The sequence below is a fragment of the Pimephales promelas genome, chromosome 13 (genome assembly GCF_988280905.1).
Source record: "Pimephales promelas chromosome 13, fPimPro1.hap1.1, whole genome shotgun sequence".
Taxonomy (NCBI): Eukaryota; Metazoa; Chordata; class Actinopteri; order Cypriniformes; family Leuciscidae; genus Pimephales; species Pimephales promelas.
The window spans coordinates 23991040-24061997 of NC_142781.1; the positions used below are offsets into that span (position 1 = coordinate 23991040).

At 38.7% G+C, this 70958-nt stretch overlaps 2 protein-coding genes across 3 annotated transcripts; both read left to right on the forward strand.

The window, feature by feature from the left end:
• Positions 1-2972: 2972 nt before the first annotated feature.
• Positions 2973-19483, forward strand: apobb.1 (apolipoprotein Bb, tandem duplicate 1). Its single transcript, XM_039691860.2, has 28 exons — positions 2973-3088; positions 3529-3558; positions 4611-4714; positions 4811-4956; positions 5039-5186; positions 5282-5434; positions 5523-5647; positions 5747-5832; positions 5917-6370; positions 6455-6569; positions 6662-6808; positions 6898-7109; positions 7183-7378; positions 7478-7654; positions 7751-7954; positions 8766-8933; positions 9017-9222; positions 9309-9488; positions 9567-9676; positions 9757-9964; positions 10066-10241; positions 10536-10696; positions 10824-10933; positions 11038-11411; positions 11516-17560; positions 17682-17787; positions 17919-18105; positions 18264-19483. Exons 1-28 carry the CDS (start codon positions 3034-3036, stop codon positions 19179-19181), a joined length of 11301 nt encoding a protein of 3766 aa, XP_039547794.2. The 5' UTR covers positions 2973-3033; the 3' UTR covers positions 19182-19483.
• A 2497-nt stretch (positions 19484-21980) lies between these two features.
• Positions 21981-30949, forward strand: slc22a16 (solute carrier family 22 member 16). 2 transcript variants are annotated; one of them, XR_016146043.1, is made up of 10 exons: positions 21981-22126; positions 22587-23057; positions 24169-24286; positions 24776-25090; positions 26385-26625; positions 27108-27235; positions 28999-29108; positions 29311-29410; positions 29608-30457; positions 30720-30949. XR_016146043.1 is itself a non-coding variant. In XM_039693461.2 (9 exons), the coding sequence occupies exons 1-9, from the start codon at positions 22008-22010 to the stop codon at positions 29770-29772; spliced, it is 1767 nt and encodes a 588-aa protein (XP_039549395.2). In that variant the 5' UTR covers positions 21981-22007; the 3' UTR covers positions 29773-30949. The 2 variants fall into 2 exon arrangements, 1 of the variants encoding a protein (XP_039549395.2); XM_039693461.2 differs by having other exon boundaries at positions 29608-30949.
• The last annotated feature ends 40009 nt before the right edge of the window (positions 30950-70958 follow it).

Consider the following 70958-nt stretch of genomic DNA (forward strand, 5'->3'; position numbering starts at 1 on the left):
TACACATTTAAGGTAATATAATCAGACAACTTTTTGATTACGTTTACATTCCTTACTTGTTTATCACTTTGATTTGAATAGGATAATCTTGCATCATATAGATTTAAAAATACAAAGAGAAAGAAAAAATATTAAATTTTTTGTGATCAACAACAAGAAGTGCATTATATATTACATTACGTTTCCCAGACTGGGGTTCATGAAGGAAGTAATTAAATAATAAACATTAAAAAATTATTTATTAAAATAAAAAAATTATAATAATTAAAAACAAGTACAAAAAAGACACTTGCTAAAAAGATTTAAATGTATATATTTATCAGAGTCTTAAACTTGCACTCTAAAAAATGCTGGGTTGTTTAATCCAATTTTGGGTAAAATATGGACAAATCCAAATGTGTGGTTAAAAATGTAATTAAAAAATTGAACCTAAAGGCTGGGTTTGTCCATATTTGACCCTAATTTGGGTTAAAACAACCAAGTATTTTTTAGAGTGTATTTTTTTTCCACACCTGCAAATGGCTGGTGACTTAACTTTACCAGAAAATTTTTTTACCGTCCATGAAACAATACACCAACATTTTAGATACCAGTGAAACAATTCTCTATTATAATTTCATAGCTAAAATTACTAGCCTAATATAAATTTAAAACCTTATTAAAGACAAGTAACAGTAGTTAGAGACATTTAATAAAGTCCACATGTAAAATAACACTGGATAGTCTTCATTCATTAAACATATTAATTCTTATTAGAGTTACAAAAGAAGTAAGTGATTTTTATCTTTGTCCTTTTTAAAAGGAAGCTGGATCATAAAGTAGGAAGGACGGATCCAGTATACTGATGCTTTGTACTTTTCGACTTGTTTACAGTCACTCAAGCCACAACAGACCGTGTTCACTAGTATACTCGCCCGAGACAGGCTTTTTTTGTACACATTCAAGTGCAAGAAAACGTGAAACAGAGCTCAATTCAGTATTCGTGTGCTGTCTGAGACATGGCTTTCTGGGTGCGTGCATGTAGACCCTAATCTTTACACATAGAGAATGACAAACTTACCATCTCCATTTTCTGCGTCTGACAAATTAGCTTAGGCTCAGCCTTTTTGGTTGTGACTATTATTAACCAACATCAGAGAAACCTCAAACTTCTTAAGTTATTATTATTTTTTTAGTAGTAGTATCATTGACTTCGTTTTATTATTGCTTTTTTAAAAAAAAATTTTATTATCGTTTTATTATATCGTTTAATATATTAGGACTAAGTGGTTCAGCTGACAAAAAAAAGTTGGGTGATCCATGCGTTCCACGTACATATGAAATGCAGTGAATTGTTTGAACGATTGCAGGATTGTAAAGTTGCAGTTTTGAGAAAACGCTTTAAGTCCAGTGATCAAATGCTGTGTGGGTCTCAGTTTTAGGCACATGACTAGTGTCTGGTCTGTGTATGCAATTCCACAAACCTGGAAGACCTTCTGAATGTAGTACAGTCTTTTTTTCAGAAAAGTTTAAAAAAATAAAAAAGTATAGTAAAAAAGAGAATCGATGAATTCTAAATATCATTCTAGAATATCATGTAATCAATATAAAATCAAATGAAGTCTGATTACTTATCATTACTTATCTGAGTATTTATAATATAATATAATTACAAGTAGGCCTATTTAATTTTTGATTAACTGATTACATGTAATCAGTTACTACCCAGCACCAAAAATGAGGATAGCATTTCTCTTTGGAAGATGAACAACAAACATGAATGCAATGCATTTATCCAAAAACACATTTTGAGACCACACCCCTTTCAGCAATCAATACATCACAGGGAAAAACATATAAATGTTCTCAATATCTTCCTCATGATGATTATAAGAATGTTTAGGGACCAGTTCCAGTATATTCTGCATCAATAACCAAACTGAAGGCCTTAGATAAATAATGTTTTGTGTATCCCAAAAGACTTATCTGAAAATTTTTGATTAGTACAGTATGTACCCACAACAGAAAATATGAGGTTAGTGAATAAAGTAAACAGGACAAAAGGGCAGAAGGTTTAATCATTTATTTCAGTATCTGCTGTCTGATTGGCAATACCCTCGCAGGATGTCAAAATAAAATGTATAGTCAAATGTGGTTCTAAGATTAGTAATTTGACCTAGCCTGCTTTTGGTGATTAACTATCCATCATCAGTAAAGAAGGCTTGAAGGACAGGCTTCTGCCATCACGTCATTGCAAGAGCAGCCATATGGAAGTTGCTGACATGCTAAATATTTAACAGGTAGATTAGAATTTACACTTTTTTTTAAACAAATTTAAACTTCCAACGCATTCTCACCCCAAGGCGTCACCTTTGACCATGCTTCAATATTTGACGTTTTAGGCGCCCTTTAGCGTCACTTACATGACGCGATCCTAATGCGTCATCTAACTGACGCTAAAGGAAAGCGTCTGTTAGAGGACGCGGTTAGGTTTAGGTGTGGGGTGGGGGTAGGGAACACGCGATCCTAGGGCGTCATTTAGCTGACGCTAAAGGGCGCCTAAAGCGTCAGATATTGAAGCATGTCCAAATGCTTCCCAAGGCGTCAGTTAGGTGACGCCTTGGGAGTGAGAATGGGCTGAAACTTCAGTCATGTAATGACTTATTTAATAAATAAATCAAATTGTGGAAAAAAAAGAGTAGATTAATCAAATAAATCAATTTTCTCTGTATATGTATTCATTTAGTGCTTTTAATTCAAAGCGATATCAATAGAGGTTAAACAGAAGAGAGGAAAATGCTAAATAAATGAATCAATTAACCAACAGACCAAGCAAAGCAAGTTTTCTCTCTATTTAAAAGACCATTGGCATTACATGAAACAGTTGCCTTTGTCCTGCCACAGAGGCACAAAATATGAACTTTGGAGTGGGGACTTCTCTCCTCCCATTCCTGCAGGACCTGCCTTAATATATAAGGTCTTGGGCAGCAGAAATACAGCAGATTCCATCTGAATTCACAACGGTCTAAAGGAAAGAGCTTAACTGAACCCATCATGGGGGACAATAAGCTCTGCCTTTTGCTGCTTCTATGTGCAATAGCCGTGGCAAGTAAGTACTACTGAGGATTTGTGACTGGAGACTATTTGTTTGATAATGTACTTTTTTAATAATATATTCGCCAGGCTCTTGTTGTAAAAAAGAATTCATTCTTAAACATCTCTCCTGGTTAAATAAAGGTTAAATAAAATAAATATTCTATTATATACAAGTATGTTTTAATCATACTTATTTGTTTTTATACAATGGAAAATGGTATAAAATATTTTTGTATGTCAGTATTAAACAAAAAATCATAGACGATAACTATGAAACAAAATAGTGTTTCTGTTGCTGATGTCTTGTATTTATTTGGTAGTTATTTTTGGATATATTTATCTATTGTTGTTAAAAGGATAATTCCCCTAAAAATGAATGTTTTGTCATTTACTCGACAAAAGAGGATATTTTGACGAAATATAGTAATATAATACTGCTGTTTTTCACTTTAGATGCTCAAGACGAGGAATTTCCATGCCTTTGTAAGTGCTAAACTATTAACATTTTTAAATGGTCTATAAGAAATTATATACAGTACATATTATCTAGTGCTCTTTATCAGGACTAAAACAAATAAGAAAACAATCATTTTTTAAGTTTTAAATTACTGTAACAGTAGAATCTGTTAATTTTCTTTATAATTTATCACTTCATTAATGTCATGTAGTACTGTATGAAGATATTTTTGGTGCAAAACTGAATGCATGTGACAGTGAAATTTGTAGTTGTAGAGAATAGCCACACATCAGTAAATTTGAAGTCACAAAGAGAAATGTTTTAAGAGTTGCAAACTTGTAGACTTTTTTCACGGGCTCTCCCTTTTGCACCAAGTGCACCGTGAAATGTGGTCCAAAAGTGAGTTGTGCATCTGTATAGGCAGTGGGCGGATGCTACATTAATATTCACGAGTTTCCCAGGCATGCGCTGGAACTGCTCATTCTAGTTCACGCTCCTCGTTTCTCAGGGCATGCTCTGGAACTCACTTTTGCACCACATTTCACGGTGCGCTTGGTGCAAAAGGGAGAGCGCGCAAAACTTCCGAGATTCGTTGCAGCAGATTCCAGCAGCTGTAGTTATGTACTTGTGTTTGTGCTAGAAAAAATACAAGCCATTCATGAGAAAATATTCTACAAGTGTGCAACACTCATTGGATGAATTCACATACTGATTTGCAGATGAGCAAAATTTCACTGTGACTTCACATTATTTGATGCAGGTGTGTAAATGCATTTTGCACCATATTCACTGCAGCAACTATAGAAAAAATGTGAGCATACGAGTTTCCATAATTTGTGCTTTGTAGAATAGGATTTGTGCAACTTCAATGAAGAATTTGAGAAGGTCTAACTGTTGTGTTTGTAGAAGATTTTGTAGAAAAAAACGGAAAAAATTACTCTCTGTAACTTACTGATACACATGTGCGGCTTTCTCTACAACTATAAATTCCACTGTCACAGGTGTTCAGTAGTTTTGCACCAAAAATATCTCCATAGTACTGTCCTTGATGTTTAAGATGTGACTTGTGCTCCCCTAGTGGCCAAAAGATACAAGAGCTTTCAGAAGTATGAATACACCTACGAAACAGAGTCTCTAAATGCCCTGAATGGAGCTATCAATGGTCCCAAGGCCAGTTGCAAGGTATAAATGTCAACACTGTCAATATATATATATAATTTTTTCTTATTTTTATTTTGTATAAAACTTAAAATTTCATACATATCCTCTTTTAAACAGGTCGAGATTGAGGTCCCTCGCACATGTAGCTACATCGTGCGCACCACAGAGTGCACATTGAGTGAGGCGATCGATGTTGATGCTGAAGGAAATCCTATCTTTGGGCCATCTGCTGGTGCAGATGCTTTCAAGGCTGCCATGGAGAAGTATGTTTATCAAGGTTCTCTATACCAAACAGATAAGAGGATACTGATCATGTTAAATAAACACTGACCTCTCAATTCTCAGGAACCCACTGAAGTTCACCGTTGAGGGAGACGATGACATCAAGTTGTTTCCAGAGGATGATGAACCAGTCAACATTTTAAACATCAAAAGGGGTCTAATCTCTGCCCTTGCAGTGCCTGTGCTGGAGGAAGACAGAAACAGGAGAATGGTCAGTCATTAACTCTGAAACATCCAAAAAGTTGACATTTGTTAAAAGATTGATGTACATTTACTAATCCATTACAACTTTTACCCCAAAACCAGCCCACCATCTACGGTGTGTGCAAGACAGACTACTCTGTGAACGCAAGAGAGGACATTGCCACTGATGTCACCCTCAACAGAGACTTGTCTAAATGTGACAATTTCAGGCCTGTCAAGGACCACACCAGTCCCCTGGCCCTTATCACGGGCATGGTAAGTAATCCAGTCCTCGAATAAGACAAAATTACTGTATCTGATGGTTTCAATAATATGTTAACTTGCTTTCTTTTTCATCACACAGCACTACCCACTTGCTCAGCTCATCAGGAGCAGCCAGACCTGCAACTACAAGTTTGATAATGCACAGAAGCATATGACATCTGCTTCCTGCACCGAAAACCACATGCTTGTGCCTTTTTCTTACAAGTGAGTTCTTTAACCACTACATGTGGTGTTTTTTTTTTTTTTTCAGTTTTGACTGATCATCGTTTTTTTGCTCTGCTAATTCATTATGTTTATCAACAGAGGAAAGTATGGAGTTACTAATGTAGGAAAGCAAGTCTTGACTCTGGTGGGAGTGTCTGTGCACAACGACAGAATCTTTGAATATGGTAAGCAATCATTCAGACACTTAAATTAGCATGCATTTAGAGTAAGCAGAAGTAATCCTGTTCTCTTGGTTCACTCATCGACAGAGGTAGCCAACATGAAGACCCTGCACCTCGACGGCAGCATTGGCACAGTCCATCCGATTCAGGATAAAGAGGCCATGCTGTCTGTTCTAAGGGAACTGGCTGGGCTTTCAGAGACCAACAATGGACAAAACAGAGCCCACCTGGCTCACAAGCTAATCGCTACAGTGCGCAAAATGAATGCTGAAAGCCTGAGCGCTGGTCTACCTGAGGCCCTGGAGATTTCTCGCCCCTTGGTGTACCAGGCGTTGTTCCAGTGTGGCACACCAGAATGCACCAGCGCCATCTTGCGGGTTCTCAGGACCTTTGACAGTTCCTCTGTAGAAATTGATGCTGCAGTGTATGCCATGGGAATGGTGCCCAACCCGTCTGGAGACCTTGTCAAGGAAATGCTAGAGATGGCCAAGTTCAAGCCTAGTAAGCCCATTTACTATGGCCTCAGCAATGCTGTCAGGAGGTGAGAAAACAAGGACAACTCAACAATAATCATGTTGTTTGATCTATGTGTGAATTTAAACTTTCATCATCTGTCTTATCCAAGGCTCTATAAAGCTGAAGGAAGTGTCACCCCAGAGATCCAGGCAGTTGCCGATTATGCCCTTGAACAGATTGGCGACTGCTCTGGGAACCAGGAACATGTGTACTTGTCCCTGAGGGTATGCTCAACCTATTTCATTAAGCATGCTTCACCAAATTAAAAATAACAGCTGATTTGTGGATATAGAAATCTGTACTTGAAATCTCATAGATCATTGGAAACATGGCCGTTGCCGTCGGAGCCGCAAGCCCTGCTCTGAAATCAGCGTTTATCCAATGCGTAAACCAACCTGCTGCATCCCCTGAGGTCCAGCAAGCTGCTATTCAAGCTTTTAGACTCACTTCTGTCCCTGATGAGGTAAACCTGATATATTAACTAATTGAAACAATTAAACATACTAAATATAATATTAATTCTAAAACTTAAACTTGCTATATTTCTAACAGGGCAGAGAGGTGCTAATGAAGGTCATTTTTGATGCCGCTGCTCCAGTACCGAAGCGTATTGCTGCCTATCTCATTGTGATGAAGGACCCTCAGCCCTCTGAACTGGCTCAGCTGGTTGATGCCCTGCCTAAAAATGAAAACTGTCAGGCTATGAGCTTTGTTAACTCTCATATCAGCAACATCCTGAGCTCCACAGCACCACAGACTAAGAAGTTAGTAGAACTCTATATGCATTTTAACATTTTGAGTACAAAAACTGTTTCTAATTTCTCTTTTACTTCTCAGACTTAGAGAAAAGATTCTTAATGCCCTCCAAGGAAACGAGATCAAATCTGTCACAGATCCAACTAAATACTCTCGCAATTACAAGATTGGATCTCTAGAGGGAAATGTGATCTTCGAGTCTGAAGAACTTCTGCCCAATGAAGTCATCCTGGACATGACCATGAATGCTTTCGGAAATGACATAGACATGTTTGAGGTATAGGATTATTATTTACCCCTGGTTTTACTCGATTGTTTTAAATAATCTAAATTAATAAATTAAAATAACTAAATTATTTTTTGTTCTTACTTACAGATTGGATTGAATGGTAAGGGACTGGAACCCACTGTTGATGCCCTGATTGGTATTGATGGGTTCTTCCGTGACACCATGCAGAAGACCTTTAACTATGCAGCTGACAGCGTGTTCAGTGGCAATGACGTCATGCAGCGCATGTTCCCAAGCCTATGGAATAACATAAAGACACAACAGGTCTTTCAAATCGATGAATGAATTTCCACATTTTGCAACATTGATGTCATTCTCTTTGTTTTGGTGTATCACTCATGTACCCTTCTCACACTCTAGGTCCCAGAGAACATCATCAAGGAAATAAGCAATAATGTGAACAAGCTTATCCAGAAACTCAAGGTTCAGGATAATCCAGAGGCTATGATCTACCTGAGGCTTCTTGGTGCTGAACTGGGTTATCTCAAAACCAAGGATATGGAAAACATGGCCTCCTCTGCTACTTTTCTGACTGGCAGACTCTTAAACATGTTCCCTACTGATGTAAGTGCACTGCTTTAAAACAAATATTTGTGCTTAGCAAATCTGCCATGCTCTAAAAAAACATAATAATGAAGATGGATCATGGTCAAATGTCTGAGTGTCATGGTCATAGATAACCTGCAAACTATTCGCTTTTCGGCGAAATTTGCCGTTTTGAATCAAAATAAGTAATTTATGTGAATGGTGTAGATCGAGTTGTTGTGATCTTTGTGGAACTCTAATGATGCGTGACAGTTGTTCAGATCGCTGAACCAATCACCTGTTTCACTTTTCAGCGCAAACTCAGGGCTCGACATTAACGCTTTTCAAAAAAAGTGGAATTTTTGAAAGGGCAAGAGAAAGATATTTTTACTTGCCCGACCGGACAAGTAGCTTAATTTTAGTGACAAAAAAATAACTAGGGAAGCATCGAAACTCTAGAAATATTGTGATTTTATTAACTTACATTCAAAGCAAACAGATCCCCAAACCTTTTTAAAAAAAAAAAAAAAATATGATTTAGTTTAACATAACACAACTAAGGGAGCTATTTTGCTCAATATCATGCTTGAAAATGTTACATGGATTTATAGTTCCATAAACAAGTAGCGTAAGTTAATATTTATTAATCTACTTATGTTTTAGACACAAACAATATTAACTCTTTTTGTTCTATTTCACCAACGAAAATAGTTCTGAAGGAAAGCAGCAGCAGCGTGTAGTTTTACTGAATGATTCAGCCTTTTGAACTAATCTTTTGTATGGATGACTCAATGACTCACTCATTAAGGTGGTAACTTGCAAATTAACAAATTAATTTTTTGTTTTACAGTTCATAAGGACCCTTTTCTCAAGTGTAAACAACAACCTTTTCCTTCACTACGTCTTCATGGACAATGAGTTTTATCTACCTACTGGTACCGGAGTTCCATTAAGAATTGCCCTGTCTGGTACTTTTACTCCAGGAATGAAGGGAGGACTGAAAATGGCCCGTGACATGGTATGGTTGTAACTTTTTGTTATTTAAACTAAAAAGTTTTACAAGCTATAACTAATTAACCCATTTCTTGTCTATTCACACAGAGCGAGATGGCTTTCATGCCATCTGCCGGAGTTGAGTTTGTGACTGAAGTTGGGGCTCTCTTACCAGAATATGTCGAGTCTGGCCTGGAGATGCATACTAACATCTACCATGAGAGCGGTCTGAGTGTAAAGGTTGCTGTAACCAACAAGCAGTTCAAGTTGACCATTCCCACACCCCAAGCTCCAACTACACTCATCAGTGTGACGTGAGACATTTCTGTTAACACAGAAAAGTGTCATATTGCTCTAAAAATGCATTATAGAAATTCTGAATTTTATTTTCTCTGCACAGAAACTCTTTGTTCTCAGTGACTGGGACTGAAACCAAGACCATTCCACCCATGATGGAACATGTGAAAGCAAACAAATGCACTCCTTTCTTCCCTGGTTTTAAGTACTGCAGTGCCCTGCAGTATTCTAATGCCTTTTCCAGTGATGCCGCTCCCTATTTTCCCTTGACTGGTGACAGCAAGTAAGAGAAATACTTGTTTGTTTGTTTGTTTTCATGCTAATTTTTGAATGTTAAAAGTGAATATTGACCTGTATTTAGATTTGCCATTGAGATCCATCCAACTGGCGAGGTTTCTGCATACACAGCTACTGTCGACTATGAATATGAAAACAAGGTTGACACAGTGACTTTTGGTCTGAAGGCAGAAGGTAAAGCATTGTTTAACAAAATTGATAAAATGCCTGGACAATTTCGTCAACTGAAATGTTGTTCTTTTTCCATATAATAGGAATATCTTTTGAGAGCTCAGCCAAACTGATGTTCGACAGACAGAAATACAGCGTCTCGGCTGATCTCCAAGTTCCTGACTACGACCTGGAAGCTGGAATTCGGGTTCATTCTGTTGACCGCGAAACTCAGAGCAGGGCCACACATTCCATCCAGATTGACTTCATTAACAAGAACATACCTGAGGCATCTCTTGTTGCCCTGGCTAAGTATGTACATGTCTATATTAAATATGTTCTAACAATATATTTTTGATAATTATACATTGTACAATTAAACTTCAGGGTTTAAAATTCTATTCAATCTTTAGGATAGAGTCAATGAAGGATGCCATGCTGCAGGTTCAGCTACTCGTTCCTAATTTTCAGACTGATGCTAAAGTAACTGCAAAACTTACAAATTCTGAGGGCCTTACAGTAGAGCTTGAGAGTGATCTTAGGCTCCCTGAGATGACGACTTCTATTCAGAAAGTCATTCTGAAATACGGTAAATTTTCAAGCTTTCATTCTAAAACTGAAAGTATCTCCAGATACTCTATAATTTCAGATAAAAGCAAATTCTGAATTCTAGAAATGGCTCGCTTCCATTCATGAATTCAGAGAATTTGAATTGAATTAGTTAATTAATTGAATGAGTAACTTTTACGTGACTACCTATAAAACTATTTAGACTATCTTAAACGTTAAGTCTGTCAGGCAAACATTAAAAACTTATACTTTAAATTCAGCAAATAAACTGGAAGTCCTCTGCTATATTAACAAATTTTCATGTTCTTTTTAGATGCGGAGAAGATTGAGGCTGAGGTCACTTCTAATGTCAACACTGAGATTCACAACATTATTCCAATTGATGCCATCAAAGCCACAGTCAATGATCTTCTTGACCAGCAGAGTGGTACATCTGGTATGAAGATCCGTGATGTCTTGATCCAATCAGTTGAGGTATATTCAAATGAAATCCTTAGTTCCACAAACTTATAAATTCATACAAATAAGGAAAAGCACACCATAAAATATAGAAAATATAGAAATCATATTAGAATATAACACTATATTCATAATCATTTAGGCCTCAAATGCCTACCTGGAAAAATTTGCTGCTGACATCCCATATGTCCAGGACTTTAGGATTCCTGCCCTGCCAGAATTCACTTTCCCTAAGATGCTTTTCCTGAATGCGTGAGTGAATTATATAACAAGTCATTTTAAAATGCAGAAACAAGAATGAAGTATACACATACTAATGTTAAGTACATTTATCTTTTCTTTTTTTTTTTTAACAGTGAGGGGGCTGCTAAATACAAGTTTGGCCAGAATTATTACACTATCTCTATTCCCATTCCTCTTGGTGGGAAATCTCTTGGAGATTTCAACTTCCCTGCTGCCCTTACCACTCCAAACCTGTTATTACAAGAGTTCGGCCTGGAGGTTGCTCCTATTAGTATTTCTCTTCCAGAGATCTTTGTTCCTGAGCGTCTGTCTGTGTCACTGCCTCTCATGGGAATTGCAGAGGTGTCCAGCAAGCTGAGCAGCAACTTCTACAACATGGAGGCAACAGCTTCAGCTGGCAGGGAACTTGATGAGAAACCAAGCTATTCTGCCAAGATTGAAGTCATTGGAACAAGCCCAATAGATCTCCTCTCCTTTAAAGTAGATGGTACTTATGATCTTTATTTACAGCTATACAGTATTTTTACTTACCATGTTCTGTAATCTGCAATGAAATACTGACTACTTGAATGTTATTCTGCTTATGTTTAGGATCAGCTTTAGCAGCAGCCACACCTGGAGAATCTTTGAGGGTTGAGATTAAATCTTCTCTTGATCACAAGCTCATTGACGCCAGTGTTACTTATTTTGAGGAAATGACAATTGCTGAAATGATCAAGATGAAATCAAGCAGCAAGATTGAGGCAAACAGTCCCTTGGGTTTGAAGATTTCTCTGGAACACACAGGCCAGGTTGGATTTGATGAGGGTGAGATCTCCGGAGATGGGAACCTGATGGGCTCTGTCAAGGCTGGTCCTCTGAACGGTGAAGTTGCTATCAGGCAGTCACTTATCCTACTCCCATTCAAGCCAGAGGCGAAAATTGATTCCTTCCTGAAAGTAGACTCAGACCTTTTCCAAGCAGAGAACACGATTGAAGCAGCGTTTTCCAATGGAGAGCTCTCCGTCAAATCAAAAACAACTGCATTTGAGGGTGTTCTGATGCATGATGGTGAAGTTACCTATAAAGGGTCTCAGCTTGGTCTGAAGTCAGATACAAGGGCAAAGGCTCTCGGTCTGAACATCCAAAATGTAGCTGAGGCTAGTGCTAGTCTTGATTTGGTTAACATTAAGATTGACTCTAGTGCTGACACTGCTGCTGCTGGAAATATCATCCATTCCCAGTTAATAGTAGCACTAGATGGCAATGGGTTGGATGTAAAAAGTGATTCTTCCGCAAATCTGGTTGAACACACAGCTTCCCATATTTGCAGCCTATCATTGACTAGGGATGGCCTGACCACGAGTGGCACAACCTTACTGAAATGCCCTCTCATGCCCTTTTCACTTGAGAACAACTTCAATGGAGCCCTCGACACATCAAAACTTTCTTTGTCGGTTGAGACGAAGAGTAAATTCGTTGAACTAACAATTGAAAATACAAATTCTCTGTCTGCTTCCTTGTCATCATTAGCTTTCACATCTAACGCTATTAGCAATGATGGCACATATAAGCATGACTTCTCCCTTGAGATTGAGCCATTTAGAACTTCAGTGAAAATCAATAATAAACTGAATGTTCGGGATATCATCCTGATTAATGATGCTCAGTTTAAGGCATATCCATTCACAGCTGAACTGATTGGCAGTTCGAAGCTTGCCTCTGGCACAGATGAGCTGAAGCACACGTTTGAGATCAGATATGAAGATCTGGTTGCCACCGCCAAATGTGGTACTACTGGAAAACTCATGGGATCTCACATGAGCCTCAACACAGAAATCGAGGTTGCTGGACTTTCAGTCACATTCGGCAGCGATGCCCGTTTCAACTCTCAGTACCTACGCTTTGACGGTAACTTTCACGCCACTGCTGTTCCCTTCAGATTCAATGTTGATGCCATTGCCAATACAGATGGTGATTTGTATCTGTATGGAAAACAGAGCGCACAAGCTTACACTAAATTTCTTATGAAGGTAGAACCACTTGCTTTTGCGCACTCGCACGAATGCAGAGTCTCAACAACTCACAATCTGGACAATGGTCTATCAATTGAAACCAACCTTGATAATAAGATTGACACTGTCCTGACCCCATCTGAGCAGAAGGCAACAGTGAGAGTAAAATCTAAGGTTAACAACCATATCTACATCCAAGAAGTGAGTGCTTACAATACCCCTGAAAAACTTGGATTAGACTCGTCTGGATCAATCATGACAAACCTCTTCAACAGAGTTGACTCCGACAACCAAGACCACTTTTTCTCAGCCTTCCTAAAATATGACAAAAACACTAACAGTCGTGTCTTCAGCCTTCCATTAATTGAGCATTTTCCTGTGGTCTTGCAACACATGAAAATTACAATTTTGAGGACGGCTGAAGCCTTGCAGTATTACATCAACAGAGAAGATATCATTGCAAGGATTGAGTACTTGGCCAAGTACATTAGTGATTTTGTGAAGGAGCTAAATCTGGAGAGGAGAATTGCTAAGATCAGCGAGGACCTGACTGCTCTCTATGACAAGTATGGACTTACTCTCGATGACCTGGAGGACTCTCTGATTAAACTAAACCCCGTTGTGATGAAGCTACTCACTGAACTGGACACTCGTGTCGAGGAGATAGAAAAATATGTGAGGGAAATGATTGCAAGTGGCACACTATCTGACACTGCAATACAGAGACTAACAGAAGTATTGAATGCATTCAATGAGAAATATGATGTAAAAAACATAGTTTTTGCTGTTATTGAGGCTATTGAAACTTTAATTGACCAGATTGATGTATTGAGACTGAAGGGCAGTAGCATTGCCATCTTGCAAGATCTTGAGGAACAGTATGCTATTAAATCCAATCTGGAGGAGATTGTGGTTGAACTGAAACAGTTTGCTGACTTTGACCAAGGAAAGTTCATTGAGGATGTGAAAAACTTTGTTACCTCTGCCAGCTTCCGAGACTATGCAAACAATTTGGTGGCTCAAATCCCTACCGAGGAAATCAGCAAGACTGTTGAAAGAGCAAAACAATTGCTTACTGTACTAGGAAGCAGGTTGAATGCCATCCACAGCAACATGAGAGAACTTCTGGTGAAATCTGGGGTTGACAAGAAGATTGAAGAAATTCTGAAAAAGGTTGTTGAGCTAATCAAAAAGTTAAACATAGAACAAACTGTTGAGAGTCTTGCTAGCACTTTGAAATCTATTCTGATCCCTGTCATAGAACTGCTGGACAAGGCCACCACCTACTTGAAAACAACAGAGGTAAAGGAAATCATTGAGCATTTGAACAACTGCCTAAATCATTGCATCGGCTATATTAGATCATTTGACTACAATGCCTTTGTGGATGAAGCCAACCAGAAAATCAAGGAATTGATAAATGATCTTTACACCCTGAGTTTGTCACTTGAGATTCAGCAAAAGCTTGAGGCAATCACAGAATTTGTCAGTTATGCTCTGTCATCTCTTAGTGCTTGCCTTGAGGAGCTGAGAGCAGTCAAAGTTGCAGATGTGGTCAAAAAACTCAAGGACATTCTTGATAGCACAGTCTACATTGACATTCAGGCACTTACAGAAAGCCTCAGGAAGAGAATTACAGACATGGATATCAGAGAAGATATCCTTCAGGCCCTGAGGGAAGTGGCTGAAATCTACAATTATGTAGTGGCCATTGCAACAGATGTATGCAGTGCTGTTATGGAAGAAATCGAAGATATCCTTGATGATATCATTGAAGATCAGGAAAGTGTCAATCAGTTAAAGCAAATCTGTGAGGGAGTCAAAACAAGACTGAAAACAACTGAATTCGAGATCCCATCTTTCACTTTTCCACTCACTGACCTTGTTGTACCCCCCTTAACAATAAATTTAGAGAAGCTTCTGGAAATCAACCTCCCTTCTACATTGATTGACCTTCCAGAATTTACTATTCTCCAATACTGGACTGTGCCACCAATCAAACTGGAGTATGATGATATCAAGCAGGGACTATTAGACCTATTGAACTTCATTGCCAACTATGAAGTGCCATCTGCTGATGCCATCTTTGGTGACCTTAGAATGATCCACCTGCCAGAGATCTCTGCCATCACACTAACAGAGATACGTTTTCCAGAGATCTACCTCCCTGAAATTCCTAAATACATTACTAAGCACAAATTCTCAGATCTACAAATCCCAGAATTCACTCTCCCTGCAGTCCCTAAGGAGATCATGGTGCCCTGCTTTGGAAAGCTGTATGGTGAGGTTAGAGTCACCATTCCAATTTTCAACATGAGAACTACCATGGAATTCTTTAACTCTACTGAAAGTGCAGAAACCCCTCAATTCACAGGGCTAATTGCCTCACATGGATCATCATCTGAATATGACATCCTAAAATATAACTTGGATTCCACAGCTCGGGTTGCCATCCCTAAGATGAGTCGTGTGATTCTAGCCGAAACCCTAAAGATCACTCACAGTATCCTAGCTGTTGACCATCAAGCCTCAATGTCATTCTATGGCTTCTCAGCCCAGGCTACGGCCAAGAGCACTGCAAAGGTAACCACTGGCCCCTTTAGTGCTGACATTCAAAACATGGCTTTCTTTGCACTGGAGGATGGAATGTCTGCAAATATTAAAACAATCTATACTGATAAGGTACTCATTCCTGCACTCTCATGGAAAAGTGACCAAACTTACACTAATGAGATCACACTTAAGCAGGATGGTTTAAAAATCCTTCTGACCATGGAAGAAGCAGTCAAGGTTCAAGCATTTGTGGCTGACACGCCTGATAATGCCAACATAAAGAGTATTTCAACTATAATTATTACTCCAACAACAGTACGGTTTACCATGTCTGCAGATGGCGACAGTGAAATTTCAAAAATTAAACAAAGAATAAATGCAGAAGGTGTTGCCCTGAGCTACATCGACTTTAATGCCCATATTGAAGGTAGTACTGCTAATGAGGACACTTACTTGCTTGTTGCTTCTGGAAAGGCTAATCTCAGAGAAATGAAGGTAGAGATGAAGGCAGACTATGACACAAAGTTTGATGGATTGCTCAGTGGTACCTTTTCCAGTGCATTCAACTTCTTAGTGCATCCCTTTGAGGTGGTCCTTGATTTCCAGAACAAGGGTAATACTAAGCTCAGCCTCATAGAACAATCTGCCAAGTTTGATCTCCAGAATGATTATACTGTCATCATTAATAAGGACACGCAGAAGTTGAGCACCGTTGCACTTGCTCGCTTCAACCAATACAGATACAATCACAATTTTACAGTTGCCAACAACGGAGATGAGGCTGGCATTTACGCAGCAGTAAATGGAGAGGCCAATTTGGAATTCCTAACCGTCCCAATCAGTATTCCACCTACCCAGTTTTCAACCATAAATTGGATTATTGAAACTTCAGAAATCAACAACATCAACCTATATGAACATACTGGCCTTAAGCATCTGTTGGCCAACTTTGACCAGGTCATTGATCTCGATGCAAAGGTTGTCTATCAGAAGAGCAAAGCTGCACCCATTATTGATCTCGGTCTCATTACTGTCTCTCCTCTGGGCGATTTAAAATCAGAGGTTTCTTTCAAGTCCTCTATATTCAGCCTTAATGCTAATGCTGGAATCTATGGGAAGGATAACCCGGTAATTCGATTTGGAGCCACTACTGCCTCTGAGTTTGAGTCACTGAAGGCAAAGCTTGTAGGTACCAGCAGCCTTAGCACTAAAAGTGGATTCAAATTAGCCACTTCTGTACTCCTGGAAAATCGCCACATTGAAGGAACCCATGAAAGCACTGTAACTATGAACCCAGATAACTTTGAAGCTGCCCTGTCTGAGACCACAGCTGCAAATGTTAACCTACCCATTCTTACAGCTAAAGCAAACCACCAACTCACTGCTGACAACAAGGCCCATCCAAAAGCGGATTCCACTTTTACGATAGAGTACACCTTTGACATTCCCATTATTAAGTTTGTTGGTAGGGGAAATGCTGAAACCACCGTAAAAGGTGAAGGAACTTCTACGTTTATCTCCGCTGAGACTCTCATAAAGAGTAACATTGATGGAACATTCCTAGACCGTGGTATTGTGAAGGGAGCTCTGAATTATGATGAATCCTTCTATATGAATGGCAATAGTATGCGATATGCTCTGAAGACTGTTGGCGATGGCAACATGAATTATGGAGATCTAAAGGTTGCATTTGATGTGGATGAAAACCTGTCTGTGGAGACAGCTATTGAACATGTTTATGCTGTGCTGAAATTTTCTTCCAAGAACGAAGCAAATATCGGAGGTTTTACTACAAAGGGAGATCATACTGGCCAGGCCACAGTTGATCTGGATCTTCTGAAGTCACTGGTGGCTGATATGAAAATTGACTTAGCTCAACCAAGCACCTTTGGTGACCTCAGCATCTCTGAGATGGTGGTAGTGGAACTCAGTATACCCAAGCAGAAAATTGATTACACATCAAAAATAATCTCTCCAGTGTGCACCACAGATGTTGTTGCTAAACTAGATGGTAGTGCCCCAGACTACAAAACTGTTTTCAAGGCTACAACCACGTCACCAGTTGTGTTTCTGGAGTACGATCTTGACAGTAAGTGTCTGCAAGGAAAAATAATTACTAAATGTGTCTCTTTCAATGATGCTAATATTTTCTAAGAAGAAATTAAGAATGGGCGGTGTGATTAACAGATTTTTGCTTTCACACAAAACAGGTTCTATGAGTACTACAATGGAGAACGATGCCTTGGTTGTAGGAGCTAATGCTGTACTTACTCATGCTGACTTTACTATGGACATCAGTAATGCTATTCGCATGGGGTAATGAAAAAACTTCAGACTTACTTTTATTGAATAAAAGTAAAAATATAGTTTTACACTTACAAGTATTCTTTAGTTTATAACAAATTATGTTTGTAAAACGGAGTTATCAATTATTACTTCTGGCTTAGTGATCCTAGCCATACCCTGAATGTGGACATCACCAGCCCAACATTCACTGATGTAAACCTTCGCTATGCTGCTAGAAGAGATGGTATAAGTGCCTCGGTTTCTACACCAACAACTGGCCACCTTGGCTTCCAGTTTCAAGGAATGATCCCATCCCAGATGAATGCGAGGATCTACAGCCGTTATGCAGTAAGTGGCATTTCTTTTGTTACTATTTTAAACTGAGCTATTTATCATGTTAGAATCTTATGCTTTCTGGGTTTTTTTTTTTTTGTACTTATATAATTGCATTTACATGATTGCCTATATTGTAATAATTGTGTTTTCTTTCTTTTTTTTTTTTGAAGTCTGCACCACAGGATGATGTTGACTTTCTGATCATCAGACCTGCATCAAAGGGAGATGAAAAAGTACTTTTGATCAGCTACAATTTACAGGCTGCACGTGATGTGTCCACAGGCTTGATGAACAGGCTACCAGATATCTCATCCAGCGTTAGAGGATTTGCTGAAAAATATGGCATCATTATTTCATCTGAAAGACTTTATAGGATTTTTAGAGAATTTGATATAGTCTATACAGATGCCCGCAATTATGCTCTCAGGCCCAGACCAGAGCTCAGTGAGCTATCTATCATGTTCAGAAATGTAGTTGTTACGTCCCATAAGAGCATCCAGGTCCTGCTTAATGCTGTCATTGATTTCCTGAGAGAGACCAAATACAAACTGCCTGGAATGGAAGAAGCTACACTGCCTGATATCTGCCTGAAAATCAAATCTATAATTGCAGAAATGCTGGAGAAACTTGCTAACAACCTGGAGGTATATTTCTCTCCCATCATGGAGGACTTCAACACAGTTGAAATGGTGTTTTTCACTGAAAAGGTCACTGTAGCTGAGCTCAAAGAAAATGTGAGAAGTATGCTGAAAAGTCTCCTAGCTATGGTGGCAGATGTGATGAAGCAAGGGGAAAGCCTTGATGTCTTTCTTGAGACTAGAGTACAGTTAATCCAACAGTTTGTTGATGAAGCAGAAGATTTTGTGGGCAGCCTGAAGTCCGACATCTTAGAAGCTGTTGCTGCTCCTCTTAACACTTTCTACAAGAAGTTGCTGAAGTCTTTAGATGACAGTGAAGGGATCGTTTTATTCAGCATTCTGTTCCCCATAGGTCAATTTCTTACCCACATTTCTACTCAATTTGAGGAAGTGCTTAATGCAAATAATGGAATACAGCAAATTGAGCTTCCTTTCCCGTTTTTCCAGTAAAATTGTTATTCTGAACACACAGTGAATGAAATAAACACTACCATCTTTTGAAATGACATTCAAGCCATTGGACACTTAACTGAAGTGCAGTACCAACATGTTTAAAAAGCCATCACTGATTCAAAACATGCCTTATTAGTATGCTGTTGTATTATTCTATTTGTATAAATGATGCTTCAAATATCAACCAAATATAAAGTGCAAAAATGTCAATTGTGACATATAGTTTCATCCTGCTCTGTATCTTACTTTAATGGCATGATGGATGAGGCTAAATAAATAACTTTTATTATGCAATACCATACATGTTTTCATTTTTGTTTTTCCAGTGATGATAGTCAGATGACCTGTGCTGCATTTCTCAAAAGCATTGTGAGCTAAGGTTGTAGAAAAGATTGTAGAGACCATTGGTGCCAATGGTGCTATGATCTACTTAGACTTACAATGCTTTTGAAAAATGTAGCCCTGGACAGCAAATTGCCGGTCTATATACACTATGAGCAAAAACATGTTTCTTAATCAACAGAAAAGATACAGCGTATGTTATTATTACATGTGAAGAGCACACTGTTAAAATGTGTCTTATACTTAGTTATAAGTATGGAGCAGTTTTAATAGCATATTTATAAACGGCAGATGTGGTAACATACAGCAAAATCTGCATTACAAAATACTATCTCTCAGTATATGAGCAAGAAGTCACTTCAATATTCCAGAATACTTATTTTGCTAAGAACATGCAAAGAAGTACCTGAAGGATTTGTGGATGCAATGTCAAAGCACGTTTACTTTCACAAGTCAGCTTTGACATTCCAAACTCTCCTGCCTAAGCTTGTTTTGATAAAATGTCAAAGCCAGGATATCATATGTTGGACATCCAATTTTTTTCAAAGTTTAGTTTAGTTTTTCTTTTATACTGTCCAACATTAGCTTCAAATGAATGTCATCATCTGCATAATTTAAGGTTAGTTATTTCTTGTGTAGGCCTATTTGTAAAAGACCCATTTCCTGTATAGCTTTACTCTGCCTCCTTGTGGTGAAGACGCTGAATTGTTGGCACGGTGAACAAATTCCCAAATTCAGACGAGATTAATACATTATGCCATAGATCAACACTATTTGTAGTCTTTCTTTCTTTCTTTCTTTCTTTCTTTCTTTCTTTCTTTCTTTCTTTCTTTCTTTCTTTCTTTCTTTCTTTCTTTCTTTCTTTCTTTCTTTCTTTCTTTCTTTCTTTCTATTTGCTTTTTTAAAATCACATTTAGTGCTCACCTGATGTTTTGACTATTTTAGTCAATGTTTATACTATTTGACTCACCTGACTATTTTAGTGAGGTAGTTAGTGAGCGCATGCCTGTATGTGTATCTAGGCCTAAAGTATAGGCCTATACAGTATATGCAAAGTGTCATACACCCTGCTGTGACCACATGTTTAAAGGGTTAAATTTAGGAGAGAAAAGTGTCTGAATCCTGGCATTCAGAGACTGACAGAGGGATTTTTTTTCATTTACTTATAGCACAAGTAAACACAGCAGAAGTTGACCACTGTGCTTCACATAACGTAAATTCAACAATATTTAAGGAAAAAAAGAAATATCATTCAGACTGCAAAAGAAAACATAGATACATTTAATAAATGCCAGCTCCAAAAGATACAGCTTTAATTTGAGTTTAAACTTATATAAAGATGATAGCGATCTCAAGGAGACATGGAGGCTATTCCACAACCTAGGACCGACAACAGCAAAAGCGTGGTCTCCTCTAGACTTTAACTGTAAGCGTGGTTGGGACAGATTATAGTTATTCGTGGACCTTAGACACCTCCCAGATGCATTTACAAGTTCGGACAAGTATGAAGTCATTAACAAATCAAACAACAGTGTGATTGTAACAATAATAATGACTGGCCTTATGTGATTCATAATACATTTAACTTTACACTCCAATTCACTCAGAATAAATATTTTTCCAAGAGTCATTCAGAGTAGCTCTTAAATTACAGAACACATTTTTTAAATCAAAGCTGTCTGTCTGTCATGCCTCTCTCAAAAACTGGATACCTTAATAAAAAAGAGGCTTAGGCTAGTTGTCACGTACTTCACTTGAAATGTCTCAAGATTTACCTTAAAGTGTTGGCAACAAAAAAGCTTTTAAACAGCTCTACCATTATTGCCGTAGAAAAAAGTCACATGCATTTTTGTGACATGCTTATAAATATTCATGCTAGGTTTAAAGCAGTGTTCATCATTTACCTATATGAGAAAAAACTATTTTGTTATTTTAGTTTGAAGGACAACATTTAAAAACAATTTTCCAATCTAAGATGATTTTGATGCACTGTGTTTGAACCCAACATACAATAAAAAACACTGGTAAAACACATTTGTTGGAATTAGACTTTTGACTCAAAGCCATAATAACCTTGATATAGCCCTTGTGACAGACTGCATGTGAAAACTAGCCCCAGTCTAAACGATTTTAACAGAGGATGCACTGATTGATTGATTTACGCATTGATTGAATTAACACATAGAGTAGGCTAATGATCTAGATTTGATTAACTCTTGTCTTTGGAGGATAAAATAAATTAATTACAATGTAAAGCGCGCACACACTCAAGAGTTATACGTACGATGGACGTAAAAACCAGACAAACTTGAAGCAAACGAAGCAATGTGATCTAATTTCGGCAGTTATGGGCACTAATAGCTCTTTTCACTCTTCGGGTGTCGCATTGCCAAATGTTACGCGAAAGTTTAGGTCGTTGTTTGCCTTGGAGTGGAAAGTTCCCCACCGAAACCGCCCCTCCTACTACTAAAAGGATCTAACATGTCATGTGTACAAATTGAGTCAGAAGAGTCCTTCACACACTTGAGGATCAAGCTGCTCAAGCTGAAAATGACCACTGGCGTGGAGCGACTATTCGACGAACTTGGACACTTTAAAAGGTAGCCTTTTGTTTCCGAACGGCACATTGACGTTTTACGTCTTTTATGGGAATGGACACATATCTGTTATTATTTACACCGACTCATTGTTATATCGTATAAATTATGTGGAATTTTCATTTTGCTGCCCTTTAATAGAAGCGCGTAAATGCACGCGTACGGTGACGTACACGAATATCCAATTCTATAAATAATTCTGTATGTTTACAATTTTACGTTAAAAAATACTTATTTAAAATTAACTACATTTACTTTAAACTCAGGAGAAACTTTCGGTTACATACAATATAAGATTTTAGCCAACTAATGTAGGCTATGCCAGTATTTGCACAAGTTGGCAATGTTGTCCTTAAAATTACTGTTTGTATTTATTGAATATTTTATGTATTATTGATAACCAGTGATGTGTGCACCTTGTCTTGTCACTCTTGCAATAATTTTCTTTCTTCTTTACCTTCAGGTTTCAGGCATGTCTCTACTTTGCTGCTATTTTCCAGGCCATCTCCTGTGGAATACATTACCTGGCCTCGGTTTTCTTAGTTGAAACGCCCAAATTTCTTTGTGACACTCCAAATATTACAGACATTCTATATAGAAATCACTCATCAACCTCTCTAGCAGATATTTGGACTCACTACAAGCCAGGTGATAGGCCAGTGGTTGTACGGACAGCTGGAGGAGACCAGTGGGAACTTAGTCCTTGTTTAAAAGCGCTGCGGCTTGATGTCATCAATTTTCAATACGAGTTTTTTGGGAACAAGACTGTGGAGTCATGTGGTGGCTTTGTCTATGATCACAGCGAGGTTGAGCAGAGCATCGTAACAGACTGGGACTTGGTGTGTGACAAGGAATGGCTGGCTAAGCTTTCTCAGCCAACGTTTATGCTGGGAGTTTTGGTTGGAGCCTTGGTGTTTGGGGATGTCGCAGACAGGTAAATTGTCTGTTGCATTATACTCACACACACACACACTTATTAGTAAGCGATATTAGTAAGGACCTCTTACAGTGGTTTTCATATTAACATAATTATATTTATAATTATTAACATAATTAATTATTTATAATTATATAATTACCATTTCAAATGTCCTCATCAGTAGAGTTTGGACAACTTGTACTATATTTGTGAGGACAAATGTTCAAAAAATTGCAAACCTGCACAACTAAACTCAAATGCATTCAAAGCAATGGAGGGACAAAAAATACAGATAAGCTAATGAGACAAATTATTACAGTTCAATACAGTTACCTTCATCAGGGAAGAGAATAAAAGTGACCATAAGACTTGAGATGTGTTTGCAAGAACACAGCATGGTCAGCAGCACAAACAGGACTGATCTGTTATTTAGGACAGAAAAGAGAGAAGGTTGAACAAGATTAGTGTAATCTATGGTACGGTACTACATTAAACTTGAACATTTAATATTGCAGCATGGTTTACAACTGGCAAATGTTTGCTTCTGTGGTAAGAAAACTAAGAACACAGAAAGCAGTACAGGATGTGAGATATGCAGACACTGCATGGCTGCATAGAAACAGGATATCACAGGTTCACCTTCCAGAAACAGGGAATGAAAGTTGATTTCCATAATGGACACCACTGTATATTTAATCATGTTCATTTCAGGTTGTACAAAAGTAGTAGAGTAATATTTTGTTCTAGGAACATTAAACAAATGCGTAGGAATGGAAACAACTGTGGAATGGTCAAAGGTGAAGTAATTGTGGTGTACATAAGTATGCCTACTAGCCGATTGGTTTGCCTTGATATTGCAATCGGCCTGTTTATCTTTAAACAGCTGTTCACACATAAATATCAAATTGTGAATAGACTACATTAACTGGCAGTTGACAATAGTACAACCAGTCTCTTTCATGCCAGGTGTTTGGAAACATAGAAGTTTAGCTGTAAAAGCTCCAGTTGAAATGGATATAAAGCAAAAGTTTATATAAAGCTATTTTGGTTTCTGAAGCTTCCTAAAGTTTTCTGTACATAATGAAATCATGTTTAATATAAACATTTTTGTTTTCCCATATTCCAGAATCGGTAGACGGCCCATTCTGATGGCGACCAGTTTGTGCCAGTTTATTTTTGGGGTGACTGTGGCCTTCACAGGAAACTACTACCTCTTTGTGGTGATGCGTTTCCTTCTTGCCATGGTAAATGAATTGCCCCAAGTTCATAATACTTACATTCATGCATGCACATTCATGTTCATCACAGCTGAGAAGCATCGCACATAAATTGCTGAAAGAATAAAAATGTTGTGAAAACTGACTCGGAAATTAATTCTATTTTATTAAATTAAAACACTTTAATTTAACACTTTATTTCCTATTACTAGCCTATAACTTTTAAAATTGTAGTTAAAAACAAACAACAACTTAAGCCCTGTTTAAAAAAAAAAAAGCATCAGCCTTGATTAACCGGCTGCTCAAAGCAGAAGTAAATCAATTGTGAACGTTTTAACTGCTTTAAAACATTTCCTGGTCTCTGATTTTTTTTGATAAAGATATCAGGGTATTTATTTAGAACTATTGATTAGCTGTGCAGAAACTGAATTACTGATTTGCTGTGTCTGATTAGAAGTGCCAGAAGCACTCTTAACCCAACTCTCTCTCTCTCTCTCTCTCTCTCTGTGTTGGCAGGTGTCGAGCGGGTATCTGGTTGTAGTCTTTGTCTATGTGACAGAGTTTACAGGAAATAAGGTGCGCACATGGACCTCTATGCATGTGCACGCTGCCTTTGCTGTGGGCGTCATGGTAGTGGCTCTGGTAGGGTATCTTGTTCGTGTCTGGTGGATCTACCAGATAATCCTCACTCTCAGTACATCTCCATTCTTGCTCTACTGCTGGAAGTTTCCAGAAACACCCTTCTACCTAATGGCTAAAGGGCGGTACAAAGAAGCCCAGGAGCTGCTGGACACTATGGCCTACTTCAATGGCCTGCCACCCACCCTTAAGGTAGACTCACTCTGACAACACGTGGAATTCTGTTCCTGCCATGAATTATACCCATCTCAGACATCTGGTAAAAAATTTCAGAATATACCTTATATACCAGAATATACTTTGATGTTAAACAGCATTGCACCACATTATCACACACGACTACAGTATCTGACTCCACGTTAAAGGGATACTCCACGTTTTTTCATATTAAGCTATGTTATTCCCTTAACTAAGAGGAGTTGATACGTACCTCTGTCGTCTCAGTGCGTGCACTCAATCGCGCGAGACACTTTGATAGCACTTAACTAGCCCAGTTCATTCAATAGGGGCCAAGCAGAGAAGCGACCAAACACCTCCACGGTTTTCCTATTTACAGTTACACAAGTAGAGTAACTCATCCAAGAGTGGTGACACAAAATAAAACATTGCACTTCTCTAAGCGTGTAAAGTGGATAAATATAATGTATGGCGTAATACCACAGCAAGTGATTGGGAGCACTTTGACTTGGCGCATATATATCTATAGACTCGGCAAAGTAATATCATCACTCTGGAGAGGGAGAGGACTTTTCACGAGTGATGACATTAATGCGCCGAGTCGAAGTGCTCCAAAGCGCTTGCTGTGGTATTCCGCCATACATTATAGTTATCCACTTAACACGCTTCGAAAAGTGCAACGTTTTATTTTGTGTCACCATTCTTGGTCGAGTTACTCTACTCGTGTAACTGTATTTAAATATGGAAAACGTGGAGGTGTTTGGTTGCTTCTCTGCTTGGCCCCTATTGAATGAACTGGGCTAAGCTAAGTGCTATCAAAGTGTCTCGCGCGCCAGAGCGATTGAGTGCACAAACTGAGACGAGAGAGGTATGTATCAACTCCTCTTAGTTAAGGGAATAACATAGTTTAATAGGAACAAATGGTGGAGTATCCCTTTAAAATTAGGAAATTGAAAGAGAAGTGACTTGCAAAAATAAATAGGTACCATGATTTGAAAGGCAATTTTAAATGAAGCATTTTAAAACTCAAAGAAAAATAAATATCACAAAGCAATTGCTGCCAAAAATCTGTTTTTTCTGTTTTTTGCTGCCAAAAATGCCAGCATTTGCGAGGATATGGGCAAAACTAGAAATTACTAACGAAGACCGAAACTAGGATCAGTACATAATGCTGAGATACTGTAAACTTTATAATGAAATATTTTAGGTGCTTAATTGAAAGATTAGAACAGTTGTGGAAAGTAACGGATATGAGAAAAAGTGGCATTGTTAACAGCTTGTGTTTATTGGAATCTATCACTGATCTTAGGTGTCAGAGCTTAAGGATGAATGTGATGGAGCACTGTTAAAGGATAATAAGCAATCAGGTGGGACCGCAATGGAAGTCGAGAAGAGGCTAAGCATCTTGGACATGTTTGGAAGCTTGAAAATGGCTGGCCGCAGCGCCACCTGCTGGGCTATCTGGTTCATTGGAAGCTTGGGATACTATGTCTTCAGCCTGGGGTCTGTCAACCTGGGAGGAAATCAGTATATCAACCTCTTCCTGGCTGGTAATGTACTGATGTGTGCTATGTTTGTATGTGCTACAAACATAAACATTTATATGTGTACGTGGTTTGTTTTTTCAGATCAGAATCATCGTTTATTCACCCTTATGTCATAAACCTCAATCACATAATTTTTTTCATGGAATATAAGATAATAAACTGTTGGTTGACAATAAATGGAGAGTTTAGCCATAAAAGGATTGTAAGACTGCTTTGTGCACTTGGCCTTAACTTGAAAGCTTTAATTGTAAAATGAAAATGTTGTACTTTTTGGGTGAGCTATTCTTTAAAGACAAAAATAAGTTGAAAAAAAAAAATAGTATAAGAGATACAAAATCATGCAAACACATCTTCTAGCATGATGCCATGATTATGTATTGCATTGCTGGATTTTGAGCTTTCCACTGAGCTACATGCAGTTTAGTTTTAGTATTACTGAAGTGAACAGCACTTAAATATCCTTTATTTGACTGTTACTACTGTAGGTGCTGTTGAGATTCCATCATACTTGATTGGCTGCTTTGCAATGGATCGTGTCGGCAGGAAGAATACATGTGCTCCGGCTCTGCTGCTCGGTGGAGTAGCCTGCATCCTCATTATTGTGGTGCCCCAGGTATGAGATCACGTGTGTGTGTGTGAGCATCCATGTTATATATGCACACTGTGATATAGTTACTGTGATACACTGTTAAATTCATGATGAAATAGAAGTAGCTAGCAACAAACCTTATCTTCTGTATTGTGACATACAGCTAAGTGTCACGGATTATCTAAAAAGATTAAATGTAGTGGGATATGGTTCTTCTATGTATCAGTTGTTGATTGGATTTTTAGATGTGAGAGTTTTACTCAAAAGTGGAGGCAGTTGAATGTAAGCTTGCATGTGCAGGATATAGCAGACTAAATGATTTATTGGAGAAGTCCTGCATACGTCACCACAGAGAAGCCTGTCGTCACCGAGATATTCAGTTATGAGGTTTTGATTCGACAAGAGGTAGAAAAAAAAACAGTAACAGTATATTTATATAATAAAGTACTAAGTAATAGTTATTAAATACATGTACTTACTATGTTTGGTTTCATGTAACTATGCATAATTAACTTTAATTACTATAGTAACTATGTAAAATGTGTAACAGTGATACTGTAAAATAAAGCGTTATTAAATTATTTTACAATGAGATCAATAACGAAAAATGAAAAAGGAAGCAGGAAATGTATTTAAAGTAAGTAATGTATTTGATAAGAGAGAGAGAGAAAGAGAGAGAGAGAGAGAGAGAGAGAGAGAGAGAGAAATCAACTTGACCATAATAACTCTTGATTTTAAGTTGTTTTGATAGATCTAGAACCAAAATGCAACACGTTGCATCATCATCATATCGGAGAAACTGAGTGATTATTGAAATGAATGATTAACCCTGGCAAGAGAGGACGTGTGTGTGTTTGCTTTTCACATGGTAACTGGGGCAGCTGCACATCAGTCTTTTGTTGTTTGTAATTAACCTTTTTGGTCCATGTATCAGCCGATCATTTGATTTCCAGTTTGAAATGAAATAAGCAGAAATGACAATAACTCGAGTAGGTAATTGTTTTTAATAAGTAGTTCCTTCACAATCATTAAAAAGTATGTTCTACAATATAATAGGAATATTTGTTACCAGCTTCACTACCTTTTACAAATGCGCTCATGGGATAGTAAAGTGTCCATTGAATAAAGTGTCCAAGTAGGATATCCAGGTATTTTTTGCCGACTTTTATGAATATTTTGAATTTAGACATGCTACTCATTTCACCTTATTTAGAACGAAACAAAATGAGTGAATTACTGAATCGAACCACTGAGTTTTTGTTTTACAAAACATTAATTCTGATACTACTTCATATTATATCTTTTTTTTTTTTCATTTATTATGCATTGATAAATGGAGCAATATGAATGATAGAAATCAAGGAATGTAAGTAAAATATGTAAACTATGGAGCGCATTTCTCCGTCAGTCTCCAAACAGCCTTGGTCACTGAAAGCACAGGCTATAAAGAATGCATTAGTGGGATGATATTCCATCAGGATCACGTCACCCCTCATAACTAATAGCTGCTCTGCTGACACACTAAAATGGCTGAGTATGGCATTATTACAGCCACCGTTGCTCCAAAAATATATAAATAGACCTGTCATCTAAGTGGCTGTTTATACATACGGCAGCTGCCTGGTTCTCAGAGGGGTCAGAGAGGTATGTCTTGGGGATGTTTAGACTTGTGCCTGATCCCACATTTAATGCAGCCCTACTATGGCCTGCTACTGGTAATCACTTCCAAAAGCTGACTTTGTTGCTGATGCATATAGTTTTACTGTGTTTTTCTCTCTTCATTTCAGGATATTGAGGTATTGGCTATTGTCCTGAGTATGACAGGGAAATTTGCCATTGCCATTGCATTCGGTCTGATTTACTTGTACACCTGTGAGCTTTACCCCACAACTATCAGGTATTTGTTGTACTAATACACTTTAAAAGGCTAGACTCTACACTTTTAAAATCTGAATGGGGTCATACACTTGTCAACATATAAATATCAGAGAGACATACTTGGAATCATGCACTTTCACACTTTCAGTGACTAGTGTTGACTTGTGTAATTTACTATAATTTACTTGATTTAATAACAGACACCATATCTGGTCCGGCAGGTCTCTGGCTGTAGGCAGTGGTAGTATGATGTGTCGGGTGGGAAGTGTGGTGGCTCCTTTCTGTGTTTACCTCGCTGACATCTGGATCTATCTGCCTCAGGTATGGAACCGCAATCAAAAACCTTCGGTTGACTGTGTGGTCAATTGTTTAAGACTTAACAATTGACCACACAGTCAACCGAAGGTTTTTGATTGCGGTAAGTTACAACATGAAGACTTAAAGCATAATACAACAGGAATATACATTTTCTGGACTGAACAGTGCTGCAGTATCTTCTGCTCTCTTTTATTCTGTAGCTCATTGTGGGAATTCTGGCTTTCATCATTGGGATCCTGACTCTGTTTCTTCCAGAGACTCTAGGACAGCCCCTCACCTCGACTTTGAAAGAAGCTGAAGCTCTGGGCTCCAAGCCCAAAACAAAGAATCCTCCAGTGGATGCACTAGAGATGAACCAAATATGAAAGCATAAATCCTTTTTTACACAGGATTCCTGAAAGTGCCTTTACTGACTGACAACAGTACATACTCCAATATGAATGTGAATCAATGAATCAAATAATTTTTTGATGTGTACTACAGTTTTTTTTGTTTTGTTTTTTTTTGTAGGCATTTGTGGGTAGATGAGGCTGTGTTGTGCGTGAGTGAGTTTGGATAATTACTGAAAACATTGGTGGTATATTTAATTGTGAATGTTTTGATATTTTGTAATTGTTATGAAAAGTATTATCTTAATTTTACCCAAGTAAGAACTTGCAAGCTTGCAACAGCTAAGTATTACAAAATGCAGCTCAGGAAGGGTCTAGAGCCTCCATTTTTGCACTCAGGTCTAAGTCTCATGGCCCTCTATCAGAATCCAGAGTTTCAAGAAGATCAGAGGAACTTTTTTTTGTTAGAACGTAAAATTTTATCCTTTCTATGACATTTATTTTATATTTTTTAGCACTTCCATGTATTTAGGACATTTCAAATTAAGCAAGGTAGGTCTAAATATTTTCCCCAGTGCATAATCTTGATTTTTGATACCAATTTGGTGGGTAATTAAACACATTATTGCAGAAATTATACTTTAATCTTTCTTTTGCTTAGACAGAAAGCAGCCACTGTAATACATCCGAGCAGGACTTTATTCCAGCTAAAGTGGGCCAGGTAAAATGGCTTTCTCTCTAGACCTCAATATGGCTGAAATAACAAACGTTAGCAAACGTTTATTGTTGTAATTAAGACCCCATTCTATAATTGTTAATTATTTGACCTATAAGCCTTAATATGGTAAAAATTAAGACATTTTAAGACTTTAAAAACTGCAAGAAAATCTACATTCTTTAGCAAATTTATTCATAAAGTTTAATAATCATTGAAAAATTATTCACTGACTATATAATTGTCACATCTTCACTACACTTCCCAGCATCCTCTTGTCTCCACACCTGAACTCACTCCCTCAATCATCCACCTGTTCACCGTCCTGATCATCTGTGTCACGACACCTTGTTAGTGTTCATTTTGTATCTGTATTTAATTCTCTCTGTTTGCTTGTTGGTTCTTGGTTATGCTTCATGGATAGTGTGTGTAATCTTCTGCCAGTCTTCCTTGTACCTGTTTGGAGTTTTTGAGTAAATGTTTTGTATTGGAGCTTTGCATCAGCCTCAGCCTGTCTTCATTCCACACTACACCGTGACAGAAGAACCGACCAAACATGGATTTCCCTGCAGTAAGACTAATGAGACTTGTGCAGGGAAACAGCTCTCTTGTGGAACACCTGGAGGTTTTCCTGGATTTGGTACCTCAAACCAGTTTCCCAGATGACTGCCTCTGCTTGTTTCTGTGTGTGGGACTGAACAACACCCCTGTGCACAATTTGTGGAGTGGGTGCTGGTATCCTGCGGATCATCCTTCACTGACGATGACGTCACCAGCCCCACTCCAACACCCGAGACCAGTCCAGCCCAGCCCGAGACCAGTCCAGTCCAGTCCAGCCCAGCCCGAGACCGAGACCAGCCCGAGACTCCCTTTTTAATCACACACACACTTGCAAAAATGGAGGCTCTAAACCCTTCCAGAGGTGAGATATGGTCATCCCACGTAGCATTTATGCCATTATAAATATCTCAAAATCTCACTTCTGGAAGGGTCTAGAGCCTCCAGTTTTGCACTCAGGTCTAAGACTCATGGCCCTCTATCAGAATCCAGAGTTTCAAGATGATCAGAGAAACTCAAAATTTCAACCCGAAAAAAAAGAGTGTTACTTACCCCTGTCGTTTTTTTTTTGGTGCAAAAAAATAACTTTCTCCAATCTTCTCTAAACTCTGGATTCTGATAGAGGGCCATGAGACTTAGACATGAGTGCCAAAATGGAGGCTCTAGACCCTTCCAGAGCTGAGATATGGACATCCCACGTAGCATTTATGCCGTTATAAATATCTCAACTCTGGAAGGGTCTAGAGCCTCCATTATGGCACTCAGGTCTAAGTCTCATGGCCCTCTATCAGAATCCAGAGTTTCAAGAAGATGGAGAAAGTTAATTTTTCGCCTGAAAAAAAAAAACCCCCGAAAGGGGTACCACTGTCGTTTTTTTTTTTTTCGGGTCGAATTTTTGAGTTTCGATATCTCAGCTCTGGAAGGGTCTAGAGCCTCCATTTTTGCACTCAGGTTTAAGTCTCACGGCCCTCTATCAGAATCCAGAGTTTTGAGAAGATTGGAGAAACTTAATTTTTCGCCTGAAAAAAAAAAACGAAAGGGGTACCACTGTCGTTTTTTTTTTCGAGTCGAAATTTTGAGTTTCGATATCTCAGCTCTGGAAGGGTCTAGAGCCTCCATTTTTGCACTCAGGTCTAAGTCACATGGCCCTCTATCAGAATCCAGAGTTTTGAGAAGATTGGAGAAACTTAATTTTTCGGCCGAAAAAAAAAACGAAAGGGGTACCACTGTCGTTTTTTTTCGGGTCGAATTTTTGAGTTTCGATATCTCAGCTCTGGAAGGGTCTAGAGCCTCCATTTTTGCACTCAGGTTTAAGTCTCACTGCCCTCTATAAGAATCCAGAGTTTTGAGAAGATTGGAGAAACTTAATTTTTCACCCGAAAAAAAAAAAAACGAAAGGGGTACCACTGTCGTTTTTTTTTTTTCGGGTCGAATTTTTGAGTTTCGATATCACAGCTCTGGAAGGGTCTAGAGCCTCCATTTTTGCACTCAGGTCAAAGTCTCGTGGCCCTCTATCATAATACAGAGTTTTGAGAAGATTGGAGAAACTTAATTTTTCGCCCAAAAACGGAAAAAAACGAAAGGGGTAACACTGTCGTTTTTTTTTTCGGGTCAAAATTTTGAACTTTGATATCTCAGCTCTGGAAGGGTCTAGAGCCTCCATTTTTGCACTCAGGTCAAAGTCTCGTGGCCCTCTATCATAATCCAGAGTTTTGAGAAGATTGGAGAAACTTAATTTTTCGCCCGAAAATGAAAAAAAACGAAAGGGGTAACACTGTCGTTTTTTTTTCGGGTCGAAATTTTGAATTTTGATATCTCAGCTCTGGAAGGGTCTAGAGCCTCCATTTTTGCACTCAGGTCAAAGTCTCACAGCCCTCTATCATAATCTAGAGTTTTGAGAAGATTGGAGAAACTTAATTTTTCGCCCAAAAACGGAAAAAAACGAAAGGGGTAACACTGTCGTTTTTTTTTTCGGGTCAAAATTTTGAACTTTGATATCTCAGCTCTGGAAGGGTCTAGAGCCTCCATTTTTGCACTCAGGTCAAAGTCTCGTGGCCCTCTATCATAATCCAGAGTTTTGAGAAGATTGGAGAAACTGAATTTTTCGCCCAAAAACGGAAAAAAACGAAAGGGGTAACACTGTCGTTTTTTTTTCGGGTCGAAATTTTGAACTTTGATATCTCAGCTCTGGAAGTGTCTAGAGCCTCCATTTTTGCACTCAGGTCAAAGTCTCACAGCCCTCTTTCATAATCCAGAGTTTTGAGAAGATTGGAGAAAATTAATTTTTCGCCCGAAAATGAAAAAAAAACGAAAGGGGTAACACTGTCGTTTTTTTTTTCGGGTCAAAATTTTGAACTTTGATATCTCAGCTCTGGAAGGGTCTAGAGCCTCCATTTTTGCACTCAGGTCAAAGTCTCGTGGCCCTCTATCATAATCCAGAGTTTTGAGAAGATTGGAGAAACTTAATTTTTCGCCCGAAAATGAAAAAAAACGAAAGGGGTAACACTGTCGTTTTTTTTCGGGTCGAAATTTTGAATTTTCATATCTCAGCTCTGGAAGGGTCTAGAGCCTCCATTTTTGCACTCAGGTCAAAGTCTCACAGCCCTCTATCATAATCCAGAGTTTTGAGAAGATTGGAGAAACTTATTTTTTTGCCCAAAAACGGAAAAAAACGAAAGGGGTAACACTGTCGTTTTTTTTTCGGGTCGAAATTTTGAATTTTGATATCTCAGCCCTGGAAGGGTCTAGAGCCTCCATTTTTGCACTCAGGTCAAAGTCTCGTGACCCTCTATCATAATCCAGAGTTTTGAGAAGATTGGAGAAACTTAATTTTTCGCCCAAAAACGGAAAAAAACGAAAGGGGTAACACTGTCGTTTTTTTTTTCGGGTCGAAATTTTGAACTTTGATATCTCAGCTCTGGAAGTGTCTAGAGCCTCCATTTTTGCACTCAGGTCAAAGTCTCGTGGCCCTCTATCATAATAAAGAGTTTTGAGAAGATTGGAGAAAATTAATTTTTCGCCCGAAAATGAAAAAAAACGAAAGGGGTAACACTGTCATTTTTTTTTGGGTCAAAATTTTGAACTTTGATATCTCAGCTCTGGAAGGGTCTAGAGCCTCCATTTTTGCACTCAGGTCAAAGTCTCGTGGCCCTCTATCATAATCCAGAGTTTTGAGAAGATTGGAGAAACTTAATTTTTCGCCCGAAAATGAAAAAAAACGAAAGGGGTAACACTGTCGTTTTTTTTTTCGGGTCGAAATTTTGAATTTTCATATCTCAGCTCTGGAAGGGTCTAGAGCCTCCATTTTTGCACTCAGGTCAAAGTCTCACAGCCCTCTTTCATAATCCAGAGTTTTGAGAAGATTGGAGAAAATTAATTTTTCGCCCGAAAATGAAAAAAAACGAAAGGGGTAACACTGTCGTTTTTTTTCGGGTCAAAATTTTGAACTTTGATATCTCAGCTCTGGAAGGGTCTAGAGCCTCCATTTTTGCACTCAGGTTAAAGTCTCGTGGCCCTCTATCATAATTCAGAGGATTGGAGAAACTTAATTTTTCGCCCGAAAATGAAAAAAAACGAAAGGGGTAACACTGTCGTTTTTTTTTCGGGTCGAAATTTTGAATTTTGATATCTCAGCCCTGGAAGGGTCTAGAGCCTTCATTTTTGCACTCAGGTCAAAGTATCGTGGCCCTCTATCATAATCCAGAGTTTTGAGAAGATTGGAGAAACTTAATTTTTCGCCCAAAAACGGAAAAAAACGAAAGGGGTAACACTGTCGTTTTTTTTTTTCGGGTCGAAATTTTGAACTTTGATATCTCAGCTCTGGAAGTGTCTAGAGCCTCCATTTTTGCACTCAGGTCAAAGTCTCACAGCCCTCTTTCATAATCCAGAGTTTTGAGAAGATTGGAGAAAATTAATTTTTCGCCCGAAAATGAAAAAAAAAACGAAAGGGGTAACACTGTCGTTTTTTTTTCGGGTCAAAATTTTTAACTTTGATATCTCAGCTCTGGAAGGGTCTAGAGCCTCCATTTTTGCACTCAGGTCAAAGTCTCGTGGCCCTCTATCATAATCCAGAGTTTTGAGAAGATTGGAGAAACTTAATTTTTCGCCCGAAAATGAAAAAAAACGAAAGGGGTAACACTGTCGTTTTTTTTTCGGGTCGAAATTTTGAATTTTCATATCTCAGCTCCGGAAGGGTCTAGAGCCTCCATTTTTGCACTCAGGTCAAAGTCTCACAGCCCTCTATCATAATCCAGAGTTTTGAGAAGATTGGAGAAACTTAATTTTTTGCCCAAAAACGGAAAAAAACGAAAGGGGTAACACTGTCGTTTTTTTTTCGGGTCGAAATTTTGAATTTTGATATCTCAGCTCTGGAAGAGTCTAGAGCCTCCATTTTTGCACTCAGGTCAAAGTCTCACAGCCCTCTATCATAATCCAGAGTTTTGAGAAGATTGGAGAAACTTAATTTTTCACCCGAAAATGAAAAAAAACGAAAGGGGTAACACTGTCGTTTTTTTTTCGGGTCGAAATTTTGAATTTTGATATCTCAGCTCTGGAAGGGTCTAGAGCCTCCATTTTTGCACTCAGGTCAAAGTCTCGTGGCCCTCTATCATAATTCAGAGGATTGGAGAAACTTAATTTTTCGCCCGAAAATGAAAAAAAACGAAAGGGGTAACACTGTCGTTTTTTTTTCTTGTCGAAATTTTGAATTTTGATATCTCAGCCCTGGAAGGGTCTAGAGCCTCCATTTTTGCACTCAGGTCAAAGTCTCACAGCCATCTTTCATAATCCAGAGTTTTGAGAAGATTGGAGAAAATTAATTTTTCGCCCGAAAATGAAAAAAAACGAAAGGGGTAACACTGTCGTTTTTTTTTCGGGTCAAAATTTTGAACTTTGATATCTCAGCTCTGGAAGGGTCTAGAGCCTCCATTTTTGCACTCAGGTCAAAGTCTCGTGGCCCTCTATCATAATCCAGAGTTTTGAGAAGATTGGAGAAACTTAATTTTTTGCCCAAAAACGGAAAAAAACGAAAGGGGTAACACTGTCGTTTTTTTTTCGGGTCGAAATTTTGAATTTTGATATCTCAGCTCTGGAAGGGTCTAGAGCCTCCATTTTTGCACTCAGGTCAAAGTCTCACAGCCCTCTATCATAATCCAGAGTTTTGAGAAGATTGGAGAAACTTAATTTTTCGCCCGAAAATGAAAAAAAACGAAAGGGGTAACACTGTCGTTTTTTTTTCGGGTCGAAATTTTGAATTTTCATATCTCAGCTCTGGAAGGGTCTAGAGCCTCCATTTTTGCACTCAGGTCAAAGTCTCACAGCCCTCTTTCATAATCCAGAGTTTTGAGAAGATTGGAGAAAATTAATTTTTCGCCCAAAAATGAAAAAAAAACGAAAGGGGTAACACTGTCGTTTTTTTTTCGGGTCAAAATTTTGAACTTTGATATCTCAGCTCTGGAAGGGTCTAGAGCCTCCATTTTTGCACTCAGGTTAAAGTCTCGTGGCCCTCTATCATAATTCAGAGGATTGGAGAAACTTAATTTTTCGCCCGAAAATGAAAAAAAACGAAAGGGGTAACACTGTCGTTTTTCTATCGGGTCGAAATTTTGAATTTTGATATCTCAGCCCTGGAAGGGTCTAGAGCCTTCATTTTTGCACTCAGGTCAAAGTCTCGTGGCCCTCTATCATAATCCAGAGTTTTGAGAAGATTGGAGAAACTTAATTTTTCGCCCAAAAACGGAAAAAAACGAAAGGGGTCACACTGTCGTTTTTTTTTCGGGTCGAAATTTTGAACTTTGATATCTCAGCTCTGGAAGTGTCTAGAGCCTCCATTTTTGCACTCAGGTCAAAGTCTCACAGCCCTCTTTCATAATCCAGAGTTTTGAGAAGATTGGAGAAAATTAATTTTTCGCCCGAAAATGAAAAAAAACGAAAGGGGTAACACTGTCGTTTTTTTTTCGGGTCAAAATTTTTAACTTTGATATCTCAGCTCTGGAAGGGTCTAGAGCCTCCATTTTTGCACTCAGGTCAAAGTCTCGTGGCCCTCTATCATAATCCAGAGTTTTGAGAAGATTGGAGAAACTTAATTTTTCGCCCGAAAATGAAAAAAAACGAAAGGGGTAACACTGTCGTTTTTTTTTCGGGTCGAAATTTTGAATTTTCATATCTCAGCTCTGGAAGGGTCTAGAGCCTCCATTTTTGCACTCAGGTCAAAGTCTCACAGCCCTCTATCATAATCCAGAGTTTTGAGAAGATTGGAGAAACTTAATTTTTTGCCCAAAAACGGAAAAAAACGAAAGGGGTAACACTGTCGTTTTTTTTTCGGGTCGAAATTTTGAATTTTTATATCTTAGCTCTGGAAGAGTCTAGAGCCTCCATTTTTGCACTCAGGTCAAAGTCTCACAGCCCTCTATCATAATCCAGAGTTTTGAGAAGATTGGAGAAACTTAATTTTTCACCCGAAAATGAAAAAAAACGAAAGGGGTAACACTGTCGTTTTTCTTTCGGGTCGAAATTTTGAATTTTGATATCTCAGCTCTGGAAGGGTCTAGAGCCTCCATTTTTGCACTCAGGTCAAAGTCTCTTGGCCCTCTATCATAATACAGAGTTTTGAGAAGATTGGAGAAACTTAATTTTTCGCCCAAAAACGGAAAAAAACGAAAGGGGTAACACTGTCGTTTTTTTTTCGGGTCAAAATTTTGAACTTTGATATCTCAGCTCTGGAAGGGTCTAGAGCCTCCATTTTTGCACTCAGGTCAAAGTCTCACAGCCCTCTATCATAATCCAGAGTTTTGAGAAGATTGGAGAAACTTAATTTTTCGCCCAAAAACGGAAAAAAACGAAAGGGGTAACACTGTCGTTTTTTTTTTCGGGTCAAAATTTTGAACTTTGATATCTCAGCTCTGGAAGGGTCTAGAGCCTCCATTTTTGCACTCAGGTCAAAGTCTCGTGGCCCTCTATCATAATCCAGAGTTTTGAGAAGATTGGAGAAACTTAATTTTTCGCCCAAAAACGAAAGGGGTAACACTGTCGTTTTTTTTTTCGGGTCGAAATTTTGAACTTTGATATCTCAGCTCTGGAAGTGTCTAGAGCTTCCATTTTTGCACTCAGGTCAAAGTCTCACAGCCCTCTTTCATAATCCAGAGTTTTGAGAAGATTGGAGAAAATTAATTTTTCGCCCGAAAATGAAAAAAAACGAAAGGGGTAACACTGTCGTTTTTTTTTTCGGGTCGAAATTTTGAATTTTGATATCTCAGCTCTGGAAGGGTCTAGAGCCTCCATTTTTGCACTCAGGTCAAAGTCTCGTGGCCCTCTATCATAATCCAGAGTTTTGAGAAGATTGGAGAAACTTAATTTTTCGCCCAAAAATGAAAAAAAACGAAAGGGGTAACACTGTCGTTTTTTTTCGGGTCGAAATTTTGAATTTTCATATCTCAGCTCTGGAAGGGTCTAGAGCCTCCATTTTTGCACTCAGGTCAAAGTCTCACAGCCCTATTTCATAATCCAGAGTTTTGAGAAGATTGGAGAAACTTAATTTTTCGCCCGAAAATGAAAAAAAAACGAAAGGGGTAACACTGTCGTTTTTTTTCGGGTCGAATTTTTGAGTTTCGATATCTCAGCTCTGGAAGGGTCTAGAGCCTCCATTTTTGCACTCAGGTCAAAGTCTCGTGGCCCTCTATCATAATACAGAGTTTTGAGAAGATTGGAGAAACTTAATTTTTCGCCCAAAAACGGAAAAAAACGAAAGGGGTAAGTAACACTGTCGGTTTTTTTTTCGGGTCAAAATTTTGAACTTTGATATCTCAGCTCTGGAAGGGTCTAGAGCCTCCATTTTTGCACTCAGGTCAAAGTCTCGTGGCCCTCTGTCATAATCCAGAGTTTTGAGAAGATTGGAGAAACTTAATTTTTCGCCCGAAAATGAAAAAAAACGAAAGGGGTAACACTGTCGTTTTTTTTTCGGGTCGAAATTTTGAATTTTGATATCTCAGCTCTGGAAGGGTCTAGAGCCTCCATTTTTGCACTCAGGTCAAAGTCTCACAGCCCTCTATCATAATCTAGAGTTTTGAGAAGATTGGAGAAACTTAATTTTTCGCCCAAAAACGGAAAAAAACGAAAGGGGTAACACTGTCGTTTTTTTTTTCGGGTCAAAATTTTGAACTTTGATATCTCAGCTCTGGAAGGGTCTAGAGCCTCCATTTTTGCACTCAGGTCAAAGTCTCGTGGTCCTCTATCATAATCCAGAGTTTTGAGAAGATTGGAGAAACTTAATTTTTCGCCCAAAAACGGAAAAAAACGAAAGGGGTAACACTGTCGTTTTTTTTTCGGGTCGAAATTTTGAACTTTGATATCTCAGCTCTGGAAGTGTCTAGAGCCTCCATTTTTGCACTCAGGTCAAAGTCTCACAGCCCTCTTTCATAATCCAGAGTTTTGAGAAGATTGGAGAAAATTAATTTTTCGCCCGAAAATGAAAAAAAAACGAAAGGGGTAACACTGTCGTTTTTTTTTTCGGGTCAAAATTTTGAACTTTGATATCTCAGCTCTGGAAGGGTCTAGAGCCTCCATTTTTGCACTCAGGTCAAAGTCTCGTGGCCCTCTATCATAATCCAGAGTTTTGAGAAGATTGGAGAAACTTAATTTTTCGCCCGAAAATGAAAAAAAACGAAAGGGGTAACACTGTCGTTTTTTTTCGGGTCGAAATTTTGAATTTTCATATCTCAGCTCTGGAAGGGTCTAGAGCCTCCATTTTTGCACTCAGGTCAAAGTCTCACAGCCCTCTATCATAATCCAGAGTTTTGAGAAGATTGGAGAAACTTAATTTTTTGCCCAAAAACGGAAAAAAACGAAAGGGGTAACACTGTCGTTTTTTTTTCGGGTCAAAATTTGGAATTTTGATATCTCAGCTCTGGAAGGGTCTAGAGCCTCCATTTTTGCACTCAGGTCAAAGTCTCGTGGCCCTCTATCATAATTCAGAGGATTGGAGAAACTTAATTTTTCGCCCGAAAATGAAAAAAAACGAAAGGGGTAACACTGTCGTTTTTTTTTCGGGTCGAAATTTTGAATTTTGATATCTCAGCCCTGGAAGGGTCTAGAGCCTCCATTTTTGCACTCAGGTCAAAGTCTCGTGGCCCTCTATCATAATCCAGAGTTTTGAGAAGATTGGAGAAACTTAATTTTTCGCCCAAAAACGGAAAAAAACGAAAGGGGTAACACTGTCGTTTTTTTTTCGGGTCGAAATTTTGAATTTTGATATCTCATCCCTGGAAGGGTCTAGAGCCTCCATTTTTGCACTCAGGTCAAAGTCTCGTGGCCCTCTATCATAATCCAGAGTTTTGAGAAGATTGGAGAAACTTCATTTTTCGCCCAAAAACGGAAAAAAACGAAAGGGGTAACACTGTCGTTTTTTTTTTCGGGTCGAAATTTTGAACTTTGATATCTCAGCTCTGGAAGTGTCTAGAGCCTCCATTTTTGCACTCAGGTCAAAGTCTCGTGGCCCTCTATCATAATAAAGAGTTTTGAGAAGATTGGAGAAAATTAATTTTTCGCCCGAAAATGAAAAAAAACGAAAGGGGTAACACTGTCATTTTTTTTTCGGGTCAAAATTTTGAACTTTGATATCTCAGCTCTGGAAGGGTCTAGAGCCTCCATTTTTGCACTCAGGTCAAAGTCTCGTGGCCCTCTATCATAATCCAGAGTTTTGAGAAGATTGGAGAAACTTAATTTTTCGCCCGAAAATGAAAAAAAACGAAAGGGGTAACACTGTCGTTTTTTTTTCGGGTCGAAATTTTGAATTTTCATATCTCAGCTCTGGAAGGGTCTAGAGCCTCAATTTTTGCACTCAGGTCAAAGTCTCACAGCCCTCTATCATAATCCAGAGTTTTGAGAAGATTGGAGAAACTTAATTTTTTGCCCAAAAACGGAAAAAAACGAAAGGGGTAACACTGTCGTTTTTTTTTTCGGGTCGAAATTTTGAATTTTGATATCTCAGCTCTGGAAGGGTCTAGAGCCTCCATTTTTGCACTCAGGTCAAAGACTCGTGGCCCTCTATCATAATTCAGAGGATTGGAGAAACTTAATTTTTCGCCCGAAAATGAAAAAAAACGAAAGGGGTAACACTGTTGTTTTTTTTTTCAGGTCGAAATTTTTAATTTTGATATCTCAGCTCTGGAAGTGTCTAGAGCCTCCATTTTTGCACTCAGGTCAAAGTCTCGTGGCCCTCTATCATAATACAGAGTTTTGAGAAGATTGGAGAAAATTAATTTTTCGCCCGAAAATGAAAAAAAACGAAAGGGGTAACACTGTCTTTTTTTTTTTCGGGTCAAAATTTTGAACTTTGATATCTCAGCTCTGGAAGGGTCTAGAGCCTCCATTTTTGCACTCAGGTCAAAGTCTCGTGGCCCTCTATCATAATCCAGAGTTTTGAGAAGATTGGAGAAACTTAATTTTTCGCCCGAAAATGAAAAAAAACGAAAGGGGTAACACTGTCGTTTTTTTTTCGGGTCGAAATTTTGAATTTTCATATCTCAGCTCTGGAAGGGTCTAGAGCCTCCATTTTTGCACTCAGGTCAAAGTCTCACAGCCCTCTATCATAATCCAGAGTTTTGAGAAGATTGGAGAAACTTAATTTTTTGCCCAAAAACGGAAAAAAACGAAAGGGGTAACACTGTCGTTTTTTTTTCGGGTCGAAATTTTGAATTTTGATATCTCAGCTCTGGAAGGGTCTAGAGCCTCCATTTTTGCACTCAGGTCAAAGTCTCACAGCCCTCTATCATAATCCAGAGTTTTGAGAAGATTGGAGAAACTTAATTTTTCGCCCGAAAATGAAAAAAAACGAAAGGGGTAACACTGTCGTTTTTTTTCGGGTCGAAATTTTAAATTTTCATATCTCAGCTCTGGAAGGGTCTAGAGCCTCCATTTTTGCACTCAGGTCAAAGTCTCACAGCCCTCTTTCACAATCCAGAGTTTTGAGAAGATTGGAGAAAATTAATTTTTCGCCCGAAAATGAAAAAAAACGAAAGGGGTAACACTGTCGTTTTTTTTTTCGGGTCAAAATTTTGAACTTTGATATCTCAGCTCTGGAAGGGTCTAGAGCCTCCATTTTTGCACTCAGGTTAAAGTCTCGTGGCCCTCTATCATAATTCAGAGGATTGGAGAAACTTAATTTTTCGCCCGAAAATGAAAAAAAACGAAAGGGGTAACACTGTCGTTTTTTTTTCGGGTCGAAATTTTGAATTTTGATATCTCAGCCCTGGAAGGGTCTAGAGCCTTCATTTTTGCACTCAGGTCAAAGTCTCGTGGCCCTCTATCATAATCCAGAGTTTTGAGAAGATTGGAGAAACTTAATTTTTCGCCCAAAAACGGAAAAAAACGAAAGGGGTAACACTGTCGTTTTTTTTTCGGGTCGAAATTTTGAACTTTGATATCTCAGCTCTGGAAGTGTCTAGAGCCTCCATTTTTGCACTCAGGTCAAAGTCTCACAGCCCTCTTTCATAATCCAGAGTTTTGAGAAGATTGGAGAAAATAAATTTTTCGCCCGAAAATGAAAAAAAACGAAAGGGGTAACACTGTCGTTTTTTTTTCGGGTCAAAATTTTTAACTTTGATATCTCAGCTCTGGAAGGGTCTAGAGCCTCCATTTTTGCACTCAGGTCAAAGTCTCGTGGCCCTCTATCATAATCCAGAGTTTTGAGAAGATTGGAGAAACTTAATTTTTCGCCCGAAAATGAAAAAAAAACGAAAGGGGTAACACTGTCGTTTTTTTTTCGGGTCGAAATTTTGAATTTTCATATCTCAGCTCTGGAAGGGTCTAGAGCCTCCATTTTGCACTCAGGTCAAAGTCTCACAGCCCTCTATCATAATCCAGAGTTTTGAGAAGATTGGAGAAACTTAATTTTTTGCCCAAAAACGGAAAAAAACGAAAGGGGTAACACTGTCGTTTTTTTTTCGGGTCGAAATTTTGAATTTTGATATCTCAGCTCTGGAAGAGTCTAGAGCCTCCATTTTTGCACTCAGGTCAAAGTCTCACAGCCCTCTATCATAATCCAGAGTTTTGAGAAGATTGGAGAAACTTAATTTTTCACCCGAAAATGAAAAAAAACGAAAGGGGTAACACTGTCGTTTTTTTTTCGGGTCGAAATTTTGAATTTTGATATCTCAGCTCTGGAAGGGTCTAGAGCCTCCATTTTTGCACTCAGGTCAAAGTCTCGTGGCCCTCTATCATAATTCAGAGGATTGGAGAAACTTAATTTTTCGCCCGAAAATGAAAAAAAACGAAAGGGGTAACACTGTCGTTTTTTTTTTCGGGTCGAAATTTTGAATTTTGATATCTCAGCCCTGGAAGGGTCTAGAGCCTCCATTTTTGCACTCAGGTCAAAGTCTCGTGGCCCTCTATCATAATCCAGAGTTTTGAGAAGATTGGAGAAACTTAATTTTTCGCCCAAAAACGGAAAAAAACGAAAGGGGTAACACTGTCGTTTTTTTTTCGGGTCGAAATTTTGAACTTTGATATCTCAGCTCTGGAAGTGTCTAGAGCCTCCATTTTTGCACTCAGGTCAAAGTCTCACAGCCATCTTTCATAATCCAGAGTTTTGAGAAGATTGGAGAAAATTAATTTTTCGCCCGAAAATGAAAAAAAAACGAAAGGGGTAACACTGTCGTTTTTTTTTCGGGTCAAAATTTTTAACTTTGATATCTCAGCTCTGGAAGGGTCTAGAGCCTCCATTTTTGCACTCAGGTCAAAGTCTTGTGGCCCTCTATCATAATCCAGAGTTTTGAGAAGATTGGAGAAACTTAATTTTTCGCCCGAAAATGAAAAAAAACGAAAGGGGTAACACTGTCGTTTTTTTTTCGGGTCGAAATTTTGAATTTTCATATCTCAGCTCTGGAAGGGTCTAGAGCCTCCATTTTTGCACTCAGGTGAAAGTCTCACAGCCCTCTATCATAATCCAGAGTTTTGAGAAGATTGGAGAAACTTAATTTTTTGCCCAAAAACGGAAAAAAACGAAAGGGGTAACACTGTCGTTTTTTTTTCGGGTCGAAATTTTGAACTTTGATATCTCAGCTCTGGAAGTGTCTAGAGCCTCCATTTTTGCACTCAGGTCAAAGTCTCACAGCCATCTTTCATAATCCAGAGTTTTGAGAAGATTGGAGAAAATTAATTTTTCGCCCGAAAATGAAAAAAAACGAAAGGGGTAACACTGTCGTTTTTTTTTCGGGTCAAAATTTTTAACTTTGATATCTCAGCTCTGGAAGGGTCTAGAGCCTCCATTTTTGCACTCAGGTCAAAGTCTCGTGGCCCTCTATCATAATCCAGAGTTTTGAGAAGATTGGAGAAACTTAATTTTTCGCCCGAAAATGAAAAAAAACGAAAGGGGTAACACTGTCGTTTTTTTTTCGGGTCGAAATTTTGAATTTTCATATCTCAGCTCTGGAAGGGTCTAGAGCCTCCATTTTTGCACTCAGGTGAAAGTCTCACAGCCCTCTATCATAATCCAGAGTTTTGAGAAGATTGGAGAAACTTAATTTTTTGCCCAAAAACGGAAAAAAACGAAAGGGGTAACACTGTCGTTTTTTTTTCGGGTCAAAATTTTGAACTTTGATATCTCAGCTCTGGAAGGGTCTAGAGCCTCCATTTTTGCACTCAGGTCAAAGTCTCGTGGCCCTCTATCATAATCCAGAGTTTTGAGAAGATTGGAGAAACTTAATTTTTCGCCCGAAAATGAAAAAAAACGAAAGGGGTAACACTGTCGTTTTTTTTTCGGGTCGAAATTTTGAATTTTCATATCTCAGCTCTGGAAGGGTCTAGAGCCTCCATTTTTGCACTCAGGTCAAAGTCTCACAGCCCTCTATCATAATCCAGAGTTTTGAGAAGATTGGAGAAACTTAATTTTTTGCCCAAAAACGGAAAAAAACGAAAGGGGTAACACTGTCGTTTTTTTTTTCGGGTCGAAATTTTGAAGTTTGATATCTCAGCTCTGGAAGGGTCTAGAGCCTCCATTTTTGCACTCAGGTCAAAGACTCGTGGCCCTCTATCATAATTCAGAGGATTGGAGAAACTTAATTTTTCGCCCGAAAATGAAAAAAAACGAAAGGGGTAACACTGTCGTTTTTTTTTTCAGGTCGAAATTTTTAATTTTGATATCTCAGCCCTGGAAGGGTCTAGAGCCTCCATTTTTGCACTCAGGTCAAAGTCTCGTGGCCCTCTATCATAATCCAGAGTTTTGAGAAGATTGGAGAAACTTAATTTTTCGCCCAAAAACGGAAAAAAACGAAAGGGGTAACACTGTCGGTTTTTTTTCGGGTCGAAATTTTGAACTTTGATATCTCAGCTCTGGAAGTGTCTAGAGCCTCCATTTTTGCACTCAGGTCAAAGTCTCACAGCCCTCTATCATAATCCAGAGTTTTGAGAAGATTGGAGAAACTTAATTTTTCGCCCAAAAACGGAAAAAAACGAAAGGGGTAACACTGTCGTTTTTTTTTCGGGTCGAAATTTTGAATTTTGATATCTCAGCCCTGGAAGGGTCTAGAGCCTCCATTTTTGCACTCAGGTCAAAGTCTCGTGGCCCTCTGTCATAATCCAGAGTTTTGAGAAGATTGGAGAAACTTAATTTTTCGCCCAAAAACGGAAAAAACGAAAGGGGTAACACTGTCGTTTTTTTTTCGGGTCGAAATTTTGAACTTTGATATCTCAGCTCTGGAAGTGTCTAGAGCCTCCATTTTTGCACTCAGGTCAAAGTCTCGTGGCCCTCTATCATAATACAGAGTTTTGAGAAGATTGGAGAAAATTAATTTTTCGCCCGAAAATGAAAAAAAACGAAAGGGGTAACACTGTCTTTTTTTTTTCGGGTCAAAATTTTGAACTTTGATATCTCAGCTCTGGAAGGGTCTAGAGCCTCCATTTTTGCACTCAGGTCAAAGTCTCGTGGCCCTCTATCATAATCCAGAGTTTTGAGAAGATTGGAGAAACTTAATTTTTCGCCCGAAAATGAAAAAAAACGAAAGGGGTAACACTGTCGTTTTTTTTTCGGGTCGAAATTTTGAATTTTCATATCTCAGCTCTGGAAGGGTCTAGAGCCTCCATTTTTGCACTCAGGTCAAAGTCTCACAGCCCTCTATCATAATCCAGAGTTTTGAGAAGATTGGAGAAACTTAATTTTTTGCCCAAAAACGGAAAAAAACGAAAGGGGTAACACTGTCGTTTTTTTTTCGGGTCGAAATTTTGAATTTTGATATCTCAGCTCTGGAAGGGTCTAGAGCCTCCATTTTTGCACTCAGGTCAAAGTCTCACAGCCCTCTATCATAATCCAGAGTTTTGAGAAGATTGGAGAAACTTAATTTTTCGCCCGAAAATGAAAAAAAACGAAAGGGGTAACACTGTCGTTTTTTTTCGGGTCGAAATTTTGAATTTTCATATCTCAGCTCTGGAAGGGTCTAGAGCCTCCATTTTTGCACTCAGGTCAAAGTCTCACAGCCCTCTTTCACAATCCAGAGTTTTGAGAAGATTGGAGAAAATTAATTTTTCGCCCGAAAATGAAAAAAAACGAAAGGGGTAACACTGTCGTTTTTTTTTTCGGGTCAAAATTTTGAACTTTGATATCTCAGCTCTGGAAGGGTCTAGAGCCTCCATTTTTGCACTCAGGTTAAAGTCTCGTGGCCCTCTATCATAATTCAGAGGATTGGAGAAACTTAATTTTTCGCCCGAAAATGAAAAAAAACGAAAGGGGTAACACTGTCGTTTTTTTTTCGGGTCGAAATTTTGAATTTTGATATCTCAGCCCTGGAAGGGTCTAGAGCCTTCATTTTTGCACTCAGGTCAAAGTCTCGTGGCCCTCTATCATAATCCAGAGTTTTGAGAAGATTGGAGAAACTTAATTTTTCGCCCAAAAACGGAAAAAAACGAAAGGGGTAACACTGTCGTTTTTTTTTCGGGTCGAAATTTTGAACTTTGATATCTCAGCTCTGGAAGTGTCTAGAGCCTCCATTTTTGCACTCAGGTCAAAGTCTCACAGCCCTCTTTCATAATCCAGAGTTTTGAGAAGATTGGAGAAAATAAATTTTTCGCCCGAAAATGAAAAAAAAACGAAAGGGGTAACACTGTCGTTTTTTTTTCGGGTCAAAATTTTTAACTTTGATATCTCAGCTCTGGAAGGGTCTAGAGCCTCCATTTTTGCACTCAGGTCAAAGTCTCGTGGCCCTCTATCATAATCCAGAGTTTTGAGAAGATTGGAGAAACTTAATTTTTCGCCCGAAAATGAAAAAAAACGAAAGGGGTAACACTGTCGTTTTTTTTTCGGGTCGAAATTTTGAATTTTCATATCTCAGCTCTGGAAGGGTCTAGAGCCTCCATTTTGCACTCAGGTCAAAGTCTCACAGCCCTCTATCATAATCCAGAGTTTTGAGAAGATTGGAGAAACTTAATTTTTTGCCCAAAAACGGAAAAAAACGAAAGGGGTAACACTGTCGTTTTTTTTTCGGGTCGAAATTTTGAATTTTGATATCTCAGCTCTGGAAGAGTCTAGAGCCTCCATTTTTGCACTCAGGTCAAAGTCTCACAGCCCTCTATCATAATCCAGAGTTTTGAGAAGATTGGAGAAACTTAATTTTTCACCCGAAAATGAAAAAAAACGAAAGGGGTAACACTGTCGTTTTTTTTTCGGGTCGAAATTTTGAATTTTGATATCTCAGCTCTGGAAGGGTCTAGAGCCTCCATTTTTGCACTCAGGTCAAAGTCTCGTGGCCCTCTATCATAATTCAGAGGATTGGAGAAACTTAATTTTTCGCCCGAAAATGAAAAAAAACGAAAGGGGTAACACTGTCGTTTTTTTTTTCGGGTCGAAATTTTGAATTTTGATATCTCAGCCCTGGAAGGGTCTAGAGCCTCCATTTTTGCACTCAGGTCAAAGTCTCGTGGCCCTCTATCATAATCCAGAGTTTTGAGAAGATTGGAGAAACTTAATTTTTCGCCCAAAAACGGAAAAAAACGAAAGGGGTAACACTGTCGTTTTTTTTTCGGGTCGAAATTTTGAACTTTGATATCTCAGCTCTGGAAGTGTCTAGAGCCTCCATTTTTGCACTCAGGTCAAAGTCTCACAGCCATCTTTCATAATCCAGAGTTTTGAGAAGATTGGAGAAAATTAATTTTTCGCCCGAAAATGAAAAAAAACGAAAGGGGTAACACTGTCGTTTTTTTTTCGGGTCAAAATTTTTAACTTTGATATCTCAGCTCTGGAAGGGTCTAGAGCCTCCATTTTTGCACTCAGGTCAAAGTCTCGTGGCCCTCTATCATAATCCAGAGTTTTGAGAAGATTGGAGAAACTTAATTTTTCGCCCGAAAATGAAAAAAAACGAAAGGGGTAACACTGTCGTTTTTTTTTCGGGTCGAAATTTTGAATTTTCATATCTCAGCTCTGGAAGGGTCTAGAGCCTCCATTTTTGCACTCAGGTGAAAGTCTCACAGCCCTCTATCATAATCCAGAGTTTTGAGAAGATTGGAGAAACTTAATTTTTTGCCCAAAAACGGAAAAAAACGAAAGGGGTAACACTGTCGTTTTTTTTTCGGGTCGAAATTTTGAACTTTGATATCTCAGCTCTGGAAGTGTCTAGAGCCTCCATTTTTGCACTCAGGTCAAAGTCTCACAGCCATCTTTCATAATCCAGAGTTTTGAGAAGATTGGAGAAAATTAATTTTTCGCCCGAAAATGAAAAAAAACGAAAGGGGTAACACTGTCGTTTTTTTTTCGGGTCAAAATTTTTAACTTTGATATCTCAGCTCTGGAAGGGTCTAGAGCCTCCATTTTTGCACTCAGGTCAAAGTCTCGTGGCCCTCTATCATAATCCAGAGTTTTGAGAAGATTGGAGAAACTTAATTTTTCGCCCGAAAATGAAAAAAAACGAAAGGGGTAACACTGTCGTTTTTTTTTCGGGTCGAAATTTTGAATTTTCATATCTCAGCTCTGGAAGGGTCTAGAGCCTCCATTTTTGCACTCAGGTGAAAGTCTCACAGCCCTCTATCATAATCCAGAGTTTTGAGAAGATTGGAGAAACTTAATTTTTTGCCCAAAAACGGAAAAAAACGAAAGGGGTAACACTGTCGTTTTTTTTTCGGGTCGAAATTTTGAACTTTGATATCTCAGCTCTGGAAGTGTCTAGAGCCTCCATTTTTGCACTCAGGTCAAAGTCTCACAGCCATCTTTCATAATCCAGAGTTTTGAGAAGATTGGAGAAAATTAATTTTTCGCCCGAAAATGAAAAAAAACGAAAGGGGTAACACTGTCGTTTTTTTTTTCGGGTCAAAATTTTTAACTTTGATATCTCAGCTCTGGAAGGGTCTAGAGCCTCCATTTTTGCACTCAGGTCAAAGTCTCGTGGCCCTCTATCATAATCCAGAGTTTTGAGAAGATTGGAGAAACTTAATTTTTCGCCCGAAAATGAAAAAAAACGAAAGGGGTAACACTGTCGTTTTTTTTTCGGGTCGAAATTTTGAATTTTCATATCTCAGCTCTGGAAGGGTCTAGAGCCTCCATTTTTGCACTCAGGTGAAAGTCTCACAGCCCTCTATCATAATCCAGAGTTTTGAGAAGATTGGAGAAACTTAATTTTTTGCCCAAAAACGGAAAAAAACGAAAGGGGTAACACTGTCGTTTTTTTTTCGGGTCAAAATTTTGAACTTTGATATCTCAGCTCTGGAAGGGTCTAGAGCCTCCATTTTTGCACTCAGGTCAAAGTCTCGTGGCCCTCTATCATAATCCAGAGTTTTGAGAAGATTGGAGAAACTTAATTTTTCGCCCGAAAATGAAAAAAAACGAAAGGGGTAACACTGTCGTTTTTTTTTCGGGTCGAAATTTTGAATTTTCATATCTCAGCTCTGGAAGGGTCTAGAGCCTCCATTTTTGCACTCAGGTCAAAGTCTCACAGCCCTCTATCATAATCCAGAGTTTTGAGAAGATTGGAGAAACTTAATTTTTTGCCCAAAAACGGAAAAAAACGAAAGGGGTAACACTGTCGTTTTTTTTTCGGGTCGAAATTTTGAATTTTTATATCTTAGCTCTGGAAGAGTCTAGAGCCTCCATTTTTGCACTCAGGTCAAAGTCTCACAGCCCTCTATCATAATCCAGAGTTTTGAGAAGATTGGAGAAACTTAATTTTTCACCCGAAAATGAAAAAAAACGAAAGGGGTAACACTGTCGTTTTTTTTTCGGGTCGAAATTTTGAATTTTGATATCTCAGCTCTGGAAGGGTCTAGAGCCTCCATTTTTGCACTCAGGTCAAAGTCTCGTGGCCCTCTATCATAATTCAGAGGATTGGAGAAACTTAATTTTTCGCCCGAAAATGAAAAAAAAACGAAAGGGGTAACACTGTCGTTTTTTTTTCTTGTCGAAATTTTGAATTTTGATATCTCAGCCCTGGAAGGGTCTAGAGCCTCCATTTTTGCACTCAGGTCAAAGTCTCGTGGCCCTCTATCATAATCCAGAGTTTTGAGAAGATTGGAGAAACTTAATTTTTTGCCCAAAAACGGAAAAAAACGAAAGGGGTAACACTGTCGTTTTTTTTTCGGGTCGAAATTTTGAAGTTTGATATCTCAGCTCTGGAAGGGTCTAGAGCCTCCATTTTTGCACTCAGGTCAAAGTCTCGTGGCCCTCTATCATAATTCAGAGGATTGGAGAAACTTAATTTTTCGCCCGAAAATGAAAAAAAACGAAAGGGGTAACACTGTCGTTTTTTTTTTCTTGTCGAAATTTTGAATTTTGATATCTCAGCCCTGGAAGGGTCTAGAGCCTCCATTTTTGCACTCAGGTCAAAGTCTCGTGGCCCTCTATCATAATCCAGAGTTTTGAGAAGATTGGAGAAACTTAATTTTTCGCTCAAAAACGGAAAAAAACGAAAGGGGTAACACTGTCGTTTTTTTTTCGGGTCGAAATTTTGAACTTTGATATCTCAGCTCTGGAAGTGTCTAGAGCCTCCATTTTTGCACTCAGGTCAAAGTCTCACAGCCATCTTTCATAATCCAGAGTTTTGAGAAGATTGGAGAAAATTAATTTTTCGCCCGAAAATGAAAAAAAACGAAAGGGGTAACACTGTCGTTTTTTTTTCGGGTCAAAATTTTGAACTTTGATATCTCAGCTCTGGAAGGGTCTAGAGCCTCCATTTTTGCACTCAGGTCAAAGTCTCGTGGCCCTCTATCATAATCCAGAGTTTTGAGAAGATTGGAGAAACTTAATTTTTCGCCCGAAAATGAAAAAAAACGAAAGGGGTAACACTGTCGTTTTTTTTTCGGGTCGAAATTTTGAATTTTCATATCTCAGCTCTGGAAGGGTCTAGAGCCTCCATTTTTGCACTCAGGTGAAAGTCTCACAGCCCTCTATCATAATCCAGAGTTTTGAGAAGATTGGAGAAACTTAATTTTTTGCCCAAAAACGGAAAAAAACGAAAGGGGTAACACTGTCGTTTTTTTTTCGGGTCGAAATTTTGAAGTTTGATATCTCAGCTCTGGAAGGGTCTAGAGCCTCCATTTTTGCACTCAGGTCAAAGTCTTGTGGCCCTCTATCATAATTCAGAGGATTGGAGAAACTTAATTTTTCGCCCGAAAATGAAAAAAAACGAAAGGGGTAACACTGTCGTTTTTTTTTCGGGTCGAAATTTTGAATTTTGATATCTCAGCCCTGGAAGGGTCTAGAGCCTCCATTTTTGCACTCAGGTCAAAGTCTCGTGGCCCTCTATCATAATCCAGAGTTTTGAGAAGATTGGAGAAACTTAATTTTTCGCCCAAAAACGGAAAAAAACGAAAGGGGTAACACTGTCGTTTTTTTTTCGGGTCGAAATTTTGAATTTTGATATCTCAGCCCTGGAAGGGTCTAGAGCCTCCATTTTTGCACTCAGGTCAAAGTCTCGTGGCCCTCTATCATAATTCAGAGGATTGGAGAAACTTAATTTTTCGCCCGAAAATGAAAAAAAACGAAAGGGGTAACACTGTCGTTTTTTTTTCGGGTCGAAATTTTGAATTTTGATATCTCAGCTCTGGAAGGGTCTAGAGCCTCCATTTTTGCACTCAGGTCAAAGTCTCGTGGCCCTCTATCATAATTCAGAGGATTGGAGAAACTTAATTTTTCGCCCGAAAATGAAAAAAAACGAAAGGGGTAACACTGTCGTTTTTTTTTTCGGGTCGAAATTTTGAATTTTGATATCTCAGCCCTGGAAGGGTCTAGAGCCTCCATTTTTGCACTCAGGTCAAAGTCTCGTGGCCCTCTATCATAATCCAGAGTTTTGAGAAGATTGGAGAAACTTAATTTTTCGCCCAAAAACGGAAAAAAACGAAAGGGGTAACACTGTCGTTTTTTTTTCGGGTCGAAATTTTGAACTTTGATATCTCAGCTCTGGATGTGTCTAGAGCCTCCATTTTTGCACTCAGGTCAAAGTCTCACAGCCATCTTTCATAATCCAGAGTTTTGAGAAGATTGGAGAAAATTAATTTTTCGCCCGAAAATGAAAAAAAACGAAAGGGGTAACACTGTCGTTTTTTTTTCGGGTCAAAATTTTTAACTTTGATATCTCAGCTCTGGAAGGGTCTAGAGCCTCCATTTTTGCACTCAGGTCAAAGTCTCGTGGCCCTCTATCATAATCCAGAGTTTTGAGAAGATTGGAGAAACTTAATTTTTCGCCCGAAAATGAAAAAAAACGAAAGGGGTAACACTGTCGTTTTTTTTTCGGGTCGAAATTTTGAATTTTCATATCTCAGCTCTGGAAGGGTCTAGAGCCTCCATTTTTGCACTCAGGTGAAAGTCTCACAGCCCTCTATCATAATCCAGAGTTTTGAGAAGATTGGAGAAACTTAATTTTTTGCCCAAAAACGGAAAAAAACGAAAGGGGTAACACTGTCGTTTTTTTTTCGGGTCGAAATTTTGAACTTTGATATCTCAGCTCTGGAAGTGTCTAGAGCCTCCATTTTTGCACTCAGGTCAAAGTCTCACAGCCATCTTTCATAATCCAGAGTTTTGAGAAGATTGGAGAAAATTAATTTTTCGCCCGAAAATGAAAAAAAACGAAAGGGGTAACACTGTCGTTTTTTTTTCGGGTCAAAATTTTTAACTTTGATATCTCAGCTCTGGAAGGGTCTAGAGCCTCCATTTTTGCACTCAGGTCAAAGTCTCGTGGCCCTCTATCATAATCCAGAGTTTTGAGAAGATTGGAGAAACTTAATTTTTCGCCCGAAAATGAAAAAAAACGAAAGGGGTAACACTGTCGTTTTTTTTTCGGGTCGAAATTTTGAATTTTCATATCTCAGCTCTGGAAGGGTCTAGAGCCTCCATTTTTGCACTCAGGTGAAAGTCTCACAGCCCTCTATCATAATCCAGTGTTTTGAGAAGATTGGAGAAACTTAATTTTTTGCCCAAAAACGGAAAAAAACGAAAGGGGTAACACTGTCGTTTTTTTTTCGGGTCGAAATTTTGAACTTTGATATCTCAGCTCTGGAAGTGTCTAGAGCCTCCATTTTTGCACTCAGGTCAAAGTCTCACAGCCATCTTTCATAATCCAGAGTTTTGAGAAGATTGGAGAAAATTAATTTTTCGCCCGAAAATGAAAAAAAACGAAAGGGGTAACACTGTCGTTTTTTTTTTCGGGTCAAAATTTTTAACTTTGATATCTCAGCTCTGGAAGGGTCTAGAGCCTCCATTTTTGCACTCAGGTCAAAGTCTCGTGGCCCTCTATCATAATCCAGAGTTTTGAGAAGATTGGAGAAACTTAATTTTTCGCCCGAAAATGAAAAAAAACGAAAGGGGTAACACTGTCGTTTTTTTTTCGGGTCGAAATTTTGAATTTTCATATCTCAGCTCTGGAAGGGTCTAGAGCCTCCATTTTTGCACTCAGGTGAAAGTCTCACAGCCCTCTATCATAATCCAGAGTTTTGAGAAGATTGGAGAAACTTAATTTTTTGCCCAAAAACGGAAAAAAACGAAAGGGGTAACACTGTCGTTTTTTTTTCGGGTCAAAATTTTGAACTTTGATATCTCAGCTCTGGAAGGGTCTAGAGCCTCCATTTTTGCACTCAGGTCAAAGTCTCGTGGCCCTCTATCATAATCCAGAGTTTTGAGAAGATTGGAGAAACTTAATTTTTCGCCCGAAAATGAAAAAAAACGAAAGGGGTAACACTGTCGTTTTTTTTTCGGGTCGAAATTTTGAATTTTCATATCTCAGCTCTGGAAGGGTCTAGAGCCTCCATTTTTGCACTCAGGTCAAAGTCTCACAGCCCTCTATCATAATCCAGAGTTTTGAGAAGATTGGAGAAACTTAATTTTTTGCCCAAAAACGGAAAAAAACGAAAGGGGTAACACTGTCGTTTTTTTTTCGGGTCGAAATTTTGAATTTTTATATCTTAGCTCTGGAAGAGTCTAGAGCCTCCATTTTTGCACTCAGGTCAAAGTCTCACAGCCCTCTATCATAATCCAGAGTTTTGAGAAGATTGGAGAAACTTAATTTTTCACCCGAAAATGAAAAAAAACGAAAGGGGTAACACTGTCGTTTTTTTTTCGGGTCGAAATTTTGAATTTTGATATCTCAGCTCTGGAAGGGTCTAGAGCCTCCATTTTTGCACTCAGGTCAAAGTCTCGTGGCCCTCTATCATAATTCAGAGGATTGGAGAAACTTAATTTTTCGCCCGAAAATGAAAAAAAAACGAAAGGGGTAACACTGTCGTTTTTTTTTCTTGTCGAAATTTTGAATTTTGATATCTCAGCCCTGGAAGGGTCTAGAGCCTCCATTTTTGCACTCAGGTCAAAGTCTCGTGGCCCTCTATCATAATCCAGAGTTTTGAGAAGATTGGAGAAACTTAATTTTTTGCCCAAAAACGGAAAAAAACGAAAGGGGTAACACTGTCGTTTTTTTTTCGGGTCGAAATTTTGAAGTTTGATATCTCAGCTCTGGAAGGGTCTAGAGCCTCCATTTTTGCACTCAGGTCAAAGTCTCGTGGCCCTCTATCATAATTCAGAGGATTGGAGAAACTTAATTTTTCGCCCGAAAATGAAAAAAAACGAAAGGGGTAACACTGTCGTTTTTTTTTTCTTGTCGAAATTTTGAATTTTGATATCTCAGCCCTGGAAGGGTCTAGAGCCTCCATTTTTGCACTCAGGTCAAAGTCTCGTGGCCCTCTATCATAATCCAGAGTTTTGAGAAGATTGGAGAAACTTAATTTTTCGCTCAAAAACGGAAAAAAACGAAAGGGGTAACACTGTCGTTTTTTTTTCGGGTCGAAATTTTGAACTTTGATATCTCAGCTCTGGAAGTGTCTAGAGCCTCCATTTTTGCACTCAGGTCAAAGTCTCACAGCCATCTTTCATAATCCAGAGTTTTGAGAAGATTGGAGAAAATTAATTTTTCGCCCGAAAATGAAAAAAAACGAAAGGGGTAACACTGTCGTTTTTTTTTCGGGTCAAAATTTTGAACTTTGATATCTCAGCTCTGGAAGGGTCTAGAGCCTCCATTTTTGCACTCAGGTCAAAGTCTCGTGGCCCTCTATCATAATCCAGAGTTTTGAGAAGATTGGAGAAACTTAATTTTTCGCCCGAAAATGAAAAAAAACGAAAGGGGTAACACTGTCGTTTTTTTTTCGGGTCGAAATTTTGAATTTTCATATCTCAGCTCTGGAAGGGTCTAGAGCCTCCATTTTTGCACTCAGGTGAAAGTCTCACAGCCCTCTATCATAATCCAGAGTTTTGAGAAGATTGGAGAAACTTAATTTTTTGCCCAAAAACGGAAAAAAACGAAAGGGGTAACACTGTCGTTTTTTTTTCGGGTCGAAATTTTGAAGTTTGATATCTCAGCTCTGGAAGGGTCTAGAGCCTCCATTTTTGCACTCAGGTCAAAGTCTTGTGGCCCTCTATCATAATTCAGAGGATTGGAGAAACTTAATTTTTCGCCCGAAAATGAAAAAAAACGAAAGGGGTAACACTGTCGTTTTTTTTTCGGGTCGAAATTTTGAATTTTGATATCTCAGCCCTGGAAGGGTCTAGAGCCTCCATTTTTGCACTCAGGTCAAAGTCTCGTGGCCCTCTATCATAATCCAGAGTTTTGAGAAGATTGGAGAAACTTAATTTTTCGCCCAAAAACGGAAAAAAACGAAAGGGGTAACACTGTCGTTTTTTTTTCGGGTCGAAATTTTGAATTTTGATATCTCAGCCCTGGAAGGGTCTAGAGCCTCCATTTTTGCACTCAGGTCAAAGTCTCGTGGCCCTCTATCATAATCCAGAGTTTTGAGAAGATTGGAGAAACTTAATTTTTCGCCCAAAAACGGAAAAAAACGAAAGGGGTAACACTGTCGTTTTTTTTTCGGGTCGAAATTTTGAATTTTCATATCTCAGCTCTGGAAGGGTCTAGAGCCTCCATTTTTGCACTCAGGTCAAAGTCTCACAGCCCTCTATCATAATCCAGAGTTTTGAGAAGATTGGAGAAACTTAATTTTTTGCCCAAAAACGGAAAAAAACGAAAGGGGTAACACTGTCGTTTTTTTTTCGGGTCGAAATTTTGAAGTTTGATATCTCAGCTCTGGAAGTGTCTAGAGCCTCCATTTTTGCACTCAGGTCAAAGTCTCACAGCCATCTTTCATAATCCAGAGTTTTGAGAAGATTGGAGAAAATTAATTTTTCGCCCGAAAATGAAAAAAAACGAAAGGGGTAACACTGTCGTTTTTTTTTCGGGTCAAAATTTTGAACTTTGATATCTCAGCTCTGGAAGGGTCTAGAGCCTCCATTTTTGCACTCAGGTCAAAGTCTCGTGGCCCTCTATCATAATCCAGAGTTTTGAGAAGATTGGAGAAACTTAATTTTTCGCCCGAAAATGAAAAAAAACGAAAGGGGTAACACTGTCGTTTTTTTTTCGGGTCGAAATTTTGAATTTTCATATCTCAGCTCTGGAAGGGTCTAGAGCCTCCATTTTTGCACTCAGGTGAAAGTCTCACAGCCCTCTATCATAATCCAGAGTTTTGAGAAGATTGGAGAAACTTAATTTTTTGCCCAAAAACGGAAAAAAACGAAAGGGGTAACACTGTCGTTTTTTTTTCGGGTCGAAATTTTGAAGTTTGATATCTCAGCTCTGGAAGGGTCTAGAGCCTCCATTTTTGCACTCAGGTCAAAGTCTTGTGGCCCTCTATCATAATTCAGAGGATTGGAGAAACTTAATTTTTCGCCCGAAAATGAAAAAAAACGAAAGGGGTAACACTGTCGTTTTTTTTTCGGGTCGAAATTTTGAATTTTGATATCTCAGCCCTGGAAGGGTCTAGAGCCTCCATTTTTGCACTCAGGTCAAAGTCTCGTGGCCCTCTATCATAATCCAGAGTTTTGAGAAGATTGGAGAAACTTAATTTTTCGCCCAAAAACGGAAAAAAACGAAAGGGGTAACACTGTCGTTTTTTTTTCGGGTCGAAATTTTGAATTTTCATATCTCAGCTCTGGAAGGGTCTAGAGCCTCCATTTTTGCACTCAGGTCAAAGTCTCACAGCCCTCTTTCATAATCCAGAGTTTTGAGAAGATTGGAGAAAATTAATTTTTCGCCCAAAAATGAAAAAAACGAAAGGGGTAACACTGTCATTTTTTTTTCGGGTCAAAATTTTGAACTTTGATATCTCAGCTCTGGAAGGGTCTAGAGCCTCCATTTTTGCACTCAGGTCAAAGTCTCGTGGCCCTCTATCATAATCCAGAGTTTTGAGAAGATTGGAGAAACTTAATTTTTCGCCCAAAAACGGAAAAAAACGAAAGGGGTAACACTGTCGTTTTTTTTTCGGGTCGAAATTTTGAATTTTCATATCTCAGCTCTGGAAGGGTCTAGAGCCTCCATTTTTGCACTCAGGTGAAAGTCTCACAGCCCTCTATCATAATCCAGAGTTTTGAGAAGATTGGAGAAACTTAATTTTTTGCCCAAAAATGGAAAAAAACGAAAGGGGTAACACTGTCGTTTTTTTTTCGGGTCGAAATTTTGAAGTTTGATATCTCAGCTCTGGAAGGGTCTAGAGCCTCCATTTTTGCACTCAGGTCAAAGTCTTGTGGCCCTCTATCATAATTCAGAGGATTGGAGAAACTTAATTTTTCGCCCGAAAATGAAAAAAAACGAAAGGGGTAACACTGTCGTTTTTTTTTTCGGGTCGAAATTTTGAATTTTGATATCTCAGCCCTGGAAGGGTCTAGAGCCTCCATTTTTGCACTCAGGTCAAAGTCTCGTGGCCCTCTATCATAATCCAGAGTTTTGAGAAGATTGGAGAAACTTAATTTTTCGCCCAAAAACGGAAAAAAACGAAAGGGGTAACACTGTCGTTTTTTTTTCGGGTCGAAATTTTGAATTTTGATATCTCAGCCCTGGAAGGGTCTAGAGCCTCCATTTTTGCACTCAGGTCAAAGTCTCGTGGCCCTCTATCATAATCCAGAGTTTTGAGAAGATTGGAGAAACTTAATTTTTCGCCCAAAAACGGAAAAAAACGAAAGGGGTAACACTGTCGTTTTTTTTTCGGGTCGAAATTTTGAATTTTCATATCTCAGCTCTGGAAGGGTCTAGAGCCTCCATTTTTGCACTCAGGTCAAAGTCTCACAGCCCTCTTTCATAATCCAGAGTTTTGAGAAGATTGGAGAAAATTAATTTTTCGCCCAAAAATGAAAAAAACGAAAGGGGTAACACTGTCATTTTTTTTTCGGGTCAAAATTTTGAACTTTGATATCTCAGCTCTGGAAGGGTCTAGAGCCTCCATTTTTGCACTCAGGTCAAAGTCTCGTGGCCCTCTATCATAATCCAGAGTTTTGAGAAGATTGGAGAAACTTAATTTTTCGCCCGAAAATGAAAAAAAACGAAAGGGGTAACACTGTCGTTTTTTTTTTCGGGTCGAAATTTTGAATTTTCATATCTCAGCTCTGGAAGGGTCTAGAGCCTCCATTTTTGCACTCAGGTCAAAGTCTCACAGCCCTCTATCATAATCCAGAGTTTTGAGAAGATTGGAGAAACTTAATTTTTTGCCCAAAAACGGAAAAAAACGAAAGGGGTAACACTGTCGTTTTTTTTTCGGGTCGAAATTTTGAATTTTGATATCTCAGCTCTGGAAGGGTCTAGAGCCTCCATTTTTGCACTCAGGTCAAAGTCTCACAGCCCTCTATCATAATCCAGAGTTTTGAGAAGATTGGAGAAACTTAATTTTTCGCCCGAAAATGAAAAAAAACGAAAGGGGTAACACTGTCGTTTTTTTTTCGGGTCGAAATTTTGAATTTTCATATCTCAGCTCTGGAAGGGTCTAGAGCCTCCATTTTTGCACTCAGGTCAAAGTCTCACAGCCCTCTTTCATAATCCAGAGTTTTGAGAAGATTGGAGAAAATTAATTTTTCGCCCAAAAATGAAAAAAACGAAAGGGGTAACACTGTCGTTTTTTTTTCGGGTCAAAATTTTGAACTTTGATATCTCAGCTCTGGAAGGGTCTAGAGCCTCCATTTTTGCACTCAGGTTAAAGTCTCGTGGCCCTCTATCATAATTCAGAGGATTGGAGAAACTTAATTTTTCGCCCGAAAATGAAAAAAAACGAAAGGGGTAACACTGTTCTTTTTTTTTTCGGGTCGAAATTTTGAATTTTGATATCTCAGCCCTGGAAGGGTCTAGAGCCTTCATTTTTGCACTCAGGTCAAAGTCTCGTGGCCCTCTATCATAATCCAGAGTTTTGAGAAGATTGGAGAAACTTAATTTTTCGCCCAAAAATGGAAAAAAACGAAAGGGGTAACACTGTCGTTTTTTTTTCGGCTCGAAATTTTGAACTTTGATATCTCAGCTCTGGAAGTGTCTAGAGCCTCCATTTTTGCACTCAGGTCAAAGTCTCACAGCCCTCTTTCATAATCCAGAGTTTTGAGAAGATTGGAGAAAATTAATTTTTCGCCCGAAAATGAAAAAAAACGAAAGGGGTAACACTGTCGTTTTTTTTTTCGGGTCAAAATTTTTAACTTTGATATCTCAGCTCTGGAAGGGTCTAGAGCCTCCATTTTTGCACTCAGGTCAAAGTCTCGTGGCCCTCTATCATAATCCAGAGTTTTGAGAAGATTGGAGAAACTTAATTTTTCGCCCGAAAATGAAAAAAAACGAAAGGGGTAACACTGTCGTTTTTTTTTCGGGTCGAAATTTTGAATTTTCATATCTCAGCTCTGGAAGGGTCTAGAGCCTCCATTTTTGCACTCAGGTCAAAGTCTCACAGCCCTCTATCATAATCCAGAGTTTTGAGAAGATTGGAGAAACTTAATTTTTTGCCCAAAAACGGAAAAAAACGAAAGGGGTAACACTGTCGTTTTTTTTTCGGGTCGAAATTTTGAATTTTGATATCTCAGCTCGGGAAGAGTCTAGAGCCTCCATTTTTGCACTCAGGTCAAAGTCTCACAGCCCTCTATCATAATCCAGAGTTTTGAGAAGATTGGAGAAACTTAATTTTTCACCCGAAAATGAAAAAAAACGAAAGGGGTAACACAGTCGTTTTTTTTTCGGGTCGAAATTTTGAATTTTGATATCTCAGCTCTGGAAGGGTCTAGAGCCTCCATTTTTGCACTCAGGTCAAAGTCTCGTGGCCCTCTATCATAATCCAGAGTTTTGAGAAGATTGGAGAAACTTAATTTTTCGCCCAAAAACGGAAAAAAACGAAAGGGGTAACACTGTCGTTTTTTTTTCGGGTCGAAATTTTGAATTTTGATATCTCAGCCCTGGAAGGGTCTAGAGCCTCCATTTTTGCACTCAGGTCAAAGTCTCGTGGCCCTCTATCATAATCCAGAGTTTTGAGAAGATTGGAGAAACTTAATTTTTCGCCCAAAAACGGAAAAAAACGAAAGGGGTAACACTGTCGTTTTTTTTTCGGGTCGAAATTTTGAATTTTCATATCTCAGCTCTGGAAGGGTCTAGAGCCTCCATTTTTGCACTCAGGTCAAAGTCTCACAGCCCTCTTTCATAATCCAGAGTTTTGAGAAGATTGGAGAAAATTAATTTTTCGCCCAAAAATGAAAAAAACGAAAGGGGTAACACTGTCATTTTTTTTTCGGGTCAAAATTTTGAACTTTGATATCTCAGCTCTGGAAGGGTCTAGAGCCTCCATTTTTGCACTCAGGTCAAAGTCTCGTGGCCCTCTATCATAATCCAGAGTTTTGAGAAGATTGGAGAAACTTAATTTTTCGCCCGAAAATGAAAAAAAACGAAAGGGGTAACACTGTCGTTTTTTTTTTCGGGTCGAAATTTTGAATTTTCATATCTCAGCTCTGGAAGGGTCTAGAGCCTCCATTTTTGCACTCAGGTCAAAGTCTCACAGCCCTCTATCATAATCCAGAGTTTTGAGAAGATTGGAGAAACTTAATTTTTTGCCCAAAAACGGAAAAAAACGAAAGGGGTAACACTGTCGTTTTTTTTTCGGGTCGAAATTTTGAATTTTGATATCTCAGCTCTGGAAGGGTCTAGAGCCTCCATTTTTGCACTCAGGTCAAAGTCTCACAGCCCTCTATCATAATCCAGAGTTTTGAGAAGATTGGAGAAACTTAATTTTTCGCCCGAAAATGAAAAAAAACGAAAGGGGTAACACTGTCGTTTTTTTTTCGGGTCGAAATTTTGAATTTTCATATCTCAGCTCTGGAAGGGTCTAGAGCCTCCATTTTTGCACTCAGGTCAAAGTCTCACAGCCCTCTTTCATAATCCAGAGTTTTGAGAAGATTGGAGAAAATTAATTTTTCGCCCAAAAATGAAAAAAACGAAAGGGGTAACACTGTCGTTTTTTTTTCGGGTCAAAATTTTGAACTTTGATATCTCAGCTCTGGAAGGGTCTAGAGCCTCCATTTTTGCACTCAGGTTAAAGTCTCGTGGCCCTCTATCATAATTCAGAGGATTGGAGAAACTTAATTTTTCGCCCGAAAATGAAAAAAAACGAAAGGGGTAACACTGTTCTTTTTTTTTTCGGGTCGAAATTTTGAATTTTGATATCTCAGCCCTGGAAGGGTCTAGAGCCTTCATTTTTGCACTCAGGTCAAAGTCTCGTGGCCCTCTATCATAATCCAGAGTTTTGAGAAGATTGGAGAAACTTAATTTTTCGCCCAAAAATGGAAAAAAACGAAAGGGGTAACACTGTCGTTTTTTTTTCGGGTCGAAATTTTGAACTTTGATATCTCAGCTCTGGAAGTGTCTAGAGCCTCCATTTTTGCACTCAGGTCAAAGTCTCACAGCCCTCTTTCATAATCCAGAGTTTTGAGAAGATTGGAGAAAATTAATTTTTCGCCCGAAAATGAAAAAAAACGAAAGGGGTAACACTGTCGTTTTTTTTTTCGGGTCAAAATTTTTAACTTTGATATCTCAGCTCTGGAAGGGTCTAGAGCCTCCATTTTTGCACTCAGGTCAAAGTCTCGTGGCCCTCTATCATAATCCAGAGTTTTGAGAAGATTGGAGAAACTTAATTTTTCGCCCGAAAATGAAAAAAAACGAAAGGGGTAACACTGTCGTTTTTTTTTCGGGTCGAAATTTTGAATTTTCATATCTCAGCTCTGGAAGGGTCTAGAGCCTCCATTTTTGCACTCAGGTCAAAGTCTCACAGCCCTCTATCATAATCCAGAGTTTTGAGAAGATTGGAGAAACTTAATTTTTTGCCCAAAAACGGAAAAAAACGAAAGGGGTAACACTGTCGTTTTTTTTTCGGGTCGAAATTTTGAATTTTGATATCTCAGCTCGGGAAGAGTCTAGAGCCTCCATTTTTGCACTCAGGTCAAAGTCTCACAGCCCTCTATCATAATCCAGAGTTTTGAGAAGATTGGAGAAACTTAATTTTTCACCCGAAAATGAAAAAAAACGAAAGGGGTAACACAGTCGTTTTTTTTTCGGGTCGAAATTTTGAATTTTGATATCTCAGCTCTGGAAGGGTCTAGAGCCTCCATTTTTGCACTCAGGTCAAAGTCTCGTGGCCCTCTATCATAATCCAGAGTTTTGAGAAGATTGGAGAAACTTAATTTTTCGCCCGAAAATGAAAAAAAACGAAAGGGGTAACACTGTCGTTTTTTTTTCGGGTCGAAATTTTGAATTTTCATATCTCAGCTCTGGAAGGGTCTAGAGCCTCCATTTTTGCACTCAGGTGAAAGTCTCACAGCCCTCTATCATAATCCAGAGTTTTGAGAAGATTGGAGAAACTTAATTTTTTGCCAAAAAACGGAAAAAAACGAAAGGGGTAACACTGTCGTTTTTTTTTCGGGTCGAAATTTTGAAGTTTGATATCTCAGCTCTGGAAGGGTCTAGAGCCTCCATTTTTGCACTCAGGTCAAAGTCTCGTGGCCCTCTATCATAATCCAGAGTTTTGAGAAGATTGGAGAAAATTAATTTTTCGCCCGAAAATGAAAAAAAACGAAAGGGGTAACACTGTCGTTTTTTTTTTCGGGTCAAAATTTTGAACTTTGATATCTCAGCTCTGGAAGGGTCTAGAGCCTCCATTTTTGCACTCAGGTCAAAGTCTCGTGGCCCTCTATCATAATCCAGAGTTTTGAGAAGATTGGAGAAACTTAATTTTTCGCCCGAAAATGAAAAAAAACGAAAGGGGTAACACTGTCTTTTTTTTTCGGGTCGAAATTTTGAAGTTTGATATCTCAGCTCTGGAAGGGTCTAGAGCCTCCATTTTTACACTCAGGTCAAAGTCTCGTGGCCCTCTATCATAATTCAGAGGATTGGAGAAACTTAATTTTTCGCCCGAAAATGAAAAAAAACGAAAGGGGTAACACTGTTCGGGTCGAAATTTTGAATTTTGATATCTCAGCCCTGGAAGGGTCTAGAGCCTCCATTTTTGCACTCAGGTCAAAGTCTCGTGGCCCTCTATCATAATCCAGAGTTTTGAGAAGATTGGAGAAACTTAATTTTTCGCCCAAAAACGGAAAAAAACGAAAGGGGTAACACTGTCGTTTTTTTTTCGGGTCGAAATTTTGAACTTTGATATCTCAGCTCTGGAAGTGTCTAGAGCCTCCATTTTTGCACTCAGGTCAAAGTCTCACAGCCATCTTTCATAATCCAGAGTTTTGAGAAGATTGGAGAAAATTAATTTTTCGCCCGAAAATGAAAAAAAACGAAAGGGGTAACACTGTCGTTTTTTTTTTCGGGTCAAAATTTTGAACTTTGATATCTCAGCTCTGGAAGGGTCTAGAGCCTCCATTTTTGCACTCAGGTCAAAGTCTTGTGGCCCTCTATCATAATCCAGAGTTTTGAGAAGATTGGAGAAACTTAATTTTTCGCCCGAAAATGAAAAAAAACGAAAGGGGTAACACTGTCGTTTTTTTTTCGGGTCGAAATTTTGAATTTTCATATCTCAGCTCTGGAAGGGTCTAGAGCCTCCATTTTTGCACTCAGGTGAAAGTCTCACAGCCCTCTATCATAATCCAGAGTTTTGAGAAGATTGGAGAAACTTAATTTTTTGCCCAAAAACGGAAAAAAACGAAAGGGGTAACACTGTCGTTTTTTTTTTCGGGTCGAAATTTTGAAGTTTGATATCTCAGCTCTGGAAGGGTCTAGAGCCTCCATTTTTGCACTCAGGTCAAAGTCTCGTGGCCCTCTATCATAATCCAGAGTTTTGAGAAGATTGGAGAAAATTAATTTTTCGCCCGAAAATGAAAAAAAACGAAAGGGGTAACACTGTCGTTTTTTTTTCGGGTCAAAATTTTGAACTTTGATATCTCAGCTCTGGAAGGGTCTAGAGCCTCCATTTTTGCACTCAGGTCAAAGTCTCGTGGCCCTCTATCATAATCCAGAGTTTTGAGAAGATTGGAGAAACTTAATTTTTCGCCCGAAAATGAAAAAAAACGAAAGGGGTAACACTGTCGTTTTTTTTTCGGGTCGAAATTTTGAAGTTTGATATCTCAGCTCTGGAAGGGTCTAGAGCCTCCATTTTTACACTCAGGTCAAAGTCTCGTGGCCCTCTATCATAATTCAGAGGATTGGAGAAACTTAATTTTTCGCCCGAAAATGAAAAAAAACGAAAGGGGTAACACTGTTCGGGTCGAAATTTTGAATTTTGATATCTCAGCCCTGGAAGGGTCTAGAGCCTCCATTTTTGCACTCAGGTCAAAGTCTCGTGGCCCTCTATCATAATCCAGAGTTTTGAGAAGATTGGAGAAACTTAATTTTTCGCCCAAAAACGGAAAAAAACGAAAGGGGTAACACTGTCGTTTTTTTTTCGGGTCGAAATTTTGAACTTTGATATCTCAGCTCTGGAAGTGTCTAGAGCCTCCATTTTTGCACTCAGGTCAAAGTCTCACAGCCATCTTTCATAATCCAGAGTTTTGAGAAGATTGGAGAAAATTAATTTTTCGCCCGAAAATGAAAAAAAACGAAAGGGGTAACACTGTCGTTTTTTTTTCGGGTCAAAATTTTGAACTTTGATATCTCAGCTCTGGAAGGGTCTAGAGCCTCCATTTTTGCACTCAGGTCAAAGTCTCGTGGCCCTCTATCATAATCCAGAGTTTTGAGAAGATTGGAGAAACTTAATTTTTCGCCCGAAAATGAAAAAAAACGAAAGGGGTAACACTGTCGTTTTTTTTTCGGGTCGAAATTTTGAATTTTCATATCTCAGCTCTGGAAGGGTCTAGAGCCTCCATTTTTGCACTCAGGTGAAAGTCTCACAGCCCTCTATCATAATCCAGAGTTTTGAGAAGATTGGAGAAACTTAATTTTTTGCCCAAAAACGGAAAAAAACGAAAGGGGTAACACTGTCATTTTTTTTTCGGGTCGAAATTTTGAAGTTTGATATCTCAGCTCTGGAAGGGTCTAGAGCCTCCATTTTTGCACTCAGGTCAAAGTCTTGTGGCCCTCTATCATAATTCAGAGGATTGGAGAAACTTAATTTTTCGCCCGAAAATGAAAAAAAACGAAAGGGGTAACACTGTCGTTTTTTTTTCGGGTCGAAATTTTGAATTTTGATATCTCAGCCCTGGAAGGGTCTAGAGCCTCCATTTTTGCACTCAGGTCAAAGTCTCGTGGCCCTCTATCATAATCCAGAGTTTTGAGAAGATTGGAGAAACTTAATTTTTCGCCCAAAAACGGAAAAAAACGAAAGGGGTAACACTGTCGTTTTTTTTTCGGGTCGAAATTTTGAATTTTGATATCTCAGCCCTGGAAGGGTCTAGAGCCTCCATTTTTGCACTCAGGTCAAAGTCTCGTGGCCCTCTATCATAATCCAGAGTTTTGAGAAGATTGGAGAAACTTAATTTTTCGCCCAAAAACGGAAAAAAACGAAAAGGGGTAACACTGTCGTTTTTTTTTCGGGTCGAAATTTTGAATTTTCATATCTCAGCTCTGGAAGGGTCTAGAGCCTCCATTTTTGCACTCAGGTCAAAGTCTCACAGCCCTCTTTCATAATCCAGAGTTTTGAGAAGATTGGAGAAAATTAATTTTTCGCCCAAAAATGAAAAAAACGAAAGGGGTAACACTGTCATTTTTTTTTCGGGTCAAAATTTTGAACTTTGATATCTCAGCTCTGGAAGGGTCTAGAGCCTCCATTTTTGCACTCAGGTCAAAGTCTCGTGGCCCTCTATCATAATCCAGAGTTTTGAGAAGATTGGAGAAACTTAATTTTTCGCCCGAAAATGAAAAAAAACGAAAGGGGTAACACTGTAGTTTTTTTTTCGGGTCGAAATTTTGAATTTTCATATCTCAGCTCTGGAAGGGTCTAGAGCCTCCATTTTTGCACTCAGGTCAAAGTCTCACAGCCCTCTATCATAATCCAGCGTTTTGAGAAGATTGGAGAAACTTAATTTTTTGCCCAAAAACGGAAAAAAACGAAAGGGGTAACACTGTCGTTTTTTTTTCGGGTCGAAATTTTGAAGTTTGATATCTCAGCTCTGGAAGGGTCTAGAGCCTCCATTTTTGCACTCAGGTCAAAGTCTTGTGGCCCTCTATCATAATTCAGAGGATTGGAGAAACTTAATTTTTCGCCCGAAAATGAAAAAAAACGAAAGGGGTAACACTGTAGTTTTTTTTTCGGGTCGAAATTTTGAATTTTGATATCTCAGCCCTGGAAGGGTCTAGAGCCTCCATTTTTGCACTCAGGTCAAAGTCTCGTGGCCCTCTATCATAATCCAGAGTTTTGAGAAGATTGGAGAAACTTAATTTTTCGCCCAAAAACGGAAAAAAACGAAAGGGGTAACACTGTCGTTTTTTTTTCGGGTCGAAATTTTGAATTTTGATATCTCAGCCCTGGAAGGGTCTAGAGCCTCCATTTTTGCACTCAGGTCAAAGTCTCGTGGCCCTCTATCATAATCCAGAGTTTTGAGAAGATTGGAGAAACTTAATTTTTCGCCCAAAAACGGAAAAAAACGAAAGGGGTAACACTGTCGTTTTTTTTTCGGGTCGAAATTTTGAATTTTCATATCTCAGCTCTGGAAGGGTCTAGAGCCTCCATTTTTGCACTCAGGTCAAAGTCTCGTGGCCCTCTATCATAATCCAGAGTTTTGAGAAGATTGGAGAAACTTAATTTTTCGCCCGAAAATGAAAAAAAACGAAAGGGGTAACACTGTCGGTTTTTTTTCGGGTCGAAATTTTGAATTTTCATATCTCAGCTCTGGAAGGGTCTAGAGCCTCCATTTTTGCACTCAGGTCAAAGTCTCACAGCCCTCTATCATAATCCAGAGTTTTGAGAAGATTGGAGAAACTTAATTTTTTGCCCAAAAACGGAAAAAAACGAAAGGGGTAACACTGTCGTTTTTTTTTCGGGTCGAAATTTTGAATTTTGATATCTCATCTCTGGAAGGGTCTAGAGCCTCCATTTTTGCACTCAGGTCAAAGTCTCACAGCCCTCTATCATAATCCAGAGTTTTGAGAAGATTGGAGAAACTTAATTTTTCGCCCGAAAATGAAAAAAAACGAAAGGGGTAACACTGTCGTTTTTTTTTCGGGTCGAAATTTTGAATTTTCATATCTCAGCTCTGGAAGGGTCTAGAGCCTCCATTTTTGCACTCAGGTCAAAGTCTCACAGCCCTCTTTCATAATCCAGAGTTTTGAGAAGATTGGAGAAAATTAATTTTTCGCCCAAAAATGAAAAAAACGAAAGGGGTAACACTGTCGTTTTTTTTTCGGGTCAAAATTTTGAACTTTGATATCTCAGCTCTGGAAGGGTCTAGAGCCTCCATTTTTGCACTCAGGTTAAAGTCTCGTGGCCCTCTATCATAATTCAGAGGATTGGAGAAACTTAATTTTTCGCCCGAAAATGAAAAAAAACGAAAGGGGTAACACTGTTCTTTTTTTTTTCGGGTCGAAATTTTGAATTTTGATATCTCAGCCCTGGAAGGGTCTAGAGCCTTCATTTTTGCACTCAGGTCAAAGTCTCGTGGCCCTCTATCATAATCCAGAGTTTTGAGAAGATTGGAGAAACTTAATTTTTCGCCCAAAAATGGAAAAAAACGAAAGGGGTAACACTGTCGTTTTTTTTTCGGGTCGAAATTTTGAACTTTGATATCTCAGCTCTGGAAGTGTCTAGAGCCTCCATTTTTGCACTCAGGTCAAAGTCTCACAGCCCTCTTTCATAATCCAGAGTTTTGAGAAGATTGGAGAAAATTAATTTTTCGCCCGAAAATGAAAAAAAACGAAAGGGGTAACACTGTCGTTTTTTTTTTCGGGTCAAAATTTTGAACTTTGATATCTCAGCTCTGGAAGGGTCTAGAGCCTCCATTTTTGCACTCAGGTCAAAGTCTCGTGGCCCTCTATCATAATCCAGAGTTTTGAGAAGATTGGAGAAACTTAATTTTTCGCCCGAAAATGAAAAAAAACGAAAGGGGTAACACTGTCGTTTTTTTTTCGGGTCGAAATTTTGAATTTTCATATCTCAGCTCTGGAAGGGTCTAGAGCCTCCATTTTTGCACTCAGGTCAAAGTCTCACAGCCCTCTATCATAATCCAGAGTTTTGAGAAGATTGGAGAAACTTAATTTTTCACCCGAAAATGAAAAAAAACGAAAGGGGTAACACAGTCGTTTTTTTTTCGGGTCGAAATTTTGAATTTTGATATCTCAGCTCTGGAAGGGTCTTGAGCCTCCATTTTTGCACTCAGGTCAAAGTCTCGTGGCCCTCTATCATAATCCAGAGTTTTGAGAAGATTGGAGAAACTTAATTTTTCGCCCGAAAATGAAAAAAAACGAAAGGGGTAACACTGTCGTTTTTTTTTCGGGTCGAAATTTTGAATTTTCATATCTCAGCTCTGGAAGGGTCTAGAGCCTCCATTTTTGCACTCAGGTGAAAGTCTCACAGCCCTCTATCATAATCCAGAGTTTTGAGAAGATTGGAGAAACTTAATTTTTTGCCCAAAAACGGAAAAAAACGAAAGGGGTAACACTGTCGTTTTTTTTTCGGGTCGAAATTTTGAAGTTTGATATCTCAGCTCTGGAAGGGTCTAGAGCCTCCATTTTTGCACTCAGGTCAAAGTCTCGTGGCCCTCTATCATAATCCAGAGTTTTGAGAAGATTGGAGAAAATTAATTTTTCGCCCGAAAATGAAAAAAAACGAAAGGGGTAACACTGTCGTTTTTTTTTCGGGTCAAAATTTTGAACTTTGATATCTCAGCTCTGGAAGGGTCTAGAGCCTCCATTTTTGCACTCAGGTCAAAGTCTCGTGGCCCTCTATCATAATCCAGAGTTTTGAGAAGATTGGAGAAACTTAATTTTTCGCCCGAAAATGAAAAAAAACGAAAGGGGTAACACTGTCGTTTTTTTTTTCGGGTCGAAATTTTGAAGTTTGATATCTCAGCTCTGGAAGGGTCTAGAGCCTCCATTTTTACACTCAGGTCAAAGTCTCGTGGCCCTCTATCATAATTCAGAGGATTGGAGAAACTTAATTTTTCGCCCGAAAATGAAAAAAAACGAAAGGGGTAACACTGTTCGGGTCGAAATTTTGAATTTTGATATCTCAGCCCTGGAAGGGTCTAGAGCCTCCATTTTTGCACTCAGGTCAAAGTCTCGTGGCCCTCTATCATAATCCAGAGTTTTGAGAAGATTGGAGAAACTTAATTTTTCGCCCAAAAACGGAAAAAAACGAAAGGGGTAACACTGTCGTTTTTTTTTCGGGTCGAAATTTTGAACTTTGATATCTCAGCTCTGGAAGTGTCTAGAGCCTCCATTTTTGCACTCAGGTCAAAGTCTCACAGCCATCTTTCATAATCCAGAGTTTTGAGAAGATTGGAGAAAATTAATTTTTCGCCCGAAAATGAAAAAAAACGAAAGGGGTAACACTGTCGTTTTTTTTTTCGGGTCAAAATTTTGAACTTTGATATCTCAGCTCTGGAAGGGTCTAGAGCCTCCATTTTTGCACTCAGGTCAAAGTCTCGTGGCCCTCTATCATAATCCAGAGTTTTGAGAAGATTGGAGAAACTTAATTTTTCGCCCGAAAATGAAAAAAAACGAAAGGGGTAACACTGTCGTTTTTTTTTCGGGTCGAAATTTTGAATTTTCATATCTCAGCTCTGGAAGGGTCTAGAGCCTCCATTTTTGCACTCAGGTGAAAGTCTCACAGCCCTCTATCATAATCCAGAGTTTTGAGAAGATTGGAGAAACTTAATTTTTTGCCCAAAAACGGAAAAAAACGAAAGGGGTAACACTGTCGTTTTTTTTTCGGGTCGAAATTTTGAAGTTTGATATCTCAGCTCTGGAAGGGTCTAGAGCCTCCATTTTTGCACTCAGGTCAAAGTCTTGTGGCCCTCTATCATAATTCAGAGGATTGGAGAAACTTAATTTTTCGCCCGAAAATGAAAAAAAACGAAAGGGGTAACACTGTCGTTTTTTTTTCGGGTCGAAATTTTGAATTTTGATATCTCAGCCCTGGAAGGGTCTAGAGCCTCCATTTTTGCACTCAGGTCAAAGTCTCGTGGCCCTCTATCATAATCCAGAGTTTTGAGAAGATTGGAGAAACTTAATTTTTCGCCCAAAAACGGAAAAAAACGAAAGGGGTAACACTGTCGTTTTTTTTTCGGGTCGAAATTTTGAACTTT

Coding starts and splice junctions, on each gene's coding strand:
- apobb.1 (XM_039691860.2), top strand. CDS start 3,034: ATGGGGGACAATAAGCTCTGCCTTTTGCTGCTTCTATGTGCAATAGCC. Junction 7,955..8,765: donor TAAACATGTTCCCTACTGAT/GTAAGTGCACTG, acceptor TTTGTTTTACAG/TTCATAAGGACCCTTTTCTC. Junction 17,788..17,918: donor AGTAATGCTATTCGCATGGG/GTAATGAAAAAA, acceptor CTTCTGGCTTAG/TGATCCTAGCCATACCCTGA.
- slc22a16 (XM_039693461.2), top strand. CDS start 22,008: ATGTCATGTGTACAAATTGAGTCAGAAGAGTCCTTCACACACTTGAGG. Junction 29,109..29,310: donor CTTTACCCCACAACTATCAG/GTATTTGTTGTA, acceptor CTGGTCCGGCAG/GTCTCTGGCTGTAGGCAGTG. Junction 29,411..29,607: donor TCTGGATCTATCTGCCTCAG/GTATGGAACCGC, acceptor TTTATTCTGTAG/CTCATTGTGGGAATTCTGGC.